Source organism: Pyrus communis, chromosome 13 (assembly GCF_963583255.1).
Source record: "Pyrus communis chromosome 13, drPyrComm1.1, whole genome shotgun sequence".
Lineage (NCBI taxonomy): Eukaryota > Viridiplantae > Streptophyta > Magnoliopsida > Rosales > Rosaceae > Pyrus > Pyrus communis.
In genome coordinates this window covers 25,465,518-25,522,349 of record NC_084815.1, presented here as the reverse complement: position 1 = coordinate 25,522,349, position 56,832 = coordinate 25,465,518, and the positions used below count along the sequence as shown (strand labels likewise).

General features: G+C 36.7%; 9 protein-coding genes across 10 annotated transcripts in view; 5 read left to right on the top strand and 4 right to left on the bottom strand.

Moving 5' to 3' along the window:
* The window catches only part of LOC137713426 (transcription repressor KAN1-like), a 5,623-nt gene extending 1,154 nt beyond the window's left edge, over positions 1-4,469 (bottom strand). The window contains exons 1-5 of one of the 2 annotated variants that reach the window (XM_068452717.1): positions 2,939-4,469; positions 2,622-2,698; positions 1,644-1,689; positions 954-1,116; positions 761-811 (exon numbers count right to left, since the gene is read on the bottom strand). In XM_068452717.1, the coding sequence (XP_068308818.1) occupies positions 761-811; positions 954-1,116; positions 1,644-1,689; positions 2,622-2,698; positions 2,939-3,899 (1,298 nt within the window). In that variant the 5' untranslated portion in view covers positions 3,900-4,469. The remainder of the gene's footprint in view (positions 1-760; positions 812-953; positions 1,117-1,643; positions 1,690-2,621; positions 2,699-2,938) is intronic. The other variant, XM_068452718.1, reaches the window with a different exon arrangement.
* A 10,831-nt stretch (positions 4,470-15,300) lies between these two features.
* Positions 15,301-17,709, bottom strand: LOC137711931 (DNA-directed RNA polymerase II subunit 4-like). The gene is made up of 6 exons (XM_068451086.1): positions 17,534-17,709; positions 17,010-17,118; positions 16,772-16,849; positions 16,504-16,537; positions 16,359-16,427; positions 15,301-15,773 (listed from the first exon to the last, which is right to left on the bottom strand). The coding sequence occupies exons 1-6, from the start codon at positions 17,580-17,582 to the stop codon at positions 15,696-15,698; spliced, it is 417 nt and encodes a 138-aa protein (XP_068307187.1). The 5' UTR covers positions 17,583-17,709; the 3' UTR covers positions 15,301-15,695.
* Positions 17,710-18,957: 1,248 nt separating this feature from the next.
* On the top strand, positions 18,958-21,148 carry LOC137713024 (purple acid phosphatase 17-like). The gene is made up of 7 exons (XM_068452252.1): positions 18,958-19,268; positions 19,400-19,556; positions 19,693-19,800; positions 19,917-20,044; positions 20,201-20,329; positions 20,425-20,492; positions 20,750-21,148. The coding sequence occupies exons 1-7, from the start codon at positions 19,074-19,076 to the stop codon at positions 20,961-20,963; spliced, it is 999 nt and encodes a 332-aa protein (XP_068308353.1). The 5' UTR covers positions 18,958-19,073; the 3' UTR covers positions 20,964-21,148.
* A 2,124-nt stretch (positions 21,149-23,272) lies between these two features.
* LOC137712704 (UV-B-induced protein At3g17800, chloroplastic-like) lies at positions 23,273-25,459 on the bottom strand. Its single transcript, XM_068451837.1, has 3 exons — positions 25,240-25,459; positions 24,608-24,924; positions 23,273-24,386 (listed from the first exon to the last, which is right to left on the bottom strand). Exons 1-3 carry the CDS (start codon positions 25,381-25,383, stop codon positions 23,552-23,554), a joined length of 1,296 nt encoding a protein of 431 aa, XP_068307938.1. The 5' UTR covers positions 25,384-25,459; the 3' UTR covers positions 23,273-23,551.
* A 1,104-nt stretch (positions 25,460-26,563) lies between these two features.
* On the top strand, positions 26,564-29,000 carry LOC137712855 (uncharacterized). Its single transcript, XM_068452029.1, has 4 exons — positions 26,564-26,890; positions 27,415-27,560; positions 28,512-28,630; positions 28,719-29,000. The coding sequence occupies exons 1-4, from the start codon at positions 26,676-26,678 to the stop codon at positions 28,818-28,820; spliced, it is 582 nt and encodes a 193-aa protein (XP_068308130.1). The 5' UTR covers positions 26,564-26,675; the 3' UTR covers positions 28,821-29,000.
* Positions 29,001-29,039: 39 nt separating this feature from the next.
* Positions 29,040-34,807, top strand: LOC137712854 (extra-large guanine nucleotide-binding protein 3-like). Its single transcript, XM_068452027.1, has 8 exons — positions 29,040-30,336; positions 30,433-30,570; positions 30,898-31,002; positions 31,116-31,301; positions 32,158-32,335; positions 32,951-33,186; positions 33,503-33,672; positions 33,792-34,807. The coding sequence occupies exons 1-8, from the start codon at positions 29,170-29,172 to the stop codon at positions 34,372-34,374; spliced, it is 2,763 nt and encodes a 920-aa protein (XP_068308128.1). The 5' UTR covers positions 29,040-29,169; the 3' UTR covers positions 34,375-34,807.
* Positions 34,808-36,021: 1,214 nt separating this feature from the next.
* LOC137713872 (U-box domain-containing protein 21-like) lies at positions 36,022-37,722 on the top strand. Its single transcript, XM_068453225.1, has one exon. It carries the CDS (start codon positions 36,134-36,136, stop codon positions 37,466-37,468), a length of 1,335 nt encoding a protein of 444 aa, XP_068309326.1. The 5' UTR covers positions 36,022-36,133; the 3' UTR covers positions 37,469-37,722.
* A 3,942-nt stretch (positions 37,723-41,664) lies between these two features.
* LOC137712558 (uncharacterized) lies at positions 41,665-43,826 on the bottom strand. The gene is made up of 4 exons (XM_068451641.1): positions 43,547-43,826; positions 43,225-43,307; positions 42,100-42,155; positions 41,665-41,967 (listed from the first exon to the last, which is right to left on the bottom strand). Exons 1-4 carry the CDS (start codon positions 43,716-43,718, stop codon positions 41,889-41,891), a joined length of 390 nt encoding a protein of 129 aa, XP_068307742.1. The 5' UTR covers positions 43,719-43,826; the 3' UTR covers positions 41,665-41,888.
* Positions 43,827-47,241: 3,415 nt separating this feature from the next.
* LOC137712437 (uncharacterized) lies at positions 47,242-48,729 on the top strand. Its single transcript, XM_068451511.1, has one exon. It carries the CDS (start codon positions 47,242-47,244, stop codon positions 48,727-48,729), a length of 1,488 nt encoding a protein of 495 aa, XP_068307612.1.
* Positions 48,730-56,832: the final 8,103 nt, after the last annotated feature.

Genomic DNA, 56,832 nt, shown 5'->3' with positions numbered 1-56,832 from the left:
CATCCTAGGAAGTTTTGCTCGAGTGAGTTCCCAGAAACAAAACCGTGAGGGAGTGGTAGGGGCCCAAAGCGGACAATATCATGCTACAGTGGAGTCGAGCCCAGGATATGGTGGGGGCCCGGGCCGGGATGTGACATTATCTAATATCACTATTTTTTTTTTTGGAATACGTAAATTAATTTAAATGTAGGTAAATCAATATAATATTAATAAGTAAGTAAATTAATTTAAATGTAGGTAAATTAGTATAATATTTGTATGTAGGTAATTACATGATTCAAACAATATTATTTTTTCCGTACAAGATATGTCTTTTCTTTTTTCAATTTGGTAAATTAATTTATATATGTTGCTAATATTTATGATACAAGAAAGGTAAAATATCCATATGGATTTAATTGCTCATCATAATTAGGATGAGTAATAACATTTATTGACCAAATTAGAATTTTGTGGCATAAGTTGTCAATGTATTGTAATAGTTGGTCATATATTTGTCTACATGGCAGTCTATTTGAAATTTGGGTTTTATTTGATTATTCAAATTTAGGTGGGTTTTTATTTAAAAAATAGGTGTTTCAAGGGTCTATATCTAAAGAACTCATAATTTTTCATGCCCTCAAGTTCGAGATTTTATTTTTGGTTACCATTGGCAATGCAAGTTAGATTGGTGATACAAGAACGAGGCCACCGCATAGATTATTAGAAAGAAAACATAAAAAGGAAACAAATGGAAAGCAAAAGCTGGAAAAAGAAGTACTTTTTAGTTTCAGAAAAGGAAGGACGTGGATTCTGATTTCCCAAGCAAAAGCTACCCATAACCATGCATAGGAAAAGAAAGGCAAAGCAATCACTCGAAAGTACCACCATTAACCAATAATAACACAAATTAATATACTAATGAAGGTTCATTAGTTAGTCAGTCCACAAAGAGAAAGTTAAATATTAATTACCTGGAGGAGTTGCCCCATAGATTGTTAGAAGGGTGGTGTTCCATATGATCATGCTCTAAGTTTAAAGTTGCATTTGAGGCTCCTCTTTGGTTAAGTAAACCATTTGAATTTGAATTATGATGATGGTTTGTTGTAGACAAAAGATCTTCATCCCCAGATCCGTCTGTTGCATATCAGCCAACCAAATGTTCATATCGATGTTCATGACACTAAACAAAAATGGTCGTGACGACGTAACTTGTTAATGTTGTCTCTTTCTACATCGTATAGATAATAAAATCAAGTGTAATCTTTCTTTTGGTCATATACATTATAAGTTATAACATGCCAACAGTCTTAAAAAGAGTAAATTAAAAAAGGTACATTTTTGTTTCGTTCATGCTTAATCTGAATTCTACACATGTGCATATATATATATATATATATATATATATATATATATATATTGTTGTCAAACGTACTAGCTAGTTGTTTGTTGGGATGCAAATGAAAAATGTGTGGATGTACGACTTTATGTATTATGTGCATGAATACAATAGTACATATATGTTGGGTTGGAGGTAGCCAGTGCAGAGGAATGGTTGTAAGAATTTCACAATTCAAAAGGGTACGTCGTAGTAGCAGATATATTCATGGGAATAATTAATAATACTAATTAGGGAAGTCCTAGTGAAGCAAAATAAGAATTACCAGAGGAAGCTAGAGGTTTGTCAGTGTTCTTAACGGTTCTATACATCTGCAAATCCAAAAAGAACAAGATATTTAAAAAGAGAATGAGAGAAATAATTGATTAATATATAAAATCTCACTCAGTCGAAAAAGCAAAATAAAATAAAATAAACAAAACAAAATCAAAGGAGATGCTGCATAATTCACTTTGTGGGATTTTTTTTTGTTTGTTTAATAACCACGAGGCTGATGTTTGGTAAGGTCAGTAAATGCTTTTGCATTATTGAGAAATGATGGCTTGGCTACTTTCTTTCTCTCTCATCTTCTCTCTCTCTCCCTCTCTCTAAAAGTAGAACTTGTCCGGTGTGTATCAGTCACAAGAACAGAAACAGACTCAACTGTTCATGAAAATGGAGTATGATTTTTTTTCTTCTATTTCAATTCCCTTCACTCGCCTCCTATCATACTTTGTTTTTTATCTTATTATTTTTATAAAAAATCAACATTTAACATGTTAACGTGGCCGTAACCATTCAAGTAAGAGAAAAGGGGAAAGAAGGAGAAAGAGATTAGAGAGAATCCTCTTCCACTGTTCATTCATCCATTTATTGATGGATCACTAATTCATCACAGTACCGGTGATAGTGCTGCTGCGTGTCCCTTGGCTGTTGTGCCACTTGGATAGCCAAAGTGTCCAGTGTCCAGTCTCTCCCCCTCCCCCAAACACATAAACAAACACACTACGCAGTGAAAGTCGACAGAAAAAATTAAAAGGAAGAAATTTAGAGAAAAGTATAGGGCTTGAATCTGAAATCTTAATGTGGTCAATGCATCAAACATTTCAGAATGCTAACTTTTTTCCTTTAGAAAATAACATAACAAAAAAGTCACTGATTTAGCGTAGGGTGAGGTGGGTAGAGATGATTAAGACTAGCATAGGTCCCGGCTTCTAAACTCTCAAATGTAATCGAAGAAGTGATGAGATGAAGCTAGATGTACCTGCAAATGGCTCTTAACATGAGCAAGTGTGAGATCCTTCACATCCATGAGCTCCAACACGGACTTTGGAGTAGCCCCTATATATACACAAAATTACAAAATAATTTATAATTAACTACATATATATTCAAGAGTTCCCAGGGAAAATTATGTACATATAATTCAATTCAAACTAATTAAAAAGAAAGAAATACAGAAATTAATAATATTACGCAACTATGTAGGGTAAGCAGTGCCGAGATTTTCCGGCCGCTGCCCACCCTTGCCCTAACGTGCGTCCGCCCGTGAGAGTAAGAGAGAGAGTAGGAGGGGCTTACTTTCATGACCACCAAGGAGCTCGACAGCATGAACAAAACGGGCGTGAAGAGAAGTAGTCCATCGCATCCTGGGAGCTCTCATGTTCCTCTTGTTGATATTCTGCCCTATGAGCTTTGGAGGCGTAAATCTAGATCTCATGATGAAACCATTGGACGACAAGTCGGCGTTGTAATTCCCACCTCCCCCTACACAATGATGCTGCTGAGGGTAATGAGGATTCAAATTATAGGACGGAAAATAGTGTTGCCGTTGATGCTGCGGCTGTTGTGGTTGCACTCCTCCTACTCCTAGGCTTAAACTGTCCATCGTTATCCCGTTAAACCCTCCCAATCCCATTCCAATTCCCATGCCCATGCCACTACAATTCCCAGCAGGTGCTGCCGGTCTGAAGGAATTAGACAGATACGGCGCCGTTTGGTACACAGGATTAGGCGAAAACGTAGGAGGAAACGAGCAATTAGTACTACTAGTACTGTAAACAGGAATCCCTTTGATGGGGTTGAGTCTCTCAAGCAACGGAATCTTATTGCTACTACTTACAATATTACTACTGTTCTTCCCTTCGTCATGGTAAACGTCTCCGCCGCCGAAATAGTTCTTCTTCCATGCGCTTTCGGCCTCTGAGGCCGAGGGATTGGCGAGGGAGAGCTCAGTATCGGCATCAGCGGCTACTGGGGAAGAACTGGTGTGACTGGCCCTAATACAGCTGTCGCTGTGGGATTTGTTGGTTAGGGCGCCGCCGTTGGTATCTTCCTCGTCGGTGTCTCTTCGCCATATGTTGAAGCAGCTGGCAGAGTCGTGATCGGGCGTTGCTCGGTCGGTGCAAATGGAGGATGGAGCACTATTTGTGTTTGTGTCTGGAGGGCTTATGTGGAGTGAAAGATCAGGAATCGGATTCAAAGATAGGCAGCTTCTGCCGCCTGCAGCTGCTTCTGATGAAAACCCTTTTTCGTGAAGCATATTTTAAACCCTTTTGTATATATTCCCAGCTTCTAGCAGTATCTAAATCTACGGCTACAAACCCAGCAATTTTGGGTTCTGAAAACAAAGTTGAAAAAACACACTTCTTCTCCTGACAGATTTCAGAAACTAAACCACACACTCATAGCCAATCCAGATGTGATTGTGAGAAGTGGGTCTAATTTCATCCATCTTCTTGCTCCAAAACTAAAAACACACTCATATATAGATATATAATTTAGTAGAGAAGTAGTGCTGATGGTTTTGCAGCCTAGGAGGAGTATGGAGGACAAATTAAGAAAGTAAAGCCCTTCAAAAGAAAATTGGAAAAGGGAGATAGAAAGAAAGAAAGTGAAAGTGTGCTGTAAAGAAAGAAAGGCTGAATGAAAAAAAGGAAGACTTTTCTCTTGCTCAAAAAACAGTTTCTCGTGCTCAAGAAACAGACATCCTCATCAGGAGAGAGAGAGAGAGAGATGGGTTTGGTATTTTGCCAAATATATAATAATTAGTAGTAGAAAATAAAATAAAATAAAATGGGGAAGGGATATTGGGAAGGAGAAAGAAGATGTGGGTCTGAGTTTCTAATGCCTCGAGAGTATATATAGGAAAAGGACACTCCAACAAAGCCTGTCCCTCTCACTCTGCTTTAGTCAAATATATAAACTCAGCACGCAAAAATGCAGCGAAGTTTTTAGCAAATTTTCTTAATTATTGGTTTCTAAAATTCTTTGGTATTTTTATCTTCCCCGGAGACGACGGGTCAAAAGTTAAGAGGGGACAGTGTTAGAGAGAGAGAGAGAGACAGAGAGAGAGAGAGAGAGAGAGATAATCTATAATTCTTTTCCCCCCATCCTCTTCGCTACAAACCCTCCCTTCCTATAGTCCTTTCTCTCTCTCACTCTCTGCTACACATGCAATGCCATATGAATTATTAGTCGACTAATCGACCTCGCCAGCTACATCCATTCATCGTTGTATATATTGCTGACAGTCATACATTGACCGACAGTGTACGTGTACTATACATCTATATGCTTTGTTTTTCTTAATTTCCTTTTATCTTTGTCTGGTGCAATAGTAAATGTCTCCGTGTCTTAATATATATCATACCCTAAACCCTATTGTGATCAGTTTTGTGTTCCTCGGACCTCATTATTGTTTAGACTAGTTTGTTAAGAGCAATATACTCGTCGAATGAGTTAAGGTTTTACTATTAAACCAATTGGTAATGGCCATCTTCTTATATACACATGAAAAGTTTGGTAATCTTTCAATGTAAGACATCTTTTCATCCTCACACCCGCACCCTTAGATCCAAGTTCAAATCCTTTTCGTTTTAGATTTAAGTAGTTAAATTCGAATATCATTTTGTGAAACAAAAATATCTCTTGTATATGTAAAACAAAAGGATTACATATTTAGTTGTGCTAACAAATAAGCACGTTAATTATCACTTAATAATAATTTAATCATCAATTTCATTTCATTTAGTTTACATACCTTTTTTCCATATCTAGAACCCTTAAGTGAAGATACTCAATACGAGTACCCATATCATTAATCGGTGAGTTCGTTACTGCAACATATGTAGAAAGCTAAATGATGATTAGCCCCCAAATTGAGATAATTACACAAAATCGATCGTTTTAGGGTTATATCAAAAAACAGAAGCTCTTTTAATTGTTTCTTCTTTTGTGGAAGAAAAATTGCATCCAACCAAAAGAAAGCTGCAAAACAGCATAAAACAAGCCCAAAGAGAGCTGCAGAAAGTAACGCAACATGCACAAATTCTGTGGTACATGGTATATATCCTATCATCATGTGTACATCCATCCATGACCTGACCCTTTCTCAATAATTCCCCTTCATTTCATTTATCACTTTAAAACGTGTTGTGATTTTTGTTATGCCATCTCTGTGGCAACGTGGCAGTGATATCACAAGAATTGAAGTTCCAATAATGCTAAGCAGTGTCATTGTTGTACTTGTCACGTAATTTGTTTCTTTACATGTTATAAGACGAGTAGATGATAAAATGGATATGTTTCAAATTAAATTATATTAAAAAAAAATCAAATACATATTTATAATTAGAGCAAAATTATAACATCACGTAACGCTAGTCTGAATTGACAAAAAATCTTGATCAGATAGGGTATGTATCTTGGCAGATGAATGAATGATGGAACTGGGTGGGTGTTGTAATAGTCAAGAAATATTGATTAATTAGGTGGACCCTTTGACCTTAAAGTTTTTATTTCGCGGACCCTCTAAAGTGTTGTTTGTTTGCTTTCATATGGTTGTCATCGTAAACCCTAATTCCACATACCTTTGTTAGTTTTCTTATATTCCTTTTCATCCTCCAAAATATTCCCTTCTAATCCTCCAACAATTTTGTCCAGCATTTTGCGTGTATTATGTCATCCCACATGACCTTCGAGCCTTCACCACGCCCTCCCCTCATTGACTCGTACACATCTTAATCAATTCCAGAAACCTAGGCGAAATCAACTTACTAAACATATATAAAAACTAATCATGATCAATTTCTCCCTACTAATTCATTTTTCTAATGCTCATCTCTTTAATGCATTCACCAGATTTAGATTTAAACATGTCCTCGACTGCTACACTAACGAGTTACAAGGCCCTATATATGCCCCCATGTCTTAATTAATTTAACTAATTAGTTAACAAGTAATTAAACTAGCTCAGCTGAGGCAAGTGTATTACATTGAAAAGGTGAAATATTTAATGCATTTAATGCTTCAAATTAGTTTAGTTAAATTTCACTTATTTCCATACGCATAAATAAATGTCAAAATTTGAACCATGCATCCTTTGTTTCCGATGCAATTAAGCTTGGAGTCTTGGACAAATATATATATGCAACACCTTGTCGTGGAATAATAATAGAACAGTGTTTTCACACACTCTTTTTAATCTTCTAAGCACTCTTGTTAATTGTTTGATTTTGATCTTCTTCAATTTATTCGATTTGACGGTCAAAAATTGAAAGAAGTTTGTGAGAAGTAAAAATAAATGTATGGATAACACTATCCTAACAATATTTGTTGCTCAAACACTCATTCATCGGCATTCTTAAACCAAATACTTATACTCTACTTCTGCTCGTAGGTATGTTTTTCTTTTGGGTAATGCTAGAGAGACTAAATGTATAGACTAAATTTTATAAACTAAATGACTGAAAGTTGATGGTTGAATTATTACTTAAATATTGATTAATGTGATTATTTCTTATTCGTGACATATCATTTAGGTTGTAAATTTAGTCTACAAATTTAGTTTACCTAGCATTGCTCTTTTCTTTTTCTAATTCGAAATAAGTATTCTCATCAATCGTTGCTAATCATAACATCAGGCAACAGTATTTGGCATTATTCCATTGACAAGTAGTAATGCTGAAGCCTTCCATTCGAGATAATTTATTGTCTCACCGATATATCTCTAATTACAAATTCTCTCCGTCGGTTATTAAGAACCAACAAAATTTCCTACTCAATAAATATGAAATTTTAATAGCTCGAGAGCAACTAATGGGTTAAATCCCTTTAGTATGGAAATTGAAATAACCCCCAAGTATGAAATTTGATATATTCCTTTGAAAAAAAAAAAAAAAAAAAAAAAGCTTTGAAGCCTTCCATTAAAAAAAATTTGTTGTCTCATCATTAGGATTTATCTTTAGTTGTAAGGTAGATATTCCCTTAGTCGTAGGCCAGATTATCTCTCGGTCCGTTTAGAATCCACAAAAATTCTAACTCAAAAATATAAATTTTTTATACCTCTCGACAGCAAGAGGCAACTTAACTAACTGGTTATAAACTCGTATTTCTTTGGTATGGAATTGGAAATGAACTTTGAGTATGAAATATATATATATATATATATTTGGCAGTTGCTACTACTATAATTATTAAACTTCATATTGTTCCGGGATACATACTCATTACTGTCTGCCCATGTAGTGAGAGGGTAGAGTCAAATCATTCATGCCTGCATAAATAGTACATTGGTGTATGAACAGAAGAAGTGAGGTTCTGTCGGTTCTGATTACCAAGTATTTTGCCACGCATTTAAGTAGTTAGTATTAGGGCTTGTTTAAAAGTGTTTTTAAAATCACTGAAGTGTTTTTTAGAAAATTGTTTTTGGATTTCAAAATGACTTAAAGTGCTTCTTGTAAGAAGCATCATGATTCACTTGCATTTTTACTAATATTAGTTTCAAAAACGTTTTCACAAAAAAATCACTTTTAACCATTTTAAAAACATTTCCAAATGATTCCTTAATCTTTCGATTTTTGCATCCTATCAGGTAAACAGTAGATATCTTTAAAAACAAGGAAAGGGATCATCTCTGGATCCCTTCCTCCGAATCCACAAAATCAGGGGATCCGTGCTATTGACATTTGATCCAAAAACTACAAGCAGAGATCCACTTTAAAAGTTATAATAACTTAAGCTATTTGATCAAATTTTAACGGCTCGGATTCCTTTATTTAGTGGGTTAAGAGGAAGAGATCTGGAGAGGATCCCTCTCCTAAAAACAAACATATATGTCGTAACAATGTCGGCAAGCAGTGGATCTAATAGTAGATTAACATGATGAGTTTGTACTCTTCCCTTCATTGGATGGAATGCATAATTAATACTGAAATTTTTCATAGCACTTTTCTTTAGTAGAAGTGTGAATGGGTTAAATAGTTAGTTGTTAGAAGAAAGGGAATCGATGAGAATCCAACTTGCACCAGAATGCATAATCATAATTGTTTTTCGTAACTGCAATAAAACACAATTTGCTTTCAGAGCATTTTTTTTAATTGCTCGACAATTGTCAGTGCATATGTAAATTTAAGGCTGTTTTTAATAAATTATAATAAGATGGTAAATTCATCGATTTGTTACCAAAATGGTCACAATTACTGTTCAACTTCAAAATTTCCATCAACGCACCAGACAAGTTTAGGTAAAGAAAAACAGGTACTGTTGATGGGGACTTTGCTTTTTCATATAATAAGTAACAAAATTGACTAATTAAACACCCTTTAACACAGAAATCAAGGAGATTTGGTTTCCATAGTTAACTAACGACATCCATATTTTGCAAATGGAATGATTAGCCAGCTTCTATTTCTACCTACTGAGATAATACACATTCACTTTCCAAAAACCGAGATGCACACAATGAACCTTGTATATTTGGTCAACACTACTGGTCAGGGTGGTCACCCAAAACCCAACCCTACACATTAATTTGTTTTTATAAATTAAATTAAACGATACTTTGTTCTTCAAAATTAGTAATTATTCTTCAATTATTCTCTATTATTTTCTACTCCTCCATTTTGCTCTTGAGAAAATCACATATATAAAGAGTGTCACTTTCCAGTTCTTAATTAATACAGAAAAAGGCATCTCTAGCTATAGATTAGACATTCTATATGCATTGAACAGCTCAAGCGACTCATATAACTAAACGCTTGACTAATGAAATGTTGGAGTGGAGTTTGAGACCCTCTTGTCCCACATTGGTCAACAGTATTTTTTCATTAGCCTTTATATAGACTTATTCCTTTTTCTTAGTAATTAGAACTTGGACCGTTTGGAAATGGATTGAAGGCTTGGGCCTTATGGTTGTGTGGATTAGGCTTGATGATTATACTATAATATTAATATAATTAATATTAATTAATCAAGACAAGGGCCTTGGGTCTTATGGCACTTGGGGCCAAGGAATTAAAATTAATCTGATCAATTAGTTTTAATTTCAAATTAAGTTTTTAATTAAATTAATTAAAAACGTTTTGATTAATAGACACAACTCTTTGGAAAGAGTTGTATAGATACATCCAAAAGGTATTTGAAGAGGTATGAAAGAGCCTATATAACTGGAGTCCTCAGTTCCATCAAAAATCATCTTTTCTTCCTCCTTATCTTCCGTACAAACTTTCCAGAGAGTAAACACACAAAGCAATTCGCTAGAGTTCTATAATCCAGTGCGGGTTGTAGAATTAGGTAGTTGTATCCTGGTCGAGCAGACGTTGTAGAACCACAAGCACACGAGTGGGACGGAAATACTGTTCGAAGGACATAGCGTTTGCACTAGCCTCTACCTTCAATTCATTCAAGTTAGTATCATATTAATTTTTTGTAATTATTGTGTTATTGCATTCTGTATTGCAAGTATTTTTGAATAATAAAGTATAAGTATTTCAGTTCTGTATTTCTGTTATTTTATTGTTTCTAAATTGTTCTCCAACATGAAAATCATATTAGATATCACTTTCAATGTGTAGATCTCTATCATAAACTTCAAAAACTCTACCAACTCACATGTACTGAATCCCGTCAGATTTCTCATGCAATACTGATTCATCTTCAGGTCCTTGTAGCTTACGATTGGTAGCAAGGTACGTACTTCATCTTGAGGTCATTAATCATGACAAGGGCAGAAGGAGGAGGAAAGCTGGTGTTGGAAATTACGTGCTGAGACCTACAACTGAATGTTGCCCTGCTTCTTACAATCTTACCTTTCTTAGAAGCTCCCTCAGCCAGCCTTTCTTAGGCAACAGGTCCACCATCTAATGATAATTAGATAGCTAGCCATGGACCCTTTCGGCAAAACAACAGGGCAGCCGGATATGTAATTTCAATTTTAATTTGGGGGCATGTTCCAACGAGAGACATTCAAAGTCCTAAGAAAAATACAGAAGCTAATACTAAAACAGTACAAATACGCTACACAAATGACTCTCAAGTTTATTGTATCTAATGATTTTGCAAGTCCCTCTTCTATATCAAGGTCGATCTATTTGAACATATGGATGACAACTTCCAGATTTTGTTCAAGTTAAAAATTACCTTTAATTTGGACAAAATAAACATCAATTTCTTTCTTTAAAATGCCTCATCACAGTAATAATCCTATCTAAGACAATCTTCTCTGACAAATGAGGGCATTATTTAAAAAAAAAAAAAATTGTTTACATTCCAAGCTCTCTCGACCTCACTTTTCTCTCTCATCCATTCAAGTAGATAGGATTTGATTGAACCGCAGAAATTCTGTGCTGTTTGAGTTTGTTTTATGTGTTCAATTGATCTTGGTTTATGCAAGTTCACGGTTGACTCAAAACTCAAGACACACATAGTTAGAATGCAATCTACAACCACTCCACATCGAATATTAGTTTCAATACTTTATAGGCTTAATTAACAGGAAAACTAATAAAAATGACTTGAAAACTTAGTTTTAACAATAAGGATAAAATAAAAGGTAAAGTGAATAGTACCATGATTGATCTTTTAGTGTAAAAATATGGTTTTTCGTTAAAGTGAACAGTACCGTAGGTTTTTCGTTACAACTTCTCATTAATTTGTTTCTTTTTATCACGCGATATTTTAAAGCTCTAATTTATAAGAAGAGTATTTATATTCAGTGCAAAGCCTAAGTACAATTTAACTAAAGCCTAGCAATTGTTCTTATATATAAATGTCGATTGAGATCGATCAGATATTCATTTCTACTTGGATACTTTTACACAAACTTGTTCAATTATGCAGTACTGTTAAAGTTAGGGATGTGCTTTCTATACACCTTTTTACTTCTCACACATCCATTGTTAACTTTTATCCTTTGATCTTTTTCAATTTATTTGTTCCAACAACTGAAAATTGAGAGGAGTATGTAAAAAGTAACAAGGGATGTGTAGATAGCACACCCCTAGCTAGAGTAATTGTGATTGCAACACTCCACTCAACATCCCAATAGACTATCTTTTTACTTTTTTTCTTTTCTTTAAAAGTGTTTCCTATGGTTAGATTTAGAAGTTTAGTAGAGGATGCACATGCACTCAAAACGACTCTTCATATTACTATACAACAGTTAATGTAGAGAAATGTTCTCTTTGGCCACTTAGTGATCAAAACATTCGGTCACTCACTTATAAATTTTATATGATTAGAAGTTGAGATTAACAATACATGTTAAGTGGCTGATATACTTGATTACTAGGTGATTAAGAGAACATGAATTCATCAATGTATAATTACCAGTACATGTTAAGTGGCTGATATGAGTCATATCAATCCTGAATTTTCTTGGATTCTTCAGCGAACAATTAAATTCTGCAATGTATGTATGACATAGGTGTACTTAAAAAACTTTCGCATATACACAACTAACTTGCATACATATGTTTTTCTAGATAAAAGTGGTATTGGAGAAAAGGGTGAATCAAGCTCAATACCTCTGTTGCATGTGATGAATGATCGAGCTAAATACTACTAATTAAACACTGAAGAATAAAAACTCGACATCCACAATTAGAGTTAAAAATTAATGATCATAAGAGCATTAGCACAATTTAGTTCAGTTTTGTGCTAGAAAGGCATGTCTATACTGACTTGAGTCAAGTGGGGGGATACAGTGGGGCTAGTATAAGTATTGGCCAATTAGTTTATTTATTAACTGGGAACTGGAGATTAAAGTTACAAATGGGGAAGGTGGGAGAACAACTTGCATAATATTAACATGAGAAATGCTAAGGAAATTCTCAAAAGTATGACTCTCCGTGGATTCTCCTCCACCTTATGTTTTTGGCACAATTCCCCCACCAACATTATAAGAAGTTGTGCAAAAAATATGAGGTGATAGAAAGTTCATAGAGAGTCTTATTTTGAGAGAGTCTTTTTAGAATTTCTCATATATCGTTACGCAAAGTTTTGTGTCAATAAATAAGGAAAATGATCCTCGTTGGATCCTTTTCCTAAGAATCCTAGAGATCGTGTAATCATGTCCGTGAATTGTACATCGTGCGGTCAGTTTTCGTTAAGTACTATTTATATTTAATTTTAAAATAATTTTTTACCACACGATGTACGATGAACGGACATGATTACATAATCCCCAAGATCCTTAAGAATGATACTCGTGTCATAATAACGATGTACTCGTGTTATCTAAATATTTTTAATTAAAAAAGGAAGGGTACGTAGGACGTCAGTTTCAAGGGAAACAGTAGTAGAATTGATTTGAGTGGGCACAGGAAACAAAAGAAAAGAAAAGATGCACGAGAAATGATTTTGCAATCGATTGCTTTATGATTGATGGAGAGGAGAGAGAAACCACACACAAAGACAACACTTTATACAGCAATTCCAACGCTTTATTGACAAAATAAAAAAGAAGGGCTACCTGTAGCTATCTAGGCTCCTGTGAATTATGTCTGTCTTTCTTTATGGTGAAATTATGAAAATTAGGGTTTTGCCACTGCGCCCCTCCCCTTTGAATTTGTTTGGGATTTGAGTTCTTTTGACTTTTTCTTGTTTCTCTTTCTTTCTTCTGCTTCTTATTATTCACACACAGCCCCCCGACCCCGAGGCAAATATTGAAATCAACCACCGCCCCATTGGGTTGGTCATAAATCAACAAGAGAGAGAAACAAACTAGAGAGAGAGAGAGAGAGAGAGAGAGAGAGAGAGAGAGAGAGAGAGAGAGTTGATAGCAGCATAAACTGGATGTCACTGAGCTTTCACATCTCATGGAATACCGAGAAGGGATGTAGACGTTCCTCTGCTTTATAGCAAGTTATGTGTATACATGCATACATGCATACTGGGAACCTGTCTTTCTCTCTTTCTTGCCTGCCTGCCTTCTCCTTCTCCTTCTTCTCCTTCAGTCCTGCAACTTCCCTCAGTTTCTCCAGCTGACACCAAAATTAACTCCTTGCAGTCTTGTAACTCACATAATTTTAACATAATGAATATCACACAATAGTTAGCCTACAACGTAATAACCAAATTGGTACCTTTAATCTGTTCCTCCATATCATTCTACTTTGACAGTGTAATGTAATATGACATCTACAACATAAAATCCAAACTTGTTAAATTATTCATTAAGTCATTTTGTGTTATTAATTATAACTTTATCATTATTTTGTTGCTTTAGACTATAAACTTTGACAACTATGGCTTGATTTTATCTTTACTTGTAATTCACATTGAATGTTAATGTTATGTTGTAAGATCATTAAACGCAAAAAAAGTAGCGCAAATATAAATAACGATAATGGATAATTCTTATTATTGTGTTGCTTTATACTATATCAAGATGTTCAAAATGTAACAATCAACCTTAATGGTGTTACAAACAAATACCATTTTCTAACCTCACCATATATAGTTAATATTGGACACCAATACCGTCTTTTTAAAAGGTACAGTAGAATTCCCATACAAAAAATAAGAATCAAATTGTTATTATTATCTTCTCTTGTACTAGTTAGTTCTAATTGTTCCCGGACAGATTAAACCAAAATTTTCTTTATTATTAAGAGGTGTCAGTCTGTCAGGTCAGGTTTGAATTGAGGAGTAACATTCGGGAGAGTGGCTGGAACCACCAGGTCCTCCCTTTTCCTTCCACAGGCTATACAGGGCGGGACCGCTACACCTACACACATAATTACTACTCGGACCCATCACTTATTCACATACACACCCATATTGAATTGCATGTTGTTGTTAATTTTATGAGGGCTGCTTCTTTTGGGGTCCAGATTCTCTTCAGATCTCCCTCATTATAATTCTTTACAAAACTCAATCCTAACCGTTCACGAAAAGATCATTTTGCGTGTAGCGTGAAAAAGAAGAAGAAATTAAAATTGATTCGTGGCCTGACAAATTGCATGAACGATTAGCATTAGAGTTTAGAAAATGATTTGAAAAGGGAGATCCGAAGAGAGAATCCAAGTCCTTGTTGTACACTTTGGTAAGCATGTTTTTTTTTTTTTTAAGGTATAAATTTCACTAAACAATAGAATAAGATACATCATCGTTCATGAATTTATACACTCATGAGGGCAAAACCTTTGCAACACTTTCTGATAAACTTTCACACGACGTTACACCTTAGCAAAGAAGCCCTGCTATGAGACAACACAGAGAAGTCGACATAGTCCTTTGCCAGGCACATACAACAAAACCACAACCTAAACAAAATAAACCAAAAAAAAAGGTAGAGTTGGGCTATATGCTCAACTTAATTTAATTCATGTATAGAGTGAAGAATATAAGTATATATGGTTGGATAAGACATTAGACATGCGTGTTTGAATCCTTCTCCAATACAATTACAAACAGTTTCTTTCTTGTATTATTAATTAATTGCAAGGGAACAGGAACTGATTAAAGAAAACTAAATTCTAAGGAGAATAGGAGTACGAGATTCCGTGAGTGTCTGTTTAGCCATTAAACAATTTTAACATGCACTTAGTTTGCCAAAATTTCTTAATTGATGTTTCAATTAAAAAACAATAAGAAGATGCATCGATAAGATCAACCCTTAACAAGATCGAGCCTGGAGCGTACAGGTTGAGAAGTTATGGCTTACAGGCGCATAGGTAGAGAAATTCTGGCATGTGTCCGTATGCTAGAACTTCTCGTATAGGCCAAGGTCGGACCAAATTCAAATGGACAAATAAAAATATTGGACCAGATCGATGCTAAGCCTGCCTAAGACATGAGCCAAGACCAACGGGCTAGACAGGTCCATGTGAGTAGGTTAGGTGCTTCCTTGCACCCTAATTAATGTGTCTAATGTCTCAATCGCTCGCCTAACCAAAAATTGCTGACTGGTAGGTTAATTATTCAAGTTTCAATGTACATATTGAAGAGAAAAATTAGCTACACATTTTAGATCAAGTTGAACTTGAAGTAGAAATAAGCATAGTACTCACCAAGAAATGAGAAAATCAATTCACCAAAACAGTGAAGCATATATTCACTCAAACTTTTTAATCATCATTAGGTCATTCAACAGTCTCTCAATGGCTTCATCATCGTGCCCACGTCCTTTCGTCTGCAGTTTGATCAGACAGGAAATTCATCACAATTTAGTTTTTGCAGACATACACCATATTAACATAAGAAGAAAAGTAAAGATAAACAAAGTTGCCATATAACGCCAAATACTGAAAACTAATTAAAAACCAAAAGATCATCAAATGGGCACACGAAGGCTGGTTTGGTATTGCTGTGCTTTGAAAAAAAGCTGCTTCTACTGTGCTGTGAGAATAAGCAGCTGTGAAATAAAGCAGCAGAGTGTTTGGTAAACTTTTTTGTAAAAGTGCTTTTGAAAAAAAAAAGCAGTATTAGAGTGTTTGGTAAACTTTTATGTAAAACAGATGTGAAAAAAAGCCAGTTTTTCAAAGCTAGGTTTTGCAGCTTCTTGTTTTTGGCTTTTTTTCATCCAAAACTGTGAAAAAAAGCTGAAGCTGAGTGTTTACCAAACACAAAAACAGCTCCCAGCTTTTTTTGATAGCAGCTTTTTTCAGAATCACCTCAGTACCAAACCAGGTCGAAGTGGTGCGATGCTGAGATATAAATATTTGCCTTGTTGTAACCTGAGATATGTAGACATGAAATATGAGATATACAACACTACCTTGAGGGAAGGCACAACTGCCTTGGCTTCCTCCACAGTTTCAGGACAAAGATTTCCAATCACAGCAAGCTGCGGAGTAGAGAAAATATGAAGGCTATTATCTAAAACGAAGCGTAATTTGTTCTTTTGATTATTCGTCCATTACCTCGAATTCAGCCAACTGGTATCTACTGAGAACTCTGAATAATACTTAAGGATTGAACATGTATAAATGATATATAGTGAAAAGAAGAACACTATAATTAAATTAAGAAGTGCAGTTAGATAACCTATATCAATATTAAGTTTCTCCATTATAAAGGCATTGCATGCTTGTATTGAACCAACATGAATCCTAAAGATTTCACCAGACCATACATAAGCTAATTCAACAGCGTGACGATATCTGAAATTACATCATCAATGAAGGATACTCTCGAACTTGCTTCACAGAGCCCTGATTCGAGAAGCGACTGAAGCGCTTAACATACTGCAGTGATTTCTCCAGCACTCTGGCCATGAAAATAACAAGTGATCAGTAAATTTATAAGCCTGGACAAACAAAAAAATTGACGAGCACCCTTTCTATCTACCAGCTAACTATATATGAACTGATAATCCAGAATTTTGTACAAGATTTTGGTGTCAAAGAGTACTAGAATTAAATCTTACTGGGGAAGTTGGTGCATTGATTCGCCTGACATATGCTTCATCTGATCACATCTGTGCTCAAGAAGAATGGCAACCTCACTATTCATCAGACACTTCGCCTTCAAAAAATCTGACAACCACAATCTCAATGTTACTAATCAATTATTCGCAACGCAAAACAAATCATGACCAGATATTACCATAAAATTGAATATTCAAACTAGCTTTACAATTGAATCCGGTGGTAAGTTAGAGAAATTGAGTGCTTGAAGGTCCAAAAGTGATGCTCTAACGTGTTTTCTTCGAAAAAAGATAATAATTTCACGGAATAATGTTCATCTTTGCGCAAATTCAATTAATGTGCACAAATCATAGATAAAAATATATATTCCATATCCTTCGTTTCACATCTTAAATTATGAAGGCCATTGTTGTACAATGTCATGTTTACAGTGCCTATTGGTTTTGTGCCCCTTTGATTTTGATACACAAAAGTTTATGCCTAGGTCATGATCGAAAGAAATTGATAATAATTAATCAGATACCGTCTCCAAGTTTGAGTTCTGAAGCGTCTTCATCTTCTGCTCTTAGCATTTTTGAGAGAGCTATGGACGTTTGTTTCTTGACAATCAACGTGACCCCAATTAGATATGCTTTCTGGAACGTAAGCAAATCCCTAATGAGAAATTGAATTATGTATTTGGGGCTTTCAGCTGTTATATAAAGCTCTCGAGTGTCCGAACCGACCTCAGTTTTGGGCCGACTAAAAAAATAATAATTCGATTTTGGGTTTTAATGGCTGACGAAGGCCTACTTTAGCTCACATATTAGATTTTGGGCACCCAAACCATTAACCCTTTAGCTTATGACACAACGTCACAACCCAAGTTTGGTTTTAGGTTTATAATCGAATTATAGGTTAGGTCCAGTTGATTAGAACAATATGTCTTTCTTTAACATCTAATTTTGTGTACCCGTCCTTTAGATTAAATAGTTCTTTACTTTCATTACACGCGATATTCTTACCCTAAGATAGATTAATGGGAGAGTGGTGAGCTTTTAACACGGAACATAATAGGTTGAAGAAGAACTTATCAAGTAATAGAAAAAGTTAACCAGATTCTTATGTAATGACATAAATGTATAGACTAGAGTTACTACAACACATGTTCTTATTGCTTTTCGATTTTCGTAATCTTGAAAGTGTGAAAAAAAATTTGAAAAACAAAACGTCATGTGTTGCTGTTTTATTATCGCGCTTCGCTAATTAACCATATGAGTTTCTGACTGGTCCGGACATAAATATTCATCCATCCAAGGACCAATGTCACCAATCCAACAAGTGAAGGATATTTTGGCTAACTACTTTGGAGACGATGACATCTGCCCTGCCTGCCATACTACGAGTGGGGAGGCAAACTGGTTCTTTCCGATCTTGGATTTGGATCCTCCGAATATTCGAACGGTTCCAACATAGATGCCCGCGCATATTCGCATCTCGTCATCCTACCTTTGCTGTGACGTCTGGATCGTTATCAATTCCTTCTCTGTTTTGGTGTAATGATTCACTCAAGTTGCAAAACCCTGACATTATCTTAGAACTGCCAACCATTTAGAATCCATGAAACTAAATATTCTCACGTTCTCCCTGCCAAACCCAATCAAATTTAACCAATATTTTATACACAAAGAATCTTAAAAAACTAACAAATATTTTAAATTAACTAACATTTACGTGACAAACTGTATTTATTTTCACCAATTCACGCGCCAGTGAAAATATATTCCATGTTCAAGTTTCTTGAGCATGACTGGAGAATATTCTTCAGTATTCCTCACGTCGCATCGCGGAGTTGAAAGTTAGTTGGAAACTAATCCCAACCCTTATGCATCATCATCTTCATAATTATAATTAAGCATCTTTGTCCCCTACTTAATTATCAACCTTGTTGTATTTAAAGGCAGTGGGCTGTGACACTTTAATACGAGGAAGAAGATTACCTCCAAATATTCATCGAGTCTATACTTTTTGCCTCGTTCATTATACACTTGGTTCGATTTTTCTCATAAACTCCATAGCCATCCATGGCTATTCCTTTTAAAAACTCTAGGACCTCTATTTTTTTCTTGATCCTCAGTTTTGCCCTACGTCTGGTACTTGCATCTGCAGAACTGCAGAGATTCGACCACCCCACCAAACCAGATGGATCACTCAGTTTCTTGGTGATTGGGGACTGGGGAAGAAGAGGAGATTTCAACCAGTCTCAAGTTGCCCTTCAGGTTTCTTTCCACAATTTCCAAACCTTGTTCTCATTCGTATAACATTCTTCTCATGATTTTCGACGGAATCAACCTTTTTGGAGTGCTAATAATAATTCGCTTTGGCACATGCACAACTACTTTTGTTGCAGATGGGAAAGATTGGAGAGAAACTTGACATAGATTTCGTGGTGTCGACGGGAGATAACTTTTACGACAACGGGCTCATCAGCGAGCATGACACAGAATTTGAAGAGTCATTTACCAATATCTATACAGAAAAGAGCCTGCAAAAGCAGTGGTATAGCGGTAAATGTCTCCTGCGATGATGTGAAGAGTTGTCCTACGTTCGAAAGTTAATGAAAAATGCTTATTATTGATTACATTAATCTTAATTAATTTTTTACCCCGATAATAATTATCCTTGGTTTACTTTGAATGCCAGTGTTGGGGAACCATGATTACAGGGGAGATGCAGAGGCTCAACTGAGCCCCCTCCTCCGGAAAATCGATAGCAGATGGCTTTGCTTGAGGTCTTTCATTGTGAATACAGGTGTGCATAACATAAGAGCTCTTGAGTTTCCATCTTTTCTATACAATGAATTGAAATCCCTTGAAACTCGATCAAAACTTCATAAGCAATTGCTTCCTATATCCGTTTTCCTCCAGAACTAGCAGAGATTTTCTTCGTGGACACCACGCCTTTGGTGGATATGTACTTCACAAACGCAGACGAACATACTTACGATTGGCGTGGCATTGTCCCTCGAAAGGCTTATATTGCAAACTTGTTGAAGGTATAATCAATTTTCTGCTACAATTTTTAATTTGAATGTTGCCTAAAATGTGAGAAACTTAAAACGCATGGCAGTGCGTATTTAGCATGGGATACCGCCAGATTGACATCTTCATGAAAACCATTAAGCATATTGATATATCTGATGTGGTAATAGGATGTGGAGTTGGCATTGAAGAAATCCTCTGCAAAGTGGAAGATTGTTGTTGGACACCATGCAATTAGAAGTGTAGGGCATCATGGTGACACACAGGAGCTTATAAACCAGCTTCTCCCAATTCTTCGGGTATGTGTATCTATAAATCTTCGATACGAATAAGTTGTGATGAAACAATGTCATATGAAGAAAGCTAACTCTGCTAAATCCTTCATAAATCTCAGGCCAATGACGTTGATTTTTACATGAACGGGCACGATCATTGCCTAGAACACGTTAGTGACTTAGAAAGGTACAGAAGTTTAATTTAGGTTGTTTTCATGGTGTTGCTTAAAATTGGAAAGCCTTGTTTGGTACCTTGGACTGGATATTGGATAACTCACTAGCTTTGGAAGTTAACATTCGTTTCTTGCTTCAACACATTGAATCTGGTGGTGATTATCCCATACAATCCAATCCTAAACACTAAACGAGAGTTGTGAAGTATAAGCTTAAGTTGTATGTGATGCCATGACGATGATGCTGATTGAAACTCCATTGTAAATGCAGCCCGATACAGTTTCTAACAAGCGGAGCAGGGTCTAAAGCATGGAGGGGAGATGTTAAGGAGCTGAACAAAGAAGGGCTCAACTTCTTTTATGATGGTCAAGGCTTTATGTCTGTGAAGTTGAATCCCACAGATGCAGAGATTGCATTTTATGATGTTTTCGGCAAGGTTTTACATAGACTGAATGCTTCCAAGCAGCTTCACCCCTCGATATAAATTAAGTTTTGTAGCTAGATGCTAGAGGGAATGTACTACAGCCGTATAGATTGTTGTTGCAAGGACGAAAATTGTAGTTGAATTCAATTCCCAAATTGTTCTTATTCTTAAATATGTACCTTATTTAGTGCATTGATCCTTATCAAATTCATCGGTTTTTCTTTTTAACAAGACGATATTTAAAATTATTTTAGGGTATATTTGGATGAGGGTTTAACAAGAACCAAGGGATTGATACCAAGCTATGAATAAATAGCAGGGGAGTAGAGACACTCTCCACGAGCATTACAAAAAGCATGTGAGAGGAATTCACAAAATCGTACTTGGGAGGTGTCATCTACGAAACCCTCATATATGATCTTGTAGTGCTCATGGAGAGTTTCTCTAATTCCCTCCATGTTACATTTTATGATTTATTTCTTTATAATTTGACATCAATCCCTTGTGTCCTGTAAAACCTGTTGAATATCTGATATGTATTATGTATGAGTCTCAACTAACTTTATGTATTATTATACCGTTATTTTCTGCTATCATGTGCCAATTTTGGGCATATGTCAGAATCGAAGTGTGACTTGATTAGAAACTAAAAACACAAAATCAAGACATCATTTCAATTCTTCCTGGCTCTATCACAAAATATACTAAGACGTGTAAGATATTTTTAGTATTTGTATGACTCAGTATAAGTTATGGATGTGGACGAACTTAGGTGCTTAAGTTGATGTCGAATTATTAAGTTTGAAACAATATCAGTACTAAATCGAATATTATAATAAATTTACGTTGATTTGTAGCACAACTTACTTAAGTATTAAAATGATTGTTTTATCATCAAAAGACAATTACACACCTAGTGATTTGTAGAAAAGCTTATGCATCATGCATTCATTTTCTTCTGTATATTTGGACTTGAGCTAGCAAGTGATCGGTGTAGGACTGTCACTTGATTGCCAAACTATGATTCCAAAACCTGAAAGTGAGAGAGAGAGAAAAAACAAGATATAGGAAGTTGCTAGGAAATTGGGAAGGTAGGAAGTTGCTGGGAAATTGGGAAGGAAAGCAACCCTAGGAGGCTAGAACCTAGACTTGTCGATGGGACCCAGCATCATCACATTTTGCACTGCAGATGCCGACTGGACTTGGAGTAACTTTATACGGATTCGTAGTGGGTCTACGTAGCATTCACTTTCCGATTTGTGCCTACATTTAATTCAGAATCCAATTGCGTTACGAATAGTGTATCGTACACTCATTTTTAATTTTTTCAATCTTCTTTTAATTTTTGACTGTCGGATAAAATGAATTGAAGAAAATCAATGATAAAAAATTAATAAAGACGAATGGAAGGTAAATGGGTGTGTGAATAGTACTATCCTATGAATAATACTTGTGTGTTTTGACGAGGAATGCACATATACACGTTTTACAAATAACATAATTTAATTATATAAACTCTACAATCAGAATCGTTTATCTTCTTAATCTTCATTTGAATATCATTCCTACAAAAAAAAAATTGAAATCAAAGATCGGTTAGTCAATTACATGTATCAAATAATTAGACGGCTCATATTGAATATGTTTCTTGGTACTCACATCATCGTTCTATTCCATACATTTGAATGATTAAATGATTTCTGATTCGAATACTTTTTGTAGGAATGATAGTTAAATAAAGATTAAGCAATCCAATGATTCTAATTATAAAATTTATATAGTAGATATACGTTATTCGAGATAAATGGGATATGTATATTATAAAAGAACGCATGTATTATCCTTGCATTATTACATTGGTGAGAGAGTGTTTAGTGTATCGAGAGCATGGTCTGATAAACTAAGTGTTATGATACAAGTGATTGGATACTTACAAAAAGGAAAATTCCAATATCTTATGTTATATACTTAATGGCAATCCCCATTTTCTCCCAACCATGTTCCCATTTACAACAACGGATTTTCCTACCAATATGCATCAGGTAAAGACGAATAAGCAGTTTTAAAGTTAACTTTATGGATGAAAAGAATCTGTTAAAAATCACCAATTTTGTGCGCACAGCCAAATCCAGTTCTTGACCAGCGGTGGTGGGTCGAAGGCAAGGACAGGCGACGTTAAAGCGAAACGAAATGAATTCAAGTTCTACTATGACGGGCAAGGCTTCTTACTGCACACCTTACAGAGATTGATGCAGAACTTGCATTCTTTGACATGTTCGGCACAGTTCTGCATCGTCTGAATCTTTCCAAGCCTAACAAATTTCTTTACAGTTCCATGTAGACGTGCAACAAAAGGAAAGACTCAAAAATAAAATGATCAAATGTTGTTCTTTTAATCCGTTGTATCGGTAAGAAATGGTTGTCAGCGCCAATATATCAAAATTACAGGAAGTTTGACAATCCTACAAAGCCTTATTATTACACGGACAAAAGAAATTTTTTAACTGTTTATACACAGCAATTAGCACCAAAGATTTGGTATTTTTCACTAGGTCTACCCTCAATTATCCCATTTGAGAAGGGCAGTTGGGGCTCCAATGCACCACCGAGTTTTACCATGGCAGGAACGATCTTTAACTTGATATAACTCAGTTTGCAACAAAATGATACCTGGAATCCACATAGCTCTCGACGTCCCAAAGAAAAGAGCCAAAAGTCACAGATTCCAAAACAAGTCTCCTCAAACCACCAAAGCTAATCTTGATGAGATCATCCTTGGAGGAATCAACAGTCCCCTGAGGTGTGATGACAATATCGGGTCTCCCAAACAATGCCTCGGTGTGCTTTTCAATGATGCTAATGGCCTCTCTCGATCTAATTGTTGCATACCTATGAAGGGTCTCTCCATCAAATGACATCACATAGGTCCGTAAGCGGGAATGCTTGAGCGCATTGCCAAAACCCCCAGGACTAATGCCTCCGGCCAAGGAAGGGACTTCAGGATGGGAAGACACCCCTGCTTGCAAAGTCTCCCCTCCACTGCCAGGCCTCATGTCCTCCCCCACTGATTTGTGAATATCACTGTCTTCGGCACCCATTGCACCTGGAAGGATCTTCATTGTCTTCTCAAGCTGAAACCTCTGGTCAACCCGTTTGAGGAAGTACCCATACATGACAGAGGCTGCATAAACCTGCCCGATTTTGAGTTTGCTAATCTTTGCTAAAGAGGACGAGTCACCCAACCGATTTCCTAGGATGAGAGACAGGTGGTTTTGAATCATCTCGTATGCTTCAGGAGAGTGAAGCTGCTCGAGCTTCTCATCTTGAGTTGGCCATGAATCAACTTGGCCAGAAGGGTCTGAAGTTGGGCTAATGGCAGGTACTAGGGAAACCTTAGCATCCATGAATTTCTGCACCACCAAAGCATACAAAATTTCTTCAAGAGCCTTTCTCCTTTCAGTAGCCTTAACCTCGGCGATCCTCCTGATATTGCAGAAGAAGTTAATAATATCTCACTCCAAAACTACAATTCTCCATTTAGTTGCACATACCAAATGGTGGCAAAGTCAAACTTTTTCATTCATTTATTCTGATTTTACCAAGGAAAACAGCATTAAAATTATGGTTCATTTACGCAGCTTAACTTGACTTAATGTAAACATAACTGGCTATTAGCTTATCACTCAATCTAGATTGCAACTAACCTGTACAAAACGAGGTCGGTACCAGAAGCGGAAGGCTCTTCCTTCTGTTCCTTCTTTTGCTCAGCATCGCGGTCGGTTTGAAGCTGTTCAAGCTGCTGGTCCACTGCACTAGGCACAAGGTGTGGGTGACTAATCATTATCTGAGAGAGGAACTGCCCAATTGGAGACTCCAGCTGAAGTGGGGCGATTGGAGAAGCAGAACCAGCTGAGTCCGGAGACGAAGATGCAGCTGCCGCCCTAACCACGAAGCCTCTCCTACTTCCATATCCCATTCTCCTATGCCCCACCTTCGGTTGACAGATTGAAAACTGATGCAGCTAAACATGAAATCAGATCAATTATTACTCAACTACTACTCCAAATATTGCCACGGCTACAAATATTCAGAAAAAAATCGGATGAAATATCGACTAAAAATTGATTTTTGCATAGACATTTAAGTCATATGCTATAAACAGCACAATTGAACTGCACCAACTAAAACCCCTAAAATCCCAATAAAATTGAATCTTTCTCAATTTAACAGAAACCCTAGAATTCTCATCAATTACAAGAGGAACTCATTACTCGCAAACTATTCGGGATCATGCAAAATTGAAAAGTAACAAGAACCCACGAATTCTCATCAATACCTTGATTGGCGAGTGAGTTTTGGGACCCAAACGCAGAAATCCGGGTCCATTGGCCGTCAAAATCCCCGGTCGGGCAATCAAATTGGAAGGCCTGTAGGCGGCGATTGATGATTGAAAAACACTCGATGTTGCTGCTGCTTCCATCTTTCAGCTCTGCGAACCCGAAACCCTATAATTTACAATTCGAACTGATAAAATTCCGCACAAGACAAATGAAATTCTTTTTCTATTTAGACAAATGAGTTATGCTGTCCAATTATTACCGTCTAATTTAAGTAACAAAATAAAGATGAATAAAGAGTGAGTAAAAGCTTATTTTTAGCTACATTTCTGAAACTTTAAAATTTAATCTTATTTTGCTTTTTAAAATTTAAAAGTTGTCATTTTATTTTTTTAAGTTAAAAGTTACTTTATTTTGCTTTCGAAACTCGATTTTGATCTCATTGTGCATCCTCAAACTTAAAAATCATCTTTATAAAACTCAACTTTATTCCACGATGACTTAGATATGTTAATCTCGTACGTAGGTAGGTGCATCGGGCTAATTAACTTTTTTATTCAATGCTTTTTAAACTTAATATTCTACATGTTGACGTATAATAAAAAATTATAATCAAATTTACTGCATATACAACACAATCTTTTTGAATATTGGTCTCACGTATATTTTAGGATGCGTCCTATAAATTAAAGTAAAATTGACTTTTGAATTCTAAGACTTACTCTAACCCTTAGAGTAAAACTCAAATGTTAAGTTCTAAACTTACTCAATTTGCTCTAACTCTTGGGGCAAATATGAATTAAAACTCAAAACTCATTTATGGGTCAAATTTGGGCCATGATTGTTCCTGGGTTAGTGAGGTTGGTCCACCATATATGTATATTTTTTTTTAGTTTTATATTTATAAATTCATTGAATTCAACGGTTAAGATCTAATTTGATGAAATTCAACTATAAAAAAAAAAAAAATCTAACTGTTTAAGTCTAACGGCTAAAGTAATTAAAAAAAAAAATCTTTTATGTGTTTCATATTCTTTCATAATGTTTCACGAGTTTCATAGTGTCAGTTAGTGATTTTTCAATATTTGCCGGAATCAAAATCTTTTTAGATTAACATATTCATAAAATTAAATTAAGATAGTCTACATAATTTTTTGTTTTAAAGTTACTTTAACAAAAAAATTAACCTAAATTTATTTTTTAATAATTTGAGGTTAAAATTTTAACCCAGCTAAAAAGCTACTTTTAGATTAAAACTAAATTTTTTAGGTTTTAACAAAAGATTGAAGATGGTATAATGGAGCTTACCTAAAAATAAGTAAGTGAAAGAAAAAAGAAATTGACTAATTTGTGGTAAACAAGTGAAAAGCCCAGCCGCCCCAAGGGACGTATTGTGATCTGTGAATCAGACAGAGACGGTGGAATTCAGTTAGCCATGAAGTTCCGGTACGCCATGGTGTGTTCGTCGAACCAGAACCGGAGCATGGAGGCTCACTCGCTCCTCAAGCGGCAGGGCTTCGACGTCGCGTCGTACGGCACCGGAGCCCACGTCAAGCTCCCTGGTCCCTCCCTCAGAGAACCCAATGTCTACGACTTTGGCACACCTTACAAGCAGATGTTCGACGATCTCCGGCGAAAAGACCCCGAACTGTATCCTCCTCCTCTAAACTTGTTCTTCTCTGGATTTTGTTCAATTGGGGTTTTCAAATTATGTATCTTTCTTGTTTCAATTGGGTTTTTCGAATTCTGGGTTTTGGGGAATATGATATTTTGGTGATGAAATAGATTCGTATAAATCCAGAAAATAGTACGAACAAAAGGTTTTGGTAGGAGCAAATTGGTTAACAGGAAAGAAAAAGAAGAACTTTGAGACTGTTGATATATGCAACTGAGATTGTAGGATATAAGCTTCAATATTTGGAAATTAAGTGGGCAGTCTGATAGATTTTGTGTATGAACGTACCCTTGTGGCTTTTAAGAGTAAATTCGATATTTGTGGATTCGAGGTGTTTAGCGAAGAGTATAGAATAGTTGATGACGACGACTATTGATTGGTAGCTCTGTGTAGCAATGCTCGAGTATTGTGGGATGTATGAACTGGAATTTATGTGCGTACTTTGCGTTCTGAACTGTGTTGTTTTTTATGCAAAGTGTAACCTTGACGATAAGTACAGGTACAAGCGTAATGGCATCTTGCCTATGCTTAAAAGAAACTTGGGAGTCAAACTGGCACCTCAGCGATGGCAGGACAATGCTGCCGACGGTTCCTTTGATGTGGTGTTAACATTCGAAGAAAAGGTTTTTGACATGGTTATTGAAGGTTGGTTTCAACTCCCTTCTCCTAATTTCGGCTTGTATCTTCTGGATTTCAATAGTCCACAGTCATTCGATAATCAATTAATCGAATGCTCTTCTTTGTGTTGTTAGCGTCTTGGCAATCTCTTTCTGTCAAGCTGTTGGAATATAACTTGCTGGTAGAGTTTGAGCTCTTAAGTTATAGGCATGCAATTTCTTTCAGCTTAACGTAATCATTGGAGATGGTAACAAACAACGATTGATATTTGAAATGGATTCTTTTTCCATTTGGGAAAAATAAGAAAGTAAGAAACCTTGAGTTTATAGGTTCCTAGGATTATTAGAACTTATACATACAACAGAGATGCTGGTTCTAGGAACTTGTGGTAAATGAATCTCAAGGAAAAGATAAAGTTTAAACCTCAAGAGAGTTTTTGATAAAAAAAAAAAAAAAAAAAAAAAAAAAAACATACTGGATGGTTGAAAGTTTCTGTTTAGTTGAGCATGTGGAAGAATTTATTTTGAACTGGAAAATTTTGAACTTTTGGGACACTGTTAAAACCTGAGTTGGACGGTATGGGAGAATGCCGAAATTTGTTGGCTTGAGTCTGCCTGCTTTATACGTGGTGATATTTTTCGCAGAGAAGGCTGTAGGTGGGAGAGACTCTTCTAATGCCTAAAAGACGGAAATTGAATAACTTAACTGGGTTTTGATCAGATTTCTCTATGGATTTGATTTCATAATCTTTCGCTTGATATAACTCGCAAAACCAAATGAATCATACGGACTTATATTTGAACTTTGAACTTTGAACTTATAGTCCAAACTTTAACAGAAGCTTCAAAAGTATTAGCACCATCTACTTTTGTTCATCTTTTAGTTTTATGAAAACTAAAAGAAGATTTGTGCAGTTAATCTGTAACTTGAAGATGCTATCCTTGTTTGTTTGTCTGACCCGTGTGCAACAATGTATAGATCTCAACAACCGGGACCATGTTCTTAGGAAATGTGTGCTGATAATCAACTTGGAGGTGAAAGATAACCACGAGGAGGCGGCTGTAGGAGCTCGTCTTGCTTTAGATCTTTGCCAAGAGGTCTGTATTTATGATTGCATCGACACCCCATAATCTGTAATGCAAAACTGTAATGCTGACGGGTACATTATCGTTAATTTTTTTCCAGATTGAAGCAGCCGATTCGTGGGAGGAATCAATTGATGATATTGTATCTGGTTTTGAGAAACAGCAGCGACGGAAGTTAATGTATAGCATCTCATTTTATTGAAACTGTACTAGTAGTCTGTTAGGGAGATTTCGAAAAACCAAGACCCGGTGTTGCTGATAACTTATGTGCACCGACTGTTCTCCCTAAATGTAATTCTTGCTTAAGCACCAGTTTCGATAATATCTTGATTAGAGCGACTCTCCTACCGTACAGTTACTAATAAAAATAACGTTGTCGTGACGTCTCGTGCCAAATTTATCTCGACCATCTGACATTAGTAAGTCAATGTATAATCGCATTTACTTTGGTTTCACCGAAAATAATCAACTGTCAGTTTCCAATGATACTTATTTTTAATTATTTGTAAACTCCAAAAACATCAATTTGAAATGTAAAAAAATTGTCAACGATGACGTTGACATCTCTCAACTCTTCTCCCCCACTCTCTAGCTTCCCCCCAACTGCTTTGTACAGCAAAGCAATTACTTTTCATTTCATTTTCTCGAGCTTTTTTTCTCGGGAACCAAACACCCTGTGCCCCGCCATGGCTTCCGAACCGGAGGACGGGAAGAGCTGGGAGGACCTCCTCAGAAAGATGCTGCCTGCCGGCGCATCATTACCCGACGAAGAGCACCTCGACTACTCCATCGCCGTCGAATACGAAGGCTCTCCTCTGCCCTACGACCCGCCCAAGGTTGATCCGGTTAACCTCGGCTCTCTCAATCTTTACTCTTCTTCCGTGACCGCTGGTTCGGTTCAAGCCCCGTCTTCGATTCCGGTGGCGTCGCCGGTCGGTCAGAAGGTCTCGCGGTTCAGTCGGATGAGGAACGGCGGCGTTGTGAAGGAGACGAGTAGAACGACGTCGTCTTCGACTCCGAGGACGCAACCGGAGCTGCGAAACAGCAGGGAAGGGTCGGAATTTGAAGGAGCTGAGGAAGGTTTCAGCTCTGAGTTGCCGGCTCAAGACTCGGACTTGGAGCACAAACCGATCGGCGGCGCCACCGGAGGAAAGAGGGCGGCTGTCGTGACTTTCAATGAACCAAGAGATTCGGAGAACGAGGACGAGGGTGAAGATAACGACTCGTCCCCGCAATCGAGCGCGGCCACCGAACAGGTGGGATCGCCGGTTGTAGGGGCCTCTTCGCCAGGGAGGCGATCGAGTAAGAGAGGGATTTGCAGCAGGTGCGGGAAAGGGAACAGATTGAAGGAGAGAGAGTGGTGTTTGGTGTGCGACGCCAAGTATTGCAGCAATTGCTTGCTGAAGGCGATGGGGTCGATGCCGGAGGGGAGGAAATGTGTGAGCTGCATTGGGCAGCCAATAGACGAGTCCAAGAGGTCAAACTTGGGGAAGTGTTCGAGGATCCTGTCGAGGGTTTGCAGCCCTTTGGAGATTCGGCAGATAATGAGGGGCGAGAAGGAGTGCCCCGCCAATCAGCTTCGGCCGGAGCAGTTGGTTGTGAATGGAAGCAAGCTGAGGGAAGAAGAACTGGCTGAGATTTTGGGATGTGAATTGCCTCCTCAGAAGTTGAAACCTGGGAGGTATTGGTACGATAAGGATTCCGGTCTTTGGGGAAAGGTGAGCTTTTTTTTTTTTTTTTTTGCAAATGGATGAGCATTTGCAGTAGGGTTTTTTGTGCTTTGTATGTTTATAGTCCTGTGTGCTTGATTTCAGGAGGGTGAGAAGCCGGATAGGATTATTAGCTCGAAACTCAATGTTGGGGGTAAGATTCGGTTTGATGCAAGCAATGGGAACACCAAAGTGTTCATGAATGGCCGAGAGATCACAAAGATTGAGCTGAGGGTGTTGAAGGTATTACCTAAATGTCCATAATGAATGAGTATGTCGGTAGTAGAGCTCCGTATTCAATACAAACAAATGCAACTATAATTTGGAAATCTAAACCCTAAACCCCTGGTATGAAAAAGTGAATCCGTCAATCCAACGGTTGCAAATGTGAATTCCTACTATAGGATTTTCCATAATAAGTAAGTTTGTAAGATGATCATCTGTCTAGTTGAAAGTCTTCTAATGAAAGTTAACAATAAGAAGAAGCTTCTTCAAATTTTTTGGTGATTGCATAAATCATTTGATTACATAACACAAAGCGTATCATTTTCCTTTTCACTTGCTTCTCAGCTGGCCAAAGTGCAGTGCCCTCCGGATACTCATTTTTGGGTGTATGATGATGGTTCTTATGAGGAGGAAGGTCAGAATAACATTAAAGGGAATATATGGGGAAAGGTTCTTTCGTACCTTGAATGTTGGTTAATTGTTGTTTGGTGCATGTTTGAAATTGTGACAGATTATTGTGAGTCAAATTTTTATTCTCTTGCAGTTTGGTTTTTGGTAGGCAGGCATCCACTCGTTTCATTTGTTCATTATTCTCATTGCCTGTACCACCTGGTAATCAAAATGGGGCACAAGAAGATCCGATGACACCTTCAAGCAGGTCAGTCCGGGAATTCTGGGAACAGGGAAGAGTTCAGAAACTTCTGTTATTTGGCTCGGAGGGATCTGGAACTAGCACCATCTTCAAGCAGGTATTGCCCCCCTTCTCTTCAGGGTGCCTTGCATGGTACACGTCTTTTTGAGTTTACGTGTTTCCTAGTTTCTGCTCTAGTCAAGCAAGACTTGAATAGACTTGCTCTATCCGGTGTCTGGTTCCTCGTTGGTTTACAGTTATGCAACTACAAAATATTTAAAACTGCTTTCGCTAAATGCAAAGATCTTAGTAGTTGCATTTACCTTGTTTTCAATTCGACTCGTGACATATTTCATCAATTGACAATTAAAATGTGTTTCCTTTACCGTGATAGTGAACTTACCTTATCTTTCCATATGTCATTACATGGTTTGCAATCCTTACTGAAACCATTGGCTCTTTTTGACTGAACAACCCCAACTAGGAGTCTAGGAATTTAGCATGGTAAAACCATAGAAGTAGCCAAGATGCTGCATGTTTTAATGGATCAAGAACATTATTGGAAGCAGGGGAAATCCAATTAGCTCAGTCGCTGATATATTGCAAGTATGGTAAATGTGGGCATTCACCTTGGAAAACATTAATTTAAACATTTAACGTAGATGTGCTAACATGTAGCATTGTGAGTCATTAGGTTTTGTGTGAATCATTTAGATTCAAAACCAAGGGAAAACAAGGATATTAAAATAGGATTGGAGTCCATTTAATGTACTAACTTACCTTTTGTGGATAATCAAACTGCATGATACCTTGAAGACCACTTAGCGAAAAGCCCCTAGGGCTTGGTGCTTTTGTTTTTGTTGTTTATTATTTCATTCGCTTTTTTTTGGTATCAGAACTTTGGAAGCTTTATTTCTTGGACAGTACAACATCTTAAAAATGCTTATGTCATCCTTCTTTTTCCCATGGAACAGGCTAAGCTCTTATATGGGAACAAGTTCACTTCCGAAGAGCTGCAGAACATCAAACTCATGATTCAGAGCAATATGTATAAGTATCTAAGTATATTACTTGAGGGCCGAGAACGTTTTGAAGAGGAAGCGTTGACGGAGAATAGGATATCTTTGTTGGCTGCTCATGAGTCCCCTTCAGGTCAACATGACCTTTTACTTTTTCTGTTTACAAAAAGACGGTAGCTGCTTGCTATGTCCATGTCCATCTTTGCAACAAAACTCTAGATCCATGATTGTTGTAGTTGTTTCTAACATAGATACATTGCATTATGGTGGTCATGATGGATGGTGGTCATGTCTGTTTTGTTTTTGCGTTAAATACTACTTCAAATACAGCTACCTGGACAGGGCTGGTAGTTTTTTTTATTGATAGATGGGTCAACCTTCTCTTAGTCTGATTCTCTGCTGCTGCTGGTGGTCAAATTTTGTTTGTTTGTTTGTTAGAATCAAGTAGAACAGTGGCGTTGGCATCTCATTTTTTTTGTCTGTCCAAAAAGGAACAAATGCTTTCCCTTTTGTTGTTATTTACCCAAGGGAGTGGAAGTTTGGTGCTATTGGTTTCATCTTATGTCTAACATAATTTAAACTCATGATTGTCCCGTTGTCATTAATATTGAAGAAATGTTATACTGGTTGAAGAGGAAAATGTTTACATCTTAAGAGAGAGAATATTTTGCTTATTTGGTTCTCTGCTTGTAGGCATGAATGAACCTTAAGTCAGTGGTTGACTGTGAAATGAATTTATGTGAAACAGTAGTTGATGAAAGAGAGCAGTGCATCTATGCAATCAACCAAAGGTTCAAGCACTTTTCTGACTGGTTACTGGATATCATGGCAACCGGAGACTTGGATGCATTCTTTCCTGCTGCGACACGTGAGTATGCTCCTATTGTGGATGAATTGTGGAGAGATTCTGCCATCCAGGAAACATACAAAAGGAGGGAGGAACTAGACTGCCTTCCTGAAGTTGCCAAATATTTCTTAGATCGGGTTAGTCATTACTCGTTTTCGCCTAACTCTTTCGGCTCCAAATTGCATGCCTGTTAAAACTTTATTTGGAAGATCAAGGTTTGTTAATCACAGAATTGATAGTATTCCTTTTATGGTATTTTCATATTTAGTTTATGATCTTTCACATTTACTTTGAATTAATATTAAGACTATGTTTGGATTGAATATGGTTTAATTGGTTGATATATACGTGGGTGACATTTTAAGCAGGCTTGGATGCTTTGTCGCTAGCTAAACTAAATTTGCAATATTCATGTTTTATTCTTGTGCACGCTTGGTGTTTCATTTCTAACAGGCTATAGAAATATCAAGTAACGAGTATGAGCCCTCCGAGAAAGACATTTTATATGCTGAGGGCGTTACACAGAGCAATGGGCTTGCCTCTATGGAATTTTCATTTGATGACAGAAGTGCCACGTCTGAGCTATACAAAGAAAACTATGAATGTCCCCTTCCCTTGACTAAGTAATACCTTGATTCTTTCATCGTCAGTCGAGCTTCCCATCTTGTGCTCATACTGTTATCTTTTTTTCTGTTTCCAATGAGACCATCAGTCTGTTGCTCACTGGATTTTATTGTCTCAGGTATCAACTAATTCGCATTAATTCCAAGGGACTGAGTGATGGTTGCAAATGGCTGGAAATGTTTGAAGATGTGAGGGCAGTGATTTTTTGTGTTGTGTTGAGTGACTATGATCAAATGTGGGCCCACGGTAATGGTCTTCTTCGTAATAAAATGCTGGCAAGCAGAGATTTGTTTGAGAGTTTGGTACGGCACCCTTGTTTCAGAGACACTCCGTTTGTGCTCTTTCTGAACAAATACGATGCCTTTGAAGGCAAGATAAACCAGGTTCCGTTGTCTGCCTGCGAGTGGCTAAAGGACTTCAGTCCTGTTAAGCGTCATGGTAATAGTCAGTCTCTGGCACAGCAAGCATATTATTACGTGGCGGTGAAATTCAAAGAGCTGTATTCATCCATAAGCGGCGAAAAGTTGTTTGTGGCGCAGACCCGAGCTCGGGAGGCTGCCTCAGTTGACGAGGCATTCAAGTACGTACGGGAGGTCCTCAAGTGGGATGAAGAAAAGAATGATAATTTCTTTGCAGTAAATGGGGACGACTCATTTTACAGCACGGAGATGAGTTCTTCTCCATATGTCAGGCAGGAATAGACCACGCTTCTCCAGGGCTCTGCAGGTGAGCACCATGTGAAGTGAAAAGTTGGACGGCGTGAACTTGTCACTGGGGAAACACCGAAACAGCTCCAACGAACATGGGGGGCTACTTGCTGCCGTTTGATTAGCTTATGGAAGGATGAGTAGCGAAGACAGTTCGGCTGCATTTCTTTGTTTCTTTGTTCTTTTCCTTCTTCTTTCCCAGGCCGGACCTGTTATTAACGTAGGCCGGATTTGTTTTCAACTTAGGCCGGATTTGTTTTCGTCTTAGGCCGGATTTGGTTTCAAGGTTCATTCACAATGTTGCTGGTTATGTACAGGATTAAAAATTGATTTGTAACGTAAGCTCATTTTTAAAGGGGTGGTATTTTTCTGTACAGCAAATTCAAAAGTGAATAAAAAGCCACTTTCATAAGGTTTTCTGTTTTTAGGTTAAAATTTCTATTTGCTTAATTCGAATTGAATGAGGACTCTCTCTAGATCATTTTTGTGAGAATCCTTTAATTACGTCTGTTTATCGTATATTGTACGGTCAGTTTTCGTCCAGTACTGTTTATATTTAATTTTAAATAAAAAAATTAATAAAATTTCTGACCGCATGATATACGATTAATGGACGTTATTGAAGGATCTTGGAGATCCGAATTAACCTGGTTTAATTTTTTATTTATATTTTATGGGGTGGGAGTTTGAAATTGAATGGCCTATGACTCTGTCAAAGTCAAAACTGCTGTGAAGAAGGCAGCTGACACCTTTAGCCTGATATAGAGGAACCTAGCTAGGCTAGGAGGACCCGTTCTTACATAGTTAAGCTGACCGACTTTGTGTTCCTTTACATCACAGAGACCTAAAGAAAGACTCAAAAAATGAATAGAATAATAACCAATAATTCCAGTTATTACCATATTTATTGCCCAACTTGATCATTTTTGTAATAGATGGGATCTTGAGAGGAGAGAAACTTAACTTACAACAAAATATGTTATTGTGTTAGTATTTTTCTTTCGGTTAGAGTCTTTGTTCGGAGAAAAATTTCAGTCGGAGAAGTTTTGTTGGGAGAAAGTTTTTCAATAGGACAGCCTGACCAACAACTCTCAGAAGGGTGTGTAGTGAGAATTGTACTTATGTGAGGTCTAATGGGATGAGGAGTTCGTTCTGTCGTGAGAGTTTTAACCATCTAACTAGTATGATTGTTTAAATGTCTTGTTTGTTAATTTTTCTAAACAAATGATAGAATAATTATACTAAATTCATTTGAACCATAAAAATAAAAAAAATAAAAAAACTACACTCAGTCATATTCCAAAGGGTCAAAAAAGAAAAAGAAAAGAGAACAACTAATTTGTTTGCTTGGTACAGTTTGATCCCGTGAGGAGTTAACTTTTACCGCTTCCTCCTTTGACGATTTACGGATTAAAAAACATTGAAAGCTTCAACGGTCAACATTCAAATACTATTACCAAAAAAGAGAAAAAAAGAAAACCTATTCCTCCTCCTACATCTTGAATTTCCTTTCTTTCTTTTTCAATTCTTTCCCACTTCTCGTACTTTGAACGCCGCGTGCGAAAGCCTCAAACTTGTAGTTCGGACAACAAATTTTGGTATATAAACTCCATCTCCTCCCTCCTATTTTTCCACAACCAAAAAAACCAACACCAACAAAACCAAAAGAAACAACTTCTCTAGTTTTCTGAATTTTCCTTCGTTATCTCTCTAACCTATAACTTCTGTTGTGTCAGTAAACTAGCTTGTACCAATGGTTTTAGGCTGGGGAAGGAGGAGAACCGGCCACCGTGCAGCGAAAAACCAGCCGGGGGACCTCGACATGGAAGCCCTGATCCCGAACCATTTCCTCTGCCCGATATCGCTTGACTTGATGAAGGATCCGGTCACATTGTCATCCGGAATAACCTACGATAGACAGAGCATCGACAAGTGGCTCGAAGGCGGGAACTTCACTTGCCCTGTGACAAATCAGTTGTTGAGAAGCTTTGATCAGATTCCCAACCATAGTCTCAGAAAAATGATTCAAGAATGGTGCACCGAAAACAAGCGCTATGGAATTGAACGTGTTCCAACTCCGCGAATTCCCGTCATGCCAATTGAGGTCTCCGAGATTCTTTTCAGTTTAGCGGACTCAGCTCGACGTTTGGATCACCAAGGGTGCGTCGAATGTGTGCGCAGAATCAAGAAATGGGCGGCCGAGAGCGAGCGAAACAAGCGCTGTATATTGGAGAATGGGGCTGCATCTGTACTCGCTGCAGCCTTTGATTCTTTCGCAAGTGATTGCGAAAGGAGAAATGCAACTGTGTGTGAAGAATTACTGTCTGCGCTGAGTTGGATGCTTCCGGCTTTCGATGAAGAGTCACACAAACACTTGGGATCCAAGGCATCGTTGCATTGCATGGTTTGGTTTCTCAAGGAAAGTGATGATCTTTCGGTGAAGCAAAACTCCATTCTAGCATTGAAAGAGCTTCTTTCTTGCGCTGATCGCACAAAACATGTTGAAGCGTTGGTGGAGATTGGTGGGGTGAATGACATTCTTTTCGAGCTCATCAGAGAGAAAATTTCGCCGGCGATTACCAAGGCATCTCTGACGGTAGTTTTGTACTTGATTTCATCATCTTCTTCCGCCGGTGAAAAGATCGAGTTAGCATTTTTGGAGATGGGATTGGTTTCGGTATTGCTGGAAATGCTTGTGGACTCGGAAAAGGGCGTAAGCGAGAGGGCATTGGCGGTTATCGACAGTCTTTGTGATTGCGAAGAAGGGAGGGAAAAGGCGTATGCTGATGCGCTAACTATACCAGTTTTAGTGAAGAAAATTTTAAGAATATCGGAAATGGCAACTGAGTATTCGATTTCAGCGATTTGGAAGCTGTGTAAATGTGCAAGCAGGCAAGATGAAAGAGTGCTGGTTGAGGCCCTTCAAGTCGGTACATTTCAGAAGCTCTTGTTGGTTTTACAGGTTCGTTGCGGGGATGATCACACGAAGGAGAAGACGAACGAGCTTCTGAAGCTCTTGAATCCTTACAGAGCTGGATTGGAATGCATAGAGTCCGTAGATTTTAAGAGTATTAGAAGGTCGTTTTGATGAACATTTTCAAAAGAAAACATACATATTCTTTGTGTTAATTAGTTCTTAGTTTTAGTTCCATCAATTGATGAGCTTTTGAAATGGTAAACATTGATTACTTTATTCTCCAGATTTGTTAATGCAATATGCTGCAAGTTGAATTGGAAAGTAAAATAGACTTTCAATCTCTTCTTTTCACATGTCACCGTATTATATCAATGATTATTGTTTCTGAAACACATGCTCGTTAGCCCTTTTGAAAGTACTTTTGTGATATCGAAATACTAAAGACACTATCGTGGGACTCTCTATAGATTCTCTGCTTGTTAGAGTATGAGTGTGATTCATAAGGTTGGGTAATAATCATTGTTGTCTCAGATTGCTATAGAGAAGTCTTAATATGTTTATGAGAGTTAATTAGACTTTGGTTTGGATTGAAACTCTATGTTGATAAGCTTAAGAATAGAACTCGTACAAGGATTTTGTCTTGTATTCCTTGTAGGATTGTAATAGGGCAATCTATGTTTAGTATAAAAACATAAGCCACTGCTCTCATAAAACATACGCTCAATATTGAACTAAGACCTATTGTTAGTTTGAGTACTTTTGGTTTTGCAAGAGAGGAGAAAGTGCACTGTTTGAAGTCTGATTTGGCTTCTTCTTCTGCTACTTTTATGGGTTAGTTTGTCATTATGTTTATCGAATTGTGATTTTAATACTTGTATAAATTTGTGGTTTATGAGCTTAATCTCTTAACTTGTAATTTTTGATAAGTTTAGTCTTACATGTGGTATCAAAGCCTAAGATTATTGCTCTTGAATTCAAGTTGAAAGTTTTAAAACTAAAACAGTAAAAGACGTGATGTTAATTAGCAAAGATCGAATTTTGTTTGTGAAGAAATCTGTAGGGCTTTTTCTAGAAAACCTTTCTTCACGGTTACGATCATTTTTGATACCATGTTACTTTGTTTGGGATCTATAAAGATTTCATGAATTTTCTTCTGCTTCCTTATCTGGAATTATACTGGTATAATATGTCAAACTCCTAAATTTTCATCTTGGTATGAGTTTGAGTTTTCTAGGTTCACAAGAGTCAATTATCACAACAAATTGAACATTGTGCTTTTGTGGGTCAATTGGTCAATATTGTCTTTTTGAAATCTTGATCATCCAATTATAATTGAGATAAAGAAATAATAGAGAGGACGACTTTATGCAAAAGATTAGGTAGTGTTGTTTTCAAAATTATTTTGACGATTTCAATTTTGAAAAAGGGGGAAAATCGTGTTCTATCTAAACCATCTTTCTGCAAAAGATCAAGGGATTGTTAAGGTTTGTGAATATATGACTAAACTGAGATTATGCAATTGGTGAGGAATCGGGAACCAATTGGTTCATATCTCCGGTTTCTTTATCGGCTGTGCAGTACATTATGCTTATGCTTAAGTGGGATAATCATATGTTTGAATGTAAGCATAAGGCAAAGAGTTAGGCCGGCCATTATAATTCATTTGGTTGAATTATTTGTGTTACTTAATTTGTTTAAGTAATGAGAAGGATCCTAATATGTCGGTTAGCATTCAAAAGGAAACGAATTAGGTTTCCATATGGATTCTGATTAGTCATTCATTGTATTGGAATGATTTTTTTTTAGTTAATATAGTTGCTATACCACATCTTTTACTTAACTTGGTTGTGTTAAGTATAGCGCCTAGATAAGTGGGAGCAAATTAGTTTGGTTTTGCTATATTGGTTCACATAATTACAAAGTGTAAATTAAGTATTGTGACTTTTGAGTTAATTCTGCGATGTAACAAAAAAGATTCTTAAGTTCAATACTTTAAAATGCATAGGTAAGTTATATGTGAGGTTAAGCTTTTGTTCTCCAAAAGATTTGGTGGCTATATGAGTGGGAGTAGACGTCTTGGTTTACTTTTGAGCTTAGATACATTGCTATGAACATGAACTGGACATTGTGATTTGTAAATTAAATATGTATTTTGTGTTGCAGAGGCAATTATAAATTCATTGTTTTGGTTTATGTAAGCTGGTTGTGTCTATGTACTAGTGTGTTGATGAATGACTTATGTGATCACCTTTATATTGAATTTGAGATGATTATTCACTGTTATGAATCATACTCAAGTGGGAGAATGTTAGAGTATGAGTGTGATTCAATCCTTGTTGTCTCAGATTGCTATAGAGAAGTCTTAATATGTTAATTCGACTTTGGTTTGGATTGAAACTCTATGTTGATAAGCTTAAGAATAGAGTTCGTACAAGGATTTTGTCTTGTATTCCTTGTAGGATTGTAATAGGGCAATCTATGTTTAGTATAAAAACATAAGCCATTGCTCTCACAAAACATACGCTCAATATTGAACTAAGACCTATTGTTAGTTTGAGTACTTTTGGTTTTGCAAGAGAGGAGAAGGTGCACTGTTTGAAGTTTGATTTGGCTTCTTCTTCTACTGCTTTTACGGGTTAGTTTGTCATTATGTTTATTGAATTGTGATTTTAATATTTGTATAACTTTGTGGTTCATGAGCTTAATCTCTTAACTTGTAATTTTTGATAAGTTTAGTCTTACACTGCCATCTCACAATTTAACGTTATTCTCGTGCCAACATTGTAAAACTTGTGTAAAAAAATATAGGGTGATAGAGAGTCCTACTTTAAAAGTCTCTTTAACATTTCTCTTTTTAATAAATATTACAGTTCTACATTGAGAAGTTCAAGTGCTTATAAAACACTTCTCCACAAAAGTGCTTGTACGGCCCAAAAATGCTAATAAGTTTTTGGCCAAATATTTTTCAGAAGCACTTTCGAATGCCAAAAACACTTTTAGCTATTTTAAAATCCGTTCAAAACATGTGTTATTCATTTAAGATGTTATATCAGCAGATCATAAGGACATGGTTTTTATATCAATTTAAGTTACCTCTTGTACGAAACATGTGTTATTCATTTAAAATCCGTTCAAAACATGTGTTATTCACTTTTATATCAATTTAAATCACCTCTCGTATGAAAACGAAACTCGAAACACATCCTTTTTGTGTGTCTAGTTGTTGGCGCCGACTGATGAACCTGAATTTTTATGTACCTGTTTAAACTAAACCAAAACTTGTTTGGATAATAAGGACATGGTTTCATACCTACCAAAAGAAAGAAGATTGGAACACTTTTTATGATGTGAGTTGGGAACGACAAGGATGTCAATAATGTACTGCACATTTGTAATGTGTTTTCAATCTTTTCAACTTGTTAGCTGTTAGTGTTTTAGCCCCTCCTCTCCTCCGAGTGGGAATTCTGCACATGGTACAGTCACATTCTTAAAGACATGGAGAGCCCACAAAATCTGGCTAAAATAATATTTTCTCAGTTAACATAAAATCTCGTAAAACATATCATTAGCTCAGTAAATATACTAAATAATTAAAAATTGGAGGAAAATAGTTGCCAAGAAACCATTATCAAGCAGCAGGCATGTCTGTAAAAAAATTATGATTGTCAAGTTTTTTCAAGATATTTTGCGTATTTAATAAGATGAAGTATTATAAGTTATTAGAAAGGTGATGGTACAACAAAAATGATACAAAATAGTTTTTGTGATGGTTTTTATAAAAACTCGCAAAGCCGATAAAAACCTTGAATTATAGTTAAGTGTTTGTGAAAAACAAAATTGGTGGAAATTCACAAGATCGTTTCCATAAGTAAAATGTTATAAACTTATAAGCCTATGCATAATATAATGTCCTGCATTAATTTTGAATGTTGTGCAAATTTTAAATCAAATCCTAATTGTTAAATTGGTCAGAATAAAATACCGTATCGATTAAGCATTGACAACCATCATAGAATGACGATATAGCAATTATAGTGATTAACTCAACAAATTTGGCCAATTGTCAAGAAATTAAAGCGTGTCATGGGTCAATGTAGACTCTGTGAAAACCAAGTCTGCATACGTTGGAAGACCTCGTTTGAACATTTCAATTGAATTATTTGATTTTCTCTGCCACGAAGTGTAAACGAAACTTGCAGCATAACATACGCCGATGAAACGAAGACCATGCCGAAATGCATCTGATGGTTCCATCAACGAAATTTAAAATTCAACTCTGAGCTAGACGGGGCGCCGCCTGTTCCTACTGCCCCGTCACGCTCACGATCTTTTGATCCTCAACGAATCGCGGGAGATTAGAATTCATATACTCAAACAAACGATCAATGCCATAGTTTTCATATAATGTGGAAAACAAAGTATATTTCAGCTACACGAACAATGTATCAACAACATACACGACGGCTACAAATTACGCACACAAATTCAAGACATTACAGTATCACTAAAAGCAACATCGGTTTCTCATTTATGATGAAAAAATATTAACTCGGTTGTTTCCACTGCCAACGAAGGGCCTATATCCGAAAACCTACTTGTCCTTGTACCTCTTCTCCACTTCCTCCAAGTTCTGAATGTCCTTGCACAATTTACAGATGCGAAATAGACACCTGCGCCCAAAATTTGTAGATTGCTATCAAATGACAAGACATATATCAGAGGCCTTAAGTTTACCTTCTTCCTTTTTTCTTTTATGAATTAAAAACAAAAAGAAGGGGGCATTTCATATCTGGCTGACGTACCAGTAAAGCAGACATGCTGAAGCACAAAGAATTACATTCCTTTGAGCCTTGTACATCTGCATGGCATATTATTCGCAACAAAGGAAATGAGTCGAGAACAATTGAATATAACACGGATATAGAAAGAACTTGACTTTTGTATCTCTTTATTGGCAGAGGGGTAAATATGCAATCACTAGACTAGGCTGATCAGCTCTTTTGTCACCTAACCGAATCAAATATGATAAGACTAAACTACGTGCATCAAGTAAAAGTTCAAATAACTTTCCACGCATGAATGGTTCAAAGACAATGCACGAATGGAACCAATTTCCCTAATAAACAAAGAAATCCGCAAATTCCATCTTCTAAACCTTAAAAAAAGAAGGATGATGAACTTGGCTTTGAAACCTTTGTATCTTGATACCTAGAAATCCAAAACAATGGCAACTGTCGTTTTAGACGCGAGCATTATGTTGAGAAATTGTCAAACACTCATTTGCATGGACATATCTATTCTCAATCACTCTAAAGACATCCCAAAGCTGAATGTGCAACAAATTGCAACGCAAGAATTGGACCACATATCAAAATTTTCATGAAATGTACAGCCCAAATGTAGAGATATCTCGTACTAGAATATTTCCAAAAGCATAACCCTTTCTTCCCCCCCTCATCCACAAATTCCCACAAACAAAGAAAGTCCAACAAATGATAAAGAAGCAGGATTCAAGTTACCATCCTATTCCAAAACAACCTAACAATTTAATTCCCTACATTTCTGTATTCGGAGGACTAATTTAAGAAACAGATATGCATTATTGAGCATTTTGATTTTGAGTAAAACTAAGCACGAATATGTGATTATCTCGAAGGTTCCTAAATAAAAAATGCGGTTAATTATAATAAAGCTGCCAGGCAGCATTAGTGAATGGGGAGATCAAAATGTAATTTTCCTTTTTTGTTACAAGATTTCTACTTCAATAAGTTAATTTAGCTGGTTGATCAAGTTCAAGACCAGAAGGCATCATCTGATCAATTTGATCAAATATTAGAGCTTTAAAAGCAATGAAAACCACGGGGAGAGAGAGAGAGAGAGAGAGAGAGAGAGAGAGAGAGAGAGAGAGAGAGTAATGGGAAACTGACCGATTTCTCATAGCGGTCACGCTCAGAGGCAGTGCAGATATCAGAGGTGCAGGCCAACCGGTGCTCATTCTTCCAGTATATATCTACACATAATCAAACGAAACAATTGCAAAATCAAACATCAATGGGAACCCATTGTTACCAAAAATCAAACAAAAAAAGAAGATAAATTGGGAAATCCAAAGCTATATAATGCCCTAAGAACGAGAAATTCGAAACCCCATTTCAAATGAGAGGCCAGATCGCAGACATAATTACAATTAAGGACAATATCAGTGTGATTGGAACGGAAACGGGAGCGAAATCGAGAAAAGAAACGAACCCAGGAGCTGAAATCCGGCGAAGGGGACGATGAAGAGGGCGGGTTGGAGGATTAGAGAGACCAGCGACACGAATCGATTCTTCAACAGCTTGGGCGCCGGAATGGTTAGGAGGAAGGCCAACGCCGCCTCTGCCGCCACCACGTACGTCAATATCATCCACTGCAACCCCATCTTCGCCTCCAATTCCTCTGCCTTTGCTTGCTTCGCTGTTACTTGCTCTACTTCTTCTGATTTTGCAGCTGCCTGAGGGCTTAATCACCAAGTAAAGCATATAGGAAAGAAGGAAGATTAGAAAAGTATCTCCCTCCCTCGCTATGGTTTGGTTTGGTTTGGTTTGGTTTGTGTCTGATCGGATCGGTTGGGTTGGCCCAAAACCAACATCGTTTGGGCCACAGCCATTAGGCAGTTTTATGGTCCACTCCAAGCCCAAGCTATATTTTCAACTATAAATGGGCCTGATGCCCAAATTTGCAGTAAATCGAGAATGTAGTCTTGTCTATTGTTTGTGATGCTGTGCTATTTCTCATAGAGGTGATCAAGGAACATTAAACGTACATTAGTTGATATAAAATTTAAAGGTAAAGGCCTATGAAATCTTAATTAGTCACTCAAGTGATAAAGAGAACGAGACTCTATAAGAACGAGACTCAAGTGATAAAGAGAACGAGACTCTATAAAGTCACACCTGGAAGGTGACGAAAGCCATAAAGTGTGATGATGAGGATACTCACGTCCGTTTATCGTATATCGTACGGTCAAAAATCATTTTAAATATTTTTATTTTAAATTAAACATAAACAGTACTTGATGAAAACTGACCACACGATATATGATGAACAGACACGATTTAAGGATCTCTGGCATCCTCACAAAGAGGATCCAGAGAGGATCCTCATTCCAATTTTTATTGGTAGAGTACGTAGCACTCAGTGGCGGAGCTAGTGTAGGGTCCTCGGTTGCCTTGACTCCAACAACTTGAAAAGCCATATGTATATTTGTTTTGTTTTGTATTTGGCTCCTATAAACACCTAAGACAAACTAAATTACAACCTCCTCTTCTTACTTCTTATATTTTCTTCTATCATATTTATCTTCCTTTTCTCTCTTCTTGTATGAAATACTTTAGTTGAAAAGCCTTGGCATCCTTCAACATTACTCTATAGGATCCTACATCTATCCTCGACAAACCTTTACAAATAATAGTAATTGTCGACATATGTTGACATAAACTTTTAGCATATGTTGATAGGAATTGTTATGTGCTTACTAAGTGGTCGACGAAATGATCCAATAAAATTTTTTTGATTGATATTATAATCTCATTATTTAAAAATTCTGACCACACCACTGTTTACGCTTGCACTTGCATGAGCAAGCAAATCACACGTGAAAACCATTAGAGAAGAGACAACAGAGAGAGATCAGCCCAATTAACATGGCAGCGGTATTACCAAACCCCTTCGGGCTGAAATCAAACAACCACAGTCACCATCATCAATTATCTCTTTTTCCATACTTTTTTTTTTTTTTTTCCTTCTCAAACTCATAATCAAACTAAACTAAGAAGAAGAATAAAATAAAACATAAATTCTCCAAAATAAAAAATAAAAAATAAAACATAAAAGCCTTCATGATAAGAAACGGACCTAGCATAACAAAGAAAAACTTTTTTTTAATTAATCTCATTTCTCCAAGGCAACGACTACACATACTTTTTCCTCTTTTATTTCATTCTAACAGTTGTAGACAATTTTCATCTCAGGTTTAAGGCTTGTGGGTGTACAATGAAAATTAGCTTCATCCACAGCAAGGAAGTGTTCACAACAGAGTTCAATCAAGAATCGAACTACCAAGTTGAAAATAAGAATTTATAATGAATATAAGAATTCTTCAACAATCTTGAAAACTCTTATCCATAAGGAGATATTTATAAAAATACAAAAAAAGCAATAATAAAAAATAAATCAAATAAAATCTCTAATTAAATAAAATCTCAAAAATATTTTCTTTTATATTTTCCAACATAAGGCACTGTTAAAAATCCTTACTCCATCAATCAAACAATAAAACAACGTGCTTGGATCTCCATTTATTAATTTCTTCTTTTTACCTAGCCAAGCTATACTTTTGGCCCGCAGTGGCTGGTCTCGTGTAGCACATTAGCATGTTGAATTGTGCTACATTCACATTCCAGCTGGTCCCGCCTTATCGCAAATACTTTTGGCCCGCAGTGGCTGGTCTCGTGTAGCACATTAGCATGTTGAATTTGTGCTACATACACATTCCAGCTGGTCTGCCTTATCGCAAATATTTTTGGCATATAGTTCATTACTGAAGAATCGAAGACGGTCCATTTGCATTCTAGACTTCTCCCTGCGCTACAAGCCAACAGACCTTGGATATCATACCATGCGGTGACTGGGACACTTTTCAATTGGAATTTTACATACAACAGGTGAGTTCAGTAGTAATTTTTCTATATATTCTCAATAGGTTTTCACACACATGCACACAAGATAATGGAATAGATGATTTAGGACACTGCTGTAGCTCCTTATATGAGCTAATCCAAATTAAGGAACTAATCTAGATCGTTTATTCTTTTAATCATCATTCAAAGATTCTCTTTGGAAACTTTTTCGATTTGGAGACCGCTTATAGTGAAATGAGAAGTCTAGAATGCAAATGTATCATGTTCATTGTAGATGCAAATTTCTTCCTCCTTGTTTTCGGACAAAATTGCACCTACAAAACAAACAACACAGGTCAAGGCCAAGAGCCTCACGCGTCCATGATGAATGGGGGGGCTTTGGCCGAAGAACCTCCGATGCCAAAGTTAGAATTTTGAGGGAAAAATGTTTAGAGAATTTAGCAAGAGAATTGGAATTGAGTTTTGGAGAAAATGAGGTGGTTTATATAGGGGTGTGGCCGGCTCCTTTGGGAGGAGGAGGACCGGCCACTTGGATGGTTTTTTGGGTGAGATTCATGATTTGTAGCTAATTAATAAATTAATTGAATAATAAATCAATTAATTAGTTAATTAATATAATTTGAAAGCAAAGATTTGGGGGTTACCTTGTGGAGAAGATTTGATGAGGATGGATGAAATAGGTTATAAATAAATATCTATTTTGGGCACTTTTGACTTGATTAAGGGATGATTGTCCATTGCTCGCGTGTAGGAGTTCCGGTATTTCTCGAGGGTAATTTTGTCATTTGCATCTTAAAATCCACGTGTCATCTTCATATTCTTCTTGATTATTTTTTGCTCCACATTCATATTTTTCCATAATCGATTATGTCAAAAGAAAAAAACAGTGAAAAAAAAAATGTTCGATGCAAATCTTTACCTGCCAATATAACTTATATAAGCATCGGAACAACGGGTCGAGACACATGAACCACGTTTAACATTATTATTTGAGGAATAGTACTCGTATCTTGTAATTAAAGAGAAGAGGATATTTAAAAAAAAAGAAAAAAAAAAGAAAAAGAAAAAAAAAAGAGAGGATAATAGTGCATCACCAATAAATGAAAGACAGGACATCAAAGATGAGATTACAGTTAAAAACAGCAGGTTCACGTGCTGCCTTTGATTTGCCTATAAATACCATATACCATGTTGGAGTTCGGCAAATCATCAAACATCCAATAGAAAGAGCAAAAGAGAGAGATTGAAAGTGAGAGATCAGAAATGGCATCACAATTGCCAAGCACTCTTGCCCTGAAATCAAACAGTAACAACAAATACTTGCGCTACATACACGAAGGTGACTTCCAAGGGTTTCTCCAATTCTCCGGAGACGATGTTGTGAGCCCATACACAAAATTGCACGTGGAGCCGGCCTCAAATGGTGGCAACAACGGCGGCCTAGGGCTGGTGAATATAAGATTCGCTTACAACAACAAATACTTGAGAAGACAAGACAAAGACCACTGGTGGATTGTAGCCGGGGCTGATGAACCAGTGGAAGATAAATCCCTTTGGTCATGCACACTCTGGGAGCCTCAGGTTGTCGTAGTAGACCACAACAACAACAACAAAGTCCTCCTCCGACTGCGCCACGTGCAACTGGGACACTACGCAAGGCCACTCTCGGCAAATGCCTTCCATTCGTGCCTGTTCGCATCCCAAAAGAATCCCGACACTCAAACCTATGAGGATGTCTTTTCAGTCACCGACTGGGAATCCTTGGTGATTTTCCCCAAACTTGTTGCCTTCAAAGGCGACAATGACCAATTCCTCACCCCCAAATCCATCGATGGACACCCCCATCTGCAGTTCTCAGCCTCTGGTCTCATTGATACGTCGGTGGGGCACGAGGTCTTCACCGCAGGTGATGGAAGCGTTCGCATAAAGTCCACTCACACTCAAAATTTCTGGAGGCGTACTAGCACTAAAGATTGGATCTGGACCGCCACAAACGACGCCACCAACAAGGACTCTGACATGCTGTTTTGGCCAGTCAAACTCGAGGCTGCCGACCACAACAATACTGACAATATTAATGTTGTAGCTCTCCGCAACTTGGGCAACAACAACTACAGCAAGAGATTCACTACCGGGTCCAAGATTAGTTGTCTCTGTGCGAACGTGCCTACAATTACCGTAGAGGCGCACCTGGCAGTTGAAGAGCCTGTTCTGTCCAGAAAAATCTCTGATATCGGTTTCCGTCTCACCGATGCTAGGATCTATGATAAAAGCGAGATCGTCGTGGCCACTGGAATAGCCGAAAACCGCACCAAAGAACCCACATATGCAATCATCCCGCTGGTCTACATGGACACTAGGGCTAGTACTTGGAATTCCATTGTCGATCAGGTCTCATTCACGTCCCTCATCCCAACCACCATAACTTCCGCCACTCTATTCATCGTAGACGAAAAGGACAACGTTAAACTAGTGGGTGATCAGTTTACTGGAGTCTATGAGTGGGGAAAAGCTCGCACATCACAAACTACAATTGTGACTGAATTTCCGGTTGTTGTGAAGCCAATGACTCGGGTGAAGGTGAGCCTGATAGCAACAAAGGGTTCATGCGATGTTCCCTTCTTCTACTCTCAGAAAGACACTCTTGTTAGCACTGAGAAGAAAATCGTTACCTACTCCAAGGAGGGTGGCGTTTATACGGGTGTCTGTTTCTACAACTTGAAGCACAAGGAAGAAGAAGAACCACTGTGATCATATATAATTTGATCGATACTTGTGGGTAGCATCTCTAAAAGTATCACGCTTTGCATGCTTTGATGTGGATTCAATAAAACTGCATGCATGAATGCATATGTAAGCTAGCTACGATAAGTTATTTAATATCTATTACCAGAATAAATAAAACTGCATGCATGAATGCATATGTAAGTTATTTAATATCTATTACCAGAATAAATAAAACTGCATGCATGAATGCATATGTAAGTTATTTAATATCTATTACGAGAATAAATAAAACTGCATGCATGAATGCATATGTAAGCTAGCTACGATACGTTATTTAATATCTATTACGAGAATAAATAAAAGGGTGTGCTTCTCTTTCCTTTTACTATTGAGAGTCCTAGTCAGGTTTCACTTCCATGATTCAAGGGCTTTAATTAAATTGATCTGTCAAAACACAAATCAAACATATATATGTGCTTTACCCTCGCCATGTATGTTTCATTAGTTCTGAAACAACAAAGTTAAGAAACTGATGAGAAGGAGCTAGTGATTCACTACTAATTAGCGAGACACTCTTATTGTATTTAAGTTTCATGTGCTTAATGTTAATATGCTTATGTTGAGAGTACAAATCTCACATTCACATAGGAGAATTGAAGTATTTTCTAATAGTTTAAATGATTTTGGGCGGTCTCTCTCGTTGTCAATTGATTTTGGTACATGCATACATAGATTCATGGATTATTTATGCTGAAAATATGCTTTGTAAGCAGTAAGCACCACATTTGCTGAATATATATCTCTCTCAAAAAGCCAAACAAAAGCACTATAGTTTGGGGTTCACAATACTTATGCAGACTCTTCTCCCTTTATTAAGCAATTTGATATGTTACATGTGGATAACATAATAGGTTGTTAAAAAGAAACAGCTATTATGTTCAATTTGTCTCTTCTACTAAGCAGTTTGTTGATATCTTAACAAGGGTCTGTCTACACTCTATTTCAATCTCAATAACATAATCTTAGGCTTGAATCCCCTGAGCTTTAGAGGGATGTCAAGTCTATAAATCCTATGGATGTAATCATGCCAAGTGGCATTAGATTATAGAGCTTATTGTAACTAATTCTAGAAGCTGTTAGTAGTGGTTGTACATCAGTGTATCTATAACAAACATATTGATTGTAATCGTTCTGTCATTACTGAACAGATTAGTTGCTTCATGTTTTCTCTCTAAAACTCTTTGTTTTGTATTATTACATCCTCATCCAAAGGACATGTCAACTTTGTTTATATAGAAACCTCTTACACTCACAATTACAACATTACCCCTTAACCAACTCAATCCTTGTAACTACCTTAACTAATACTAACATGAACACCCAACCCAACCCCCACCCCCCCCCCCCCCCCCCCCAAACACCACAAAAAAAAAACGAAGCTGGGAACTTCCAAGCTGAGATTGCTACAATGTCGAAGAAACATTGGGCTATGCAGTCCTTTAGTAAGAACATCTGCAAATTGTTCTTCTGTAGGAATATATTGCACAATTAGGTTCTTTTTTTTAACTTTCTCTCGAACAAAATGATAATATGTGTCTACGTGTTTCATTTGAGAATTAAAAACATGATTAGAACTTAAGGCTAATGCAAACATGGAGGTACTAAGATGTATTGATGAACATTCTTGAGCAGATATCGAATCCAAAACACATCATCTGCACAATGTGCTAGAGCCTTGTACTCCACCTCTGTCGAGTTTCTAGAAACTGTAGATTGTTTCTTAGACTGCCAAGAGATTGAATTGGAACCCAAACCACATATCCAGTAATTGATCTTTCAGTATTGATATCAGCCACTTAATCAGAATCAGAATAGTCAGTTATATGAAAGTCAGTTGACTCTGTGTATTTTGATCCACATTGCATTGTCCCTCGCAAGTATCTCAAAATTCTCTTAAAGAAATGTAAATGTAACTTTGAAGGATGTGTCATGAATTGGCATACTATATTAACAGAAAGAGCAATATCAAGCATAGTGAAGGTTAATTACTGAAAAGCACCTACAAGGCTTCTATGGTGACGTGGATCAGATAAAGGAGGACTTTCGGCCACAAGCAATTGTGTATGAGCCTTGGAAGGTATAGAAGTTGGTTTACAATGCTTAATTCTTGCATTTTTCAACAACTCCTTGGCATACTTGGATTGATTAACAAACATGGATCAATCTTGTTGGTATTAAATCAGCAATCCTAAGAAGTATGTAAGTCTGCCTATATTTTTTAGATCAAACACTCAACAAGGCTTGTAATCACTGATTAAACCTTTATAGGACTTGAACCAGTAGGGATTATATTATCAACATATAACAAAAGAAGTATAACATCTTCATCATCAATTTTAATAAACAAACTAGTACTAGACAATGATGCTTTGAAACCAAGTACAGGTAGATAACTTGTAAACTTGGAATTTCAAGTTTTAGGAGCTTGTTTGAGCCCGTAAAGTGACTTAACAAGTCTGTAAACATGATTTGGATATTTAGAATCCGTAAAGCCCTATCGTTGCTTCATTTAGACCTTCCTCAAGACCCACGAGGTTTTGAGAATTCATGTAAGACTTTTTATTGATATTCTTGAGGGTAAGCCCTCGTTTAGGCAATTTTTTGGGCCCCAATGTTATTTTTTTGAGTAAATTACACAAAACTACCTCAACTATGAGTCGAACGACACTATCATACCTCATTTTTTAAAATGACAATGTCATACCTCATCTTACAAATTTGTTCCAATGTTAGACCTCCCTCAGTTTTTCTGTTAATTTCTCTGTTAAATGTTGACGTGGCTAGAAGCGGAGCCCACTCACTAATTCAACTGGATTAAAAAATAATTAAATATATTTTTAATAATTAAATATTATAAAATTAAAATTATTTTTTATATAAAATTAAAATCCAACCTTCCCCACCCGTCCCACCAGTTGGATTAGTGAGTGGGCCTCGCTTCTAGCCATATCAACATTTAACAGAGAAGTTAACAGAAAAACTGACGGAGGTCTAACATTGGAACAACTTCGTAAGATGAGGTATGATATTGTCATTTTTAAAAGATGAGGAATGATAGTGTCGTTCGACCCATAGTTGAGATAGTTTTGTGTAATTTATCCTATTTTTTTCCTCACTTATTTTTACGTTTTTTGTTTAAATATTGCATTTTATTTTTGTTGGAGATTCAAATATTCTATGAAAATACATATGTGGCTCAATTAATAGAATTTGCTTTCAAATGCCTTATAAAGTTTTCATTAATGCTTACCAAAAATATTTTGTGAAAATAATAAATTTTCATTTTTGACAATAAACGCGGGTACGTTGGTACAAAATTCATTATAAAATCTATTTGCTTTCAAATATCAACAGAAAGCAACAAGCCTCTATGTACATTCCTCATATATAACAATAACTCATGTTGTCCCATAGTTCGGGTCTTACTACTTTGCCTGAAGTATGTGAATGGGGAGGAAAACCGTTGTCCTATAAAAGAGATCCCTCCCTCATTTAGAGAAAGGCAACCCTAGCTTCTCTACTATTTCAAAGTAACATGCCACTATGTAACTCACATTTACATAGTGAAACTGGATATGCACCAGTGTTGACATACCTCAACTTAAGGTGAACCACGATATATCCTGTATTCTTTCTGTTTGTGTAATTTACGATTGGATCCAAGTTTGTCCAAGATCCCACTCACTCAATTTTGTGCATTATATGTTACAAAGTTTCAAACAAAATACTCTGCAGTCATCGATTATATATGAAGGTTAGACAAACGCTTATTCATACCGTGCATGTAAAAATAAAATAACTATCTCTATAAAGTATAAACAAGGCTATAACTGGAACAAAAAAGTTTGAAAAATATATTGTTGACCCTAGAAATTATAAAGCCTACATGGTGCACATGTCGAGTAATTACGAGCTAGCTACGTTCTTCTTGCGAATATGAGCGTGCCAACTCGCAACCGATCTTGGTCGGGTGACTAAAATAGATGTGGTGACGGTGGTATCGAATGCGTTGCTGACTTCTGTATTGAAGGAATACGGCTAAGGAAAGATCATGTTTCAACCTTGAGTTCTAAAACCTGAAGACAAGGTTGCTTACATCACTGCAAAGCTCAGGATCTCCTGCACCAGGTTCAGCTCATCGACTATATTCGTGAGAATACAGGTCCATCAAATCGATATCAGGCTATAAAGACATGGGTACTCAAAGGAGATGAGTGTCTTTATGGTGAACGTGGTTCAACAATCTATATGCCGAGCTGCAAAATGCACATGAGAGTAACTAATCATAGAACACTTCACTTCATTAGGAAGCTAATGAAGTGACCCTTTTCGGTGAAAAAGTTAGAAACTCTTCATCGGCCAAGACTTGGATAGATGACCAATTAACGAGTAGAAGTGCTGTTTACTGATCTGAATTGAAGGTGCTTCTGATTTGCTTAGTTATACGGCTCTAGTGTTGTTCACTTATCTGAACTAGTTAAAGATGTTGCCGGTTGTCAACATAGTGTTGTTTACTTGTTCAAACTGAAGATGTGCTGGTGGGAGAGTTAGGATAGTGTTTTTCTCAAAGGGTATGATAAGGGTTTCGTATAGAGCAAGGGTTTTCGCATAGAGTGTTTTGAGTTGTTTGTTAAATTGAGTTGAATGGGCATTTTCTATTGCAGAACCTTCTATATTTATAGGTAACGCACCTGGGATAAACAAGCCTGCCTAAGTTGAGTTCTAAGAGGACTGTATTTGCTTGACATCTGCTTGAATATTCTCCTTATCCTTTTGTGGCCAAAACCCCATCTTCATCCAGTCTCAGCCTTTTTAGTTCCAAACTAGGACTCTAAATCTAATGTCATTATTACACTCATCCATCTTTATCTATCACACATACATTTTGATCATTTGGATAATTCGTATTTATCCAAGCTGAATCTGATATCTGGCAATTTCAATTCGTATAAGACTCGACTAGCCACCCACACTTGATCTCTTCATAATCCTTCCTTCATAAAGACTTGATCAAATTGATCTTATTTCAGGGCTAAAAGCCCACTGGCCTAGAAGATACACATTGAGTAGAGGTTCAAGATTCTCAGAAGGATCTTCTCAGCTCAAATTATTATTTCAGACCGAACATATACAAACAGATGAATGAGATTAATTATAAGTAAAAATACAAAAACTCACATTGGGAGTTATGGATAATCAAGCTCGAACTGATGAGTTCCACCACGTCAGGGTATTTTACCATTTCTTGCGTCAGTCCAATGAGGTCTCAGCCATCCCTGTTCATATTAATTAAAGAGAGAAACAAGGAGAAATGCTAATAACAAATAAGAACTATTGTTACTGTCTTATTGATTGATCATAAAGAAAATTGATCTTTTATAGTAAAGGATAATTTCCATTTTGTGACTCTAAAGTTATTCAATTTTCGGCTTTTTGTATCTAAATTTCTTTTCGTCTAACAATGAACTGCTGTACTGGTACGGTTATGAAAAAAAGGAAAAACATTTGCATTTGCCAAATGACTTATCCATGTGGATAACATATTATTATCATATAAATTTTTTTATTAAAATCGTTCAATTTATTAATTTTTATTTAAAGATCATTGTTACGTGAATTATTTGAATCGAAAATGATTTAATCTTCAAAACAACCTGTTGATCTGGCCGTGGCTGACCAGCGGGACGAAGGTAAAAGCAGTTGGTTTGCACATTGTTCAAGCCTGAGCTTGTTGGACCTGCAGACAAAGACAACAACAATGTGCTCTGCTAACTACGCCACGTGCAAACCGGTCTCTGTACAAGGTCATTCGTTGAAAACAGATTAGAACTACGCCTGAAAGAATTAAGTCCTGATCCCCAACAAGTGGATGTCTACAAGCCAGTCCCGTGCAAGAAGCCGTGTTGTAGAGGTTCAATAATATATGGTGGACGAATGTATTAATTCATGCGTATAATGATCTAGCTAGCAAGGTTATTAATTTGTAATTTTGGCCTCGCGACTTTTTCAATTTTTCCTCAGTATACCGAAGGCCATTCATTTGTCATAATATTTTCTATAGAGTAATGATATTCATACCATATTTTTGTATCACATTTTTATACCATATTATGTGATATTTGATGTGAACAGCCACATCATTTGAATTAATCAAAATTTTAAATTTAATTCATTATTTAATAAACTAATAATTAAGAAAAACTAGTTAATTAAATGATGATTGTGGTATACGAGGAGTCTTTCTCCTTCATTTCCTTGAGTTTTGCAAAATTTTCAAATAATGTGGTTGTCCACGTCAGATACCACCTAAGATGGTATAAAAACATGGTATGAATATCATTACTCTTTTCCATACGTTTCAACTTTTCAAATCAAACAAAATGGTTGACTACCCATTACGTACCATTACTCGACCAAGATAAGTTTTCCATGATTTGCATATAATATTCAAAGTGTATCTTTTCAACCTTGGACAGTTTCAGCAAATATTACGTTAGTTTCTTTCTTTTGTCAGTTAAATAAGCAGGCCAAAAGTTGGAAAAAAAAAAAAAAAAAAAAGGCAGGCCAAAATGGGAGAGGGCAATGTTCGCACTCTTGGCTCAGGTCACATATCAAACATGCATTTGTTTTATCTGCGTACGTGACATTGTCCCTGAGAGAAATGGTCAGTTGTCCAACCAAATCTGGCGTCAGTTTAATGACTTGAGCTAATTAAACAACTCGCTGTTGAAAGCTTGCACATAATACATATATACCTCATCAACTTTTGATTTGTATTTTGTGGAAGGAGAGAAACTGAGAGAAAGATTAGTTAAAGACTAAGAGAGCGATAATTAAAGACCAAAAGAAGCTATTACACTTGCATAATCCAAAGTAACTCTTTTCCCCGATCGAGTTTCTTTTCAAGATCCGGTGTTGCATATAGAAACTTTCTAAGTTTCACTACAGGATCTACCTTTAAAAAACTACTAGAAGGGAAAGCATCTATATTCGAGTCCTTATTAATCACACAGTCGCAGAATCCCCCACCGATATTACCTTCCTTCTCATGGCCAGGCAGCCATGGCTGTCTTCACTACCATCTTCCATCCCCACTTTTAACTTCCTTCTCATGGCTAGGCAGCGATAGCTGTCTTCACCACCATCTTCCATCCCCACTTTTAACCAAGTCCGTTACCATCGTCTACTATAAATCCGTCACTATTTCTAAGGCTCCACTGTATTTTCTAACAAGTAATCCCCAGACTTTTATTTCTCGTCATAACCATAAGCACTTGTTAAGAAAAATTTTAACAAAATATTCTACACTAATCATGTGTTTTATGAAAGTTGACAATCACTTACTTAATTCTTAGAAATACATGCTATTCCGATAAACAAGGCTGGAAACTAATGAACAAGGCAATGACATCAGTTATTTACCAAATCTTTCGTCACTGGCCTGGGTGCCCATATCAATTAAATACTAAGAATAAATATTACTCTCTAATAGTTTATCGTATCGAAACAGATAAAAAAAAAATTATATAAGCAGATCAGGAAAAAAATGACCATAAATAGGATAGCTGGCTTATAAATAGTTTACCATATGCTCTCATATGATCATATGATCATAAAACAAAAAAAAATAAAAAAATAAAAAATTATTATTGGTATTTCAAATTCTCGTTATGCACTACAAATTTTTATATTTAAAAAAAAAATACACACTTGTGAAGAGTGCACAAGGAAAATTTTGGAATGTCAATAAAAGTTTTTTAAAAAAATATACATAATTTGAAGAGTGCTACTAATCTCACCCCATTGTCCTATTTTCCCACCCACCTTTTATAAAATAGTAATAACATCTTTAATTTTCTAGAAAAAGACTTTTCAACCCCTATTTTGTTTCTCTCTCCCTCTTTCTTCTCTCTTTGGTTTATCTCTTATCGCCTTCTACATCGACTGCTATGGCTTCTCCACCAACCGGCACCGTCTCTCTCTCGCCCCATGTTTACCATTTTAGTACATAAGTTCTCTCTCTTTGTCCCTAATAAGCGCCATGCACATGATGACACTTTTTAGGCG

What these genes read in the sequence shown, in the direction of transcription:
- LOC137712704 (XM_068451837.1), bottom strand. Translation starts at nt 25,383, where the DNA reads ATGGAAGCAGCAGCAACATCGAGTGTTTTTCAATCATCAATCGCCGCC. An exon ending in AAACTCACTCGCCAATCAAG is followed by an intron (nt 24,925 to 25,239) that starts GTATTGATGAGA and finishes TTTCATGTTTAG; the next exon opens with CTGCATCAGTTTTCAATCTG. An exon ending in ACCGACCTCGTTTTGTACAG is followed by an intron (nt 24,387 to 24,607) that starts GTTAGTTGCAAT and finishes CTGCAATATCAG; the next exon opens with GAGGATCGCCGAGGTTAAGG.
- LOC137712558 (XM_068451641.1), bottom strand. Translation starts at nt 43,718, where the DNA reads ATGGGGTTGCAGTGGATGATATTGACGTACGTGGTGGCGGCAGAGGCG. An exon ending in CGCCGGATTTCAGCTCCTGG is followed by an intron (nt 43,308 to 43,546) that starts GTTCGTTTCTTT and finishes GATTATGTGTAG; the next exon opens with ATATATACTGGAAGAATGAG. An exon ending in TCAGCATGTCTGCTTTACTG is followed by an intron (nt 41,968 to 42,099) that starts GTACGTCAGCCA and finishes TTTTGGGCGCAG; the next exon opens with GTGTCTATTTCGCATCTGTA.
- LOC137713024 (XM_068452252.1), top strand. Translation starts at nt 19,074, where the DNA reads ATGGCTATTCCTTTTAAAAACTCTAGGACCTCTATTTTTTTCTTGATC. An exon ending in AGTCTCAAGTTGCCCTTCAG is followed by an intron (nt 19,269 to 19,399) that starts GTTTCTTTCCAC and finishes CTTTTGTTGCAG; the next exon opens with ATGGGAAAGATTGGAGAGAA. An exon ending in GTCTTTCATTGTGAATACAG is followed by an intron (nt 19,801 to 19,916) that starts GTGTGCATAACA and finishes GTTTTCCTCCAG; the next exon opens with AACTAGCAGAGATTTTCTTC.
- LOC137711931 (XM_068451086.1), bottom strand. Translation starts at nt 17,582, where the DNA reads ATGCTAAGAGCAGAAGATGAAGACGCTTCAGAACTCAAACTTGGAGAC. An exon ending in TCAATGCACCAACTTCCCCA is followed by an intron (nt 16,850 to 17,009) that starts GTAAGATTTAAT and finishes TTTCATGGCCAG; the next exon opens with AGTGCTGGAGAAATCACTGC. An exon ending in CAGTTGTGCCTTCCCTCAAG is followed by an intron (nt 15,774 to 16,358) that starts GTAGTGTTGTAT and finishes ATCAAACTGCAG; the next exon opens with ACGAAAGGACGTGGGCACGA.
- LOC137713872 (XM_068453225.1), top strand. Translation starts at nt 36,134, where the DNA reads ATGGTTTTAGGCTGGGGAAGGAGGAGAACCGGCCACCGTGCAGCGAAA.
- LOC137712437 (XM_068451511.1), top strand. Translation starts at nt 47,242, where the DNA reads ATGGCATCACAATTGCCAAGCACTCTTGCCCTGAAATCAAACAGTAAC.
- LOC137712854 (XM_068452027.1), top strand. Translation starts at nt 29,170, where the DNA reads ATGACGTTGACATCTCTCAACTCTTCTCCCCCACTCTCTAGCTTCCCC. An exon ending in CTAGCACCATCTTCAAGCAG is followed by an intron (nt 31,302 to 32,157) that starts GTATTGCCCCCC and finishes CCCATGGAACAG; the next exon opens with GCTAAGCTCTTATATGGGAA. An exon ending in CCAAATATTTCTTAGATCGG is followed by an intron (nt 33,187 to 33,502) that starts GTTAGTCATTAC and finishes CATTTCTAACAG; the next exon opens with GCTATAGAAATATCAAGTAA.
- LOC137712855 (XM_068452029.1), top strand. Translation starts at nt 26,676, where the DNA reads ATGAAGTTCCGGTACGCCATGGTGTGTTCGTCGAACCAGAACCGGAGC. An exon ending in CGGCGAAAAGACCCCGAACT is followed by an intron (nt 26,891 to 27,414) that starts GTATCCTCCTCC and finishes CGATAAGTACAG; the next exon opens with GTACAAGCGTAATGGCATCT. An exon ending in TTTTGACATGGTTATTGAAG is followed by an intron (nt 27,561 to 28,511) that starts GTTGGTTTCAAC and finishes AACAATGTATAG; the next exon opens with ATCTCAACAACCGGGACCAT.